The sequence below is a fragment of the Silene latifolia genome, chromosome Y, assembly GCF_048544455.1.
Source record: "Silene latifolia isolate original U9 population chromosome Y, ASM4854445v1, whole genome shotgun sequence".
Taxonomy (NCBI): Eukaryota; Viridiplantae; Streptophyta; class Magnoliopsida; order Caryophyllales; family Caryophyllaceae; genus Silene; species Silene latifolia.
In genome coordinates this window covers 443,466,024-443,538,112 of record NC_133538.1, presented here as the reverse complement: position 1 = coordinate 443,538,112, position 72,089 = coordinate 443,466,024, and the positions used below count along the sequence as shown (strand labels likewise).

The following is a 72,089-nucleotide window of genomic DNA, read 5'->3' as shown; positions in this document are numbered from 1 at the left end:
TGTGTACAGATGGGTTTTCTCCATTCGATCAGTTTGGTAAACCTTATTCATGTTGGCCCGTAATGATCACTCCATACAACTTACCACCTTGGTTGTGCTTGAAAAAGCAATTTATCTTCTTGTCACTTATTGTTCCCGGTCCAAAGAATCCAAAAAGTCACTTAGATGTTTATTTACAACCGTTGGTGGAAGAGTTGAAACATTTGTGGGAAGTTGGTGTGCAAACATATGATGCGTCCAAAAAGCAAAATTTTCAATTAAGAGCTTCAGTTTTATGGACAATAAATGATTTTCCCGCTTATGGAATATTATCGGGTTGGTCTACTGCTGGACAAAAGGCATGTCCTTGTTATATGAAAGAGAGTAAAACATTTTATCTCCCTAATTTCAAGAAAATAAGTTGGTTTGATTGTCATAGACACTTCTTATCGGACAGACATGGACATAGGAGGAACAAGAAAGCTTTCTTAAAAGGTAAAGAGGTGCGTGACGATGCTCCAGATCGACTTCCGGGGGATGAGGTATGGGAGTTGATATGTGGATTGCCAACTACTGTTGATGGTACAGAAGAAGAGTTTAAAGAGTTGAAAAAAATGGTTGGTTTAAAAGAAGCATTTTTTGGAACCTTCCGTATTGGAAAACAATGTTAATTAGGCACAACTTGGATGTAATGCACATAGAAAAAAACTTCTTTGAGCTACTGACTCACACGATTATGGATGTAGAAGGAAAGTCATGTGATACTATTGGTGCAAGAAAAGATATAAAGAAATTTTGTGACCGTCCCAAATTGCACATTCGCAAAGACGGGTCAAAGCTAAAATCCATTTTTACTCTTGACAAAGCTCAAAGGAAGGTATTGTGTGAGTGGTTACGAAAGTTGAAGTTTCCTGATAGATATGCATCGGATTTTAAACGATGTGTTGATATGAAGAAGCTAAAGTTGCAAGGCTTGAAAAGCCATGATTGTCATGTCTTCATGGAACGATTATTACCCGTTGCTTTGAAACATCTTCTCCCGACTATCGTGTGGAATGCAATTGTTGAGATTAGTCAATTTTTTCGAGATTTATGTTCCTCCTCAATATGCGTTGTTGACATGATACGTCTCCAAGAGCAAATACCAGAAATATTGTGTAAACTTGAGATGATCTTACCTCCTACATTTTTTAATTCCATGGAGGATCTAACGGTTCACTTGCCTTACGAAACCAAAGTTGGAGGACCTGTCAAATACAGGTGGATGTATCCATTTGAAAGGTAATAAAAGTTAACTAGTATTATTGGAATTATAACTATTATTGTTTTATACACTTTAATTTTTTACTTTATCAACTTTTAATTAAGTTCTACAATTATATTATAGGTTTCTTCAACACATGAAGAAAAAAATTGGTAACAGAGCTCGGGTAGAAGGTTCTATATGCAATGCCTATTTAACAGAAGAGATTGCAAATTTTTGCTCTCTTTAATTTGAAAAACATATAGAAACCAAGGCAAAATACTTGAACATTGACAAAGAGGATGAAATTGATGCAAGTTTACCCGAGTTTTTTCAAACTCATGATGATGAAGGTTTCTCAACAATTGGGGGAACAAGATATTTGGATGACAAAGAATATAATCGTGCTCACCTTTACGTTCTAACTAATTGTGAAATCTTAGAGTCCTATGAAATGCAGTTTGTGACTGATTTCATGAAAGAGCATCCTAATGTGAGCAAGGATGATGTTTGGAATAAACACGAGGAGCAATTTCCATCATGGTTTAAGAAGCATGTTATTGAGTTGAATATTGAAGATGATTTGATAAGGAGTTTGGCCTCTGGTCCTTCACGAATGGTTAGAATCTGGAATCGATACCTAGTTAATGGATTCAATTTCCATACATTCAACTATGGTAAAAATAAGGCTAGATGCAATTATGGTGTCACTATTTCTTCTCTTGATGACAATGAATATTATGGTATAGTATAGGAAATCTTTGAGATGTGTTATAATGGGCGTGACCGTGCTTATAAGACTATCTTATTCAAGGTTGAATGGAAGGATAATTATGAGGCCGGAACAAGAGTACATGAACATTACAAACTCGTAGAAGTGAATCATACTCGAACATATTCTAAGTATGACCCATTTATACTCGCACATCAAGCTCATCAAGTGTATTTCTCTTCTTATCCATGCACGAGGAATGATAGAAATCAAAAGCAATGGTGGGCAGTTTTTAAGACAAAGGCAAGATCAAAAATAGATACCTCTTTTTTCCAAGAATAAGTAGTATCAACTAGCAAAATTTTGTCTCCAATTGAAGAAATTAGTTACGAGAATGGAAATAAAGAGGGTGAAGAGTTGGAAGAGGAGGAAGAGGAGGAAGAGAATGGAGAAGATATAGAGTTAGAGGAGTGGGAGGAGGAAGTGGATAATGATGATGATGATGATGATGATGATGATGATGATGAAGAGGAGGAGGAGGAGGAGAATGAGGATGAGGATGAAACTGATGAAGAGGATGATGAGGATTAGTGTTAGTTACATTGGTAAATTTTTTATTTTTTATTTTTTATTTTATTGTAATTATGTTTTTGTTTTACTAACAACACTTTTTAATGATTTTTTTTTCAATTGTAGATGGCAGGAGGTCGCGCAGGACGAGGTAGACAGCGAGGCAGTAGTAGTCAGCATCGTAGTACGTCTTCTTTAGAGGATGAGGAGACGGAGATTGAGCAACCGTCGGTCGAGGAATCGACCAATGATGATGACTCATCAGATCAGGGACCCGAGATTCAGTGGCTTGAGGATGGGAAGATGATACTTGATCCGGCGGGTCTTTGGTAAGATGTATGTTACTCATATGTTTGTTTCATATACTCCATTAAAGTTACAACATTCACACTTTGTTTAATATAAATGCATACTTGTACTTAAGATATTGTATTTCAGGTTTAACTGCAGAACGGTTGTTAGTGGTTGTTCGGCTAGTACGAAACAGAAGATGACGGGGCCTGTTCCTACTTGTTGGACTGACGCTACGCCCCAATAAAAACAAGAATGGTTCAACATCTTTTGGGTATGTTTTTGTATACATTTAATTTGTTAATTTATATCTAATTTTTAATTATTAATTTATACTAATAAAAACCTTTTGTAGAAATCCTTTATGTGGCCGTCGAGATTGGAGTATGTAGTCCATGAAAGGTACAATGCTATTTGTACTAAAAGATATAGGGATAGCATCTATAAGACCGCGAGGAGGAAAAAGGAGCCCGAACATATGAAAGGTGTGTATTATTTTATTATTTTGATTACTTGTATTTAGTTATAATTAATTTACGTGACCATTTTATTTTTTCTAACACTATTTTAAATTTTAGGTGAGGCATATCAGGGTCTAATAAAGAAACGTTCAACCCCCGAATTTAAGACCAAGTCTGAACGAGCTTCACTCAACAAAAGAGGAGGAAAGAAAGAAGACATTGTTGAGGCTACTCACTACGGGGGATCTCGTTCTTTTTGGACCGTGTTTTTGGAGTAAGTCTACATAACAACACCGTAGATTATTATTAAAAAAATTTAACCGTGAAAACCACGAATTTATGCCTTGTTCGTTTTTTAGAAGGGGAAGAAAAAAGGTAAGGTAGAGATGACGACTCCGGAGCTCTTTGTAGACACGCATAGCAAGCTTGACGACAAGGATAATAGGCATTGAACTAAGGTGAAAGACAAGAAATTATATGTAAGTTTCATTAAATAAGTCAATTTCCCTTAATAAGATTATTTATTATAGGTAAATTTTTCATGTAACAATAACCTTTAATTCTATTTGCGTTGTTTATTTTTTTGATTTGTAGGATGTCTATTTGCATGAATAAGAGAACAACCCCAATAGGCCCGATAATGATATTTGGTTTGACTTGGTTGAGGGGTACAAAAAGGGCTCGGTGTATGGAACCGGAGAAGCTCATTGAATTTTCTACAAGGCGCCAAAAGCAAGGACTTCTTCCAAGTCCAAACAAACTTATGAGCCGGGAATCGTAAGTGTCTTACAAGCACAACTTGATGAAGAAAAGAGAGGAAACGACGAAAGGGATCAACAAATGCGGGAAATGAAAGAAAAGTTCGACAAGATGGAAGCCTACTTTGCTTCGTGCAACTCTTATCCCCGTCCCCATTGGCAAGATCCTAATGATCCATCCGAAGGAGGCGGTTTTGGCGCGGGTGCTTCCTTTCCTTGTGCTTGATTTAGGCGCCCCTTTCCCAAAACCTAAGAACATGGTAGTGTAAGTTAGTTTTGTGACGAACTTGGTTTGATTAGGATTTGTTGGTACACTTGTAAACTTGGATTTATTCTCATTTTATATACTCCCTCCGTCTCAATCATTTGTTATCTATTGTATTTAGCACAAAGACCAAGGAAATGCAAGTGGATGTCTAATAAAGTAATATAATATTATTATTTCATCCACTTGCACACTACCTTTTACTTATAAAACTTACCAAAAGTAGAAATAGATAACAATTCACTAATACACCCCAAAATGGAAATAGATAACAAATGACCGGGACGGAGGGAGTATGAGATTTGGTTATTGGTGTTCCATTTGTGTTGTGGGTTTGGTTTGCATTGGTGTTATCCCAAACCAAATGCAGGTATGAGCAATGAAATGGATTGGGTAGTAGGAAAACCGATTTTTATACAGTGAAAATGGCGACTGAAATGCATTAATGGCGACTGATTTTAGTCGCCAAAACAGAGTTCCCAAACCATTTGCTACTGGTTTTACATAGCCCATGGCAACTGAGAGTAGTCGCCAAAATGGCGACTGATAACGCAGTAGTCGCCAAATTGGCGACTGAAAGTCAACCTTCGGCGACTGAAATCAGTCGCCAAAATGGCGACCTCTTTGACTTTTAATCGCCAATTTGGTGACCACTGTCAGTCGCCATTTTGCGTGTTTGGCGACTATTTTGTTAGTGGCCAATTTTGGCGACTGAAATCCGTCGCCCGAATTCCATTTGGCGACTAAGGCCTGCGACTGTGTTCTGGCGACCATTTTCAGTCGCCAATATTGTTTTAGCGACTGATTTCAGACGCCAATTTTAGTCGCCCGAAATAGGAATTCTTGTAGTGGTGGTGCGCTTCCACCTAACATGTCATATCAGTAGAAGAAGCGATTCTTTCATGATGTGAAGTGCTATTTCTGGGATAATCCTTATTTATTTAAGGAGTGTGCTGACGGTCTTTACAGACGGTGTATTCCGCAGTGGGAGCCCAAAGCAATCCTAGAGGGATGTCATTCTTCCCCTTATGGCGGTCACCACGGTTCGTCGCGAACCGTGGCCAAGGTACTTCAGTCTGGTTTTTTCTGGCCTACTTTATTAGCAGATGCTAAAGTACTTGTTTCAGCTTGTGATGCTTGCCAGCGCTCAGGAAATATTTTTAAGAGACATGAGATGCCCAAAAATGGCTAGAGGTCGAGGTTTTTGATGTCTGAGACATTGTTTTCCAAGGACCTTTTCCGTCTAGTAAAGGTAACAGGTATATTCTAGTAGTTGTAAACTATGTGTCTAAATAGGTAGAGGCTATTGCCTCACTTAACTGTGATGCCAAGACCGTGATTAAATTGTTTAAAAAGATTATTTTCCCCCGATTTGGTGTCCTTAGGGTCGTCATTAGTGATGGGGGTATGCATTTTAAAGAAAAGAAACTTACAGCTATACTGTCTAAAGTCGGTGTCCAACATCGTAGAGGTCTAGGGTATCATCCCCAAACTAGTGGGCAGGTTGAGGTCTCTAATAGGGAACTAAAAGAGATCTTGGCTAAAGTTGTTTCTAAATCATGGAACGATTGGAGTTTAAAATTAGATGACGTATTATGGGCATATCAGACTGCTTTTAAAACACCGATTGGTGAATCACCATATCGGTTGGTTTATGGGAAGTCTTATCATTTACCTGTTGAACTAGAATGTAAGGCTTGGTGGGCTATACATTAATTGAATTATGATTCTAAGTTATGTGGTAAGAATTGTTTATTGCAGCTAGATGAGCTAGAAGAGTTTAGGCTAAATGCATACGAGAGTGCGCGCATCTACAAGGAGAAAACGAAGAGGTGGCACGACAAAAGAATCATACCGCGAGAATTCCATGTCGGGCAGAAGGTGCTACTGTTTAATTCCCGACTGCGCTTATTTCCTGGTAAGTTGAAGTCCAGGTGGAGTGGCCCCTATACAGTGACTACTGTTACCAAGTTTGGGTTCGTTGAGTTAGAGCAACCCGAGGGCAGAAGATTTAAAGTGAATGGCCATCATGTGAAGCATTACTATGGAGCGGATGATTATGTTGACAACGTCGAAGTGTTCAATTTCGACCATATTGATGAGCAAGATCACTGAATCCAAAAGGTCGTGCGGGATCTCTTAAACCTGCGCTATCCGGAAGGCAACCCGGCTTGTAATTTATTGTAATTTGGTTAAAGCTTTTAGTTAGTTTCGTGTGCTTTAGTTGGTAAATTTACGGGCGATAAACTAGAAAGTTTGAACTGGTTTAGATAGTTATATGGGTCATTTGTTCTCGATCGAGTAATTTCACCCATCGATCGAGTACTTTTTGCTTTCGATCGAGCACCCTGAATAGATGACCTCTCGATCCAGTGCTCTGGTTTCCCGATCGAGCACTTCTGATGTCCCGTTTTACGCGATCGAGCACTCTACTCTCTCGATCGAGTTCAGTTGCCTTGATTCGCGTGTTGTGATGTTATGGGGCTGTTTACGACCTCCTTTGTTGCTGGCTGGTTTGGGGAGGTCCCTACTTCGCGTTATCTTGTAAGTTTTTGGAATCTACATTCTTCTTTTTAGTTTATATTTCCTTTCCCTATTTTTGAGCACAATGAGGGCATTGTACAGTTTGGTTTGGGGAGGTGATATGCATCCATATTTGTGTCTGCATACTGTCTTTATTGCATTTCAGTTTGCACGTTTATTTTCGCATGCATTGTTTATTTTAATTTTCAAAAAATCTAAAAATATTATAAACATTGAAAAATTTCGGAAGTTTTAATAAAATTGCACCTTTATTTTTGCATTTAGGTTGAGTCGGAACGTTGGAACTTTTTATGCTACCTTGAGTCTTTTACCTTTGCCCTGCAAATCTTTAGCATTTTTGTTGGCATGGTTATTTGCATAATCTACGAGTTTTTGTTTAAATGTGGTTGAACGAATAGACTTGACTCTAATATTGGCAAACTACATATACATTCTAAGATTTAGAGCTTGATAAACTGGTGTCATTCATGACCGGTTTCATTTAGGATGTGAGTAGTACTTCTTATAAGGCATGTAACATCAAATTGCACAAGCATGACACACTTTTCTTAGTACCTGTATGCATTCGGGTTTGTGACGGCGACACATGTGGAGAGGTAACTTATGATCTCTTCTTTCATTTCTACCAATGAGCCTCACATAGCCAAATTGACGTGTTTTGACCCTTTATTTAACTACGATCTTAATTTAGCCTACCCTAGTCAAGCTAGTTTAGCAATTATTTTGGGTATGTTGTGATTATCAATTTGGTACTCTGTCTTGAAATAAGAAGTTGAGGAGAATGAAGAAAAAATGGAATGGAAAAGATTGAAAAAAAAGAAAATAGGAGAAAAAATGATGAAAGGAAGTTGAAAGAAGAAAAGAAAAAAAAAACAAAAGAAATGGAAAACTTCGGAATATGACTCTCATGCTTATCATTATTTTTCATGGGGAGTCTTTTGATGGTGTGAATGATGATTTGCCACAATGGCACGATTTTACGTTTTATATATTGAGTAGTGAAGTGGAATGAGTTTATTATTTGGTTACGGTTGTACTAGCTTGGCTTTACCTCCACTTTTCCAAATTATTTTGCCCCTTCTTACCCAATTACCTCACCTCACACTAAATGTAAGTCCTCGGCATGTGTCTTGGTCCTGATTGGTTGGAATGCATATGTACGGTCGGTAGAAATCGGTTTCATGTTAGTTTGCATACATCTTCTTATAGGTCGAAGTTAGGTGACCGGCTTTATTTCTTTCTCTTTCACAAAATTATAATCACCTTGTGCTTGATCTGTGTGATGAGCGACCCGTGTGAGTCCGATATATATGAGTCTTGCTAGGTCGACGGTTCAGTAGTTTCAAAACATTGACTTAACTCGTTTGCACTTAACCCATTGCCACTTTGTTAATTTGCTCCATTAAATTGCTTTCGGTGAACAATTTGTAGCTGGTAAGCTTGTCCCGTTCCACTAGTTGGCTTTAGATGCATTTATAGTTTGCTTGGGGACAAACAAAGGTTTGGTTTGGGGAGATTTGATGCGTGCATTTTATATAAGGTTTTTACCCTATATTTACACGCATTTCTTGGTTATTTATGTAGCAACTGGCTACAAATGCCCCCGTATAGTCTACTTTGGTTTGTTTTGTACTATTTACAGGTAAGAACTAGAGAGGAGCTAAATTAAGCTAGAACCTGCCCCGTTTGCATGCATTTTGGAGGAAGACGAATTGGAGCTTGGAATATGTCACTTAGGGATGCGTGAAGTGGCTTCGAAAGGCGTTTTGAGTTCATCCGTGCTGATATAGTACTTCATTCTCTCGATCGACTAAGCTAGCTGCTAATACTGGTCGATCAAACACACTTTGATGCTGAGGACACTCGATCGAGAAGATATCTATCCTCGATCGAGAAGGGCGTATGACGAGTTTCTCGATCGAGTACTTGATTAACTCGATCGAGAGGTTTGACCTTTATTTCACACGATCGAGTTGTTTGTTTCTACTCGGTCAAGTAGTTTTGACGATTAGAATATTTTTACGCAATCTTTTAGTTTTACCGTTTGGATATTCTAGTTTTATCTTAGAATAAATAGGCCGACGACAGATAGAACGGGGGATGATCTCTCTCTCTCTCTCTCTCTCTCTCTCTCTCTCTCTCTCTCTCTCTCTCTCTCTCTCTCTCTCTCTCTCTCTCTCTCTCTCTCTCGGCTTTTTACTCTCTAGACCTAAAAACTCTATTTCTGGGAATTCCTTTGTATTCGGTATTTTTGATCTTTAATTTCATTCTATTAATTATTGCAATTATTCTTGTTCCTATTATCTCTTTACTTTATTTCCTCATCCCTTGTTCCCTTTTAGTAATTTGTTATCATGTTCAAGTTATTCAACTCGTTTGTTGTTATCGATTTCTCAATTTTTATTATGCATAGCTAATTTCCTTATGCTTGGACATAAGGGCAGCCATGGTAATTAGGGAGATATTAGATGATTAGGCTTGGCTAGAATTAGGTTAGTTTTGTTAATCACTGTATTTAATAGCAATTAGTTGTTGTAGTCGACGCATTTAGCTAGTTGATTTGATACGCCTTGACCTAGATCGGAAGATTGGAAGGGGTGAGATCTGCAGTAAACATTAAGACATTCTAATGAGGACGGAAGCTAATTTAGTAATGTTTTAGGGGGAATAGCGGACCGGAATGACCTTTTTATTACCCTGCAGACCGAGTTTGTGCTGACCTTTGACCCTATATTGGATCCCTAGAAAATAATGGTGAATCGACTGTCCTAGCTGTTTCTCTCTTTCTGGTAATTACATTAGTTTTATTGCTTGTTCCTTTATTGTTTCTCTTCTCTTTATCTCCGTAGTTTAGTATCAACAATCAACCCCTAAAGAATCGGTTACTTAGGCAGACTTAGTTCAGCATACAATATTCCCATCTCCCTGTGGATTCGATACCCGACTGCCTCTACTACATTTCATAGAGACCGGTTGGTTTTATTTTTGACAGGGTTACGACAGCTGTGTCAAGTAACATTTACTTCTATAACATGAATACCTGAAGTGGAAGCAACACTTCCATTCTTCACATCTTCGAAGTACTTTTTGCAGTTCCTCTTCCAATGCCCTCTTTCATTACAATAATGACAGACATCTTCAGAAGGCTTACCCTTTACTGACTCGGGCTTAGATTTGAGTTTGGCAATATTTGCCTTACTCTTACCCTTACCCTTATCTGAACCTTACTTTATAAAGCCCTTTCCTTTCTTTATCATCAGAACATTAGAGGTAGGAGCTTTCTTAATGCTAGGCTCAGCTGTCACAAGCATCCAATGCAATTCTTTTAGAGATTTGTCCAAGTTATGCATATTATAATTCAAAATAAAATCATTATAACTTGTATTCAAGGACTGAAGCACAATATCAGTAGCCAACTGTTGGCTTATTCAAGCATTAAGTCTTTCAAGAATATCAAAATAACCTATCATTTTAATAACGTGTGGACTAACAGGCTCATCTTTTCCCATCTTACAGTCAAAGATAGCCTTAACAATATTATACCTTTTAGTTCTAGCTTGCTCCTGAAACATAGCTTTCAGGTTTTCAACAATCGCATATGCCGACTCCACGTTCTCATATTGCTTCTTAAGCTCAGAGTTCGTGGTGGCAAGAATCAGACAGCAAACATCAGTATTAGCATCAGAATGCTCTTTCTATGCATTCTTAACGGTGGTATGGGCATTACTATCTGGTTTCTTAGGTAATTCCTTCTCAAGGACATATACCTTTTTCTCCTGCTTGAGAACAATTCTTAAATTGCGATACCGTTCCAAGAAGTTTGAACCATTCAACTTTTCCTTGTCAAGGAGGGAACAGAGAGAAAATGAATTGGTGGTATGAGACATAATCTACAACAATATAAATATGCAAGTATAAGTGACATGATAAAATAAAATATATGTAACAAATGAACCTTAAACAATTTTAAGATAACTCAAAATGTACAAGTAACCCTCATACGTATACAATATTCCAATACCCCAAATACCTATAATTTAAGTGGGCTTTGGCTCATCGCCCAAATTATAAGGATTAAGGTAAACATCTCTATGTTAATTGCATCTCATATACAATTCTCAGTTTGTTAAATAATCATAATATGAATTTTAACTCTTTGCCTCAAAGTTCAAAACTGTTTTGAAAACTTTGTTAAGACAACCAACCTACATGTGTGGAGAACTGTTATCCACCTGTTCAACTTACATAACCAGAATGCTCTACTTTGACAGACCCATTACATGATGATATAAGTATATTACAGTCATTAAGTTGGAAAGGCATAAACTTAATATTTAGATCGAGGGAATTAAACATATATGCATAATATTAATTCATACTAATGAACAAATACTTGTTATATGCATCTCATACATAAAAGAATCAACATTAGCATGTCTCATATTAAAACAAAAGCATATTATTAAGATACGCTAATATATATCAAATATATATTAGATAAGAGGTTAGTATAATCAAATTTAGTTACCTAATCAAATTAGGATTTATCATAAAATCAAATTGCGATTTTACATGTTTAAACAATTAGCATCAGTACTATTTAACATACTATCATATATTACGAAGCACTACAATAATCAAAACTTTAATCATGCTGTCAAACGACAATTGTGAAACTCTCGCATTTTCTCAATAGATGATTACACATGCATATTACAATCAATATACCACAAACTTAACAATAAATCAAGGGGAAGCAAATTCCACTCTGACTTGCGGCAAAACAAAGTTACCAAGTGTGCACGTGGAATGAATAACTAGAAAGCATGCAATTTGCATTGATTTTATTATACATAATGTTAATCTCATTAATTTTTATATTCTCGCATATCAAACATGGAATTCATGTAAGCCAACTACAACCATCAAACAGAGTATATCCATGTAACCGTAACCGCATACATCACATTATTAAGTATGCAAGTGCGAAAAGAAATACAATTAATTCGGTACTATGCCGATTTTAATTCGATTTATAACATTGCATACAAGGCTCTGATACCACTAAAGGGATTTGACGGTCCTTAAAACAATTTTATTAGACAAATATCCAGGATCATATGCATGTTAAAAATCAGAATTAAACATAAATAAAGAGGGCAATCAATTTACCTCGCAGCAGAATAAATCTGTGAGCAATAATATCCAGCAATATAAGAAAATAAGACCAGATCTGAATAACCCAACTACTACAAAAAACCAAGAGCACTCCAATTGTAGTGCCTCAACCAGTATCCACACGAATGAACAGGAGATGCGATTTGTATGCTAGTACACAAGGTAGGTTTTATTATTTCTCACAGAGGAAGATGATGGATCAAACTGACACCCATATATATCTATATACAGGGGAGTAATAACTCAGTTTCCTATTCAAACCCTAACTTTAATCGCAGTTGCTGGGCCTAATATAATTAGAGCCCTATTTTCATATTTCAGTCCAACTGTAAAAGGAAACACCATATTCATCTTCTGTGTGACCCAATGGGCCCGTTTAATTCTACACGAGTCCTTAAACTCATTTAAGACTCAGTCCGTAAGCGGCTTCTAGCAAAACATTACGGTTATATATAATTTAGACCGGGTTACCTTAATTGGACTTCTGGACATAAATCCAACATTTTTCTGGCAAGAGGCTGCTCTAAGGACTTGAACCCGTGACCTCTTAGTCACACAACAACAACTTCACCGGTGCCTCAACACAAAAATTGACTACCTGAAAAAAAATATTAAATAGACTATATCATTGACAGGCTAAATCGCACACTTATCAAAGATAAACCAACTGGCCTAAACTAATGTAGTAGAGAAAGTCGGGATCGTATCCACAGGGAGACAAAAGTAGTCTACTTGCAATTCCAAGTCCGTTTGAGTCACAAAACTGGGGGTTTGATTGATTTGTTTACTAACTAGAAAAACAAGTAAAGGGAAATTAACGTAGAAAAGGATTTCAAATAATAGGAGAAAAAGGCTAGGATATCGGGTTACCACGGTGAACAACGATCAGAGGTAAGGTCAACGGTCATCATTAATACGGTCTGAGGGGTAATGAACCGGTCCTCTCAGTCCATTATTCGCCCTAGAATACTAATTTAGTTCTCGCTCTAATCAGAATAAATCTATTGTTTGTAGCAAGTCTAACTTCTTCCAATCTCTCGATCTAGGTCGAAGTTTCCCAGGTCAAATAATCAATTACGTGCACCGTGCAATTAATCAATTAAACGCTATTAGATGCTACAATTAACAACACAGATCTATGTTAATGCCAAACCTAATAACCTAGTTATGATAGTCTTATAACCATGGCTTCCCTAAATCCTAGCAAGGGAAAATTAGCTACGCATATTTGAATTAATAAACTCAGCAATAATAATGACAATTGAATTAATCATGATGACAAGATATAAATAACAATTTAGGATAAAACTTGTAACTAATAAAGAAGAAGAATGAAAATAACAATAAGAATTAAATGAAGAACGTGGATTAATTAATTACCGAAATAAGGGAAGAAAGGATACAAAGTTCTCAGATCCGAAATTTAGAGTAAAAGCAACGTAGTATCTGTTTTTGCAAGATATGAAAGATAATCTAATATTGTTCTCTGAGATCTCCTTAAATAATAAGAAGAAGAAATTATTAAACAAGCAACTAATGGGCCGAGATAACAACTTAACAAATCTCGCCAGAAATTACAAAATAGTCGATCGACCAGAATACCAGTAGATAGATGATGCATGCATTTTATATAGCCTTTTCTAGTCTTATTTGCACGCATTTCTATATATATTTCGTAGTATTAAACTACAAATGTCCCCGAATTGTCTACTTTGATTTCTATTGTCCTATTTGTAGGTATGAACTAGAGAGAAGAATAATCAAGCTTAGAACATGTCCCAATGCATACATTTAGGATATGAGTTGAGTCGGAGCTTGGAAACTACTAATTTTTGATGCGCGTAGAAGTAAGGTGGCTAGGTGAGCAAAGAAAGAGCTTCAAATTACTAGTGCCTAATTTGAAGAGCCATATATCGAGTTCTACAACCGATATTCAAGTGATTCCAACTGGAGGTGAAAGCTTATCCTCTTAGCTTTCCAACGCCACGAAATCGCTTAATTCTGACAAGTAACGAAGAAATGGCGGCCGTTTGAAGTTCAGTGCGCGAAGCAGGAATTACGCGCTGAAAACCACTCGATCGAGTACTATAGGGCTCAATCGAGTACTTTTTGTGTTCGATCGAGTACTTTGATTCTCTCGATCGATTATCTTGATTCTTACTGTACTCGATCGAGTGCTTTTGTGCTCGATCGAGAGCCTTTGAGGAAGAAATACTCGATCGACCAACTTTATGTTACTCAATCGAGTAAAATCAAGTCTGACGCAGCATATTTCAAGTCGAGACCTTTTAATTTTATCTTAGTTTATCTTATAAAATTATGTCTTATAAATAAGAGATTATTAGGTCTTTTAGGGGGGACGATTTATTCAATTTTCCGGTTCTCAGACTCTTGTTCGTCGCCTGCTCACTTTCCCGGATCTTAGTTTGTGTAATCCCTTACTCTTTCCCTTTTAATTTATGTTAATTCCTTTGAAACAATTCAATTCTCTTGCTCCTTAATTTCCTTTAATCCACCTTTTTACCATGTTTACTTTAGTTTCGTTTATCGTTATTGTTTTATTTAATATTATGAATAGCTAAATCCCTTGTGCTGGGATATAGGGGAGCCATGGTAATTAGGGAGATTGAGATTTAGATGATTAGACTAGGTGGAATTGGGTTTGTGTTGTTAATCAATGCAATTAACTGTAGTTAGCTGCTTGAGTCGATGCATTTAGCTAGTTAATTTCGTTACGCCTTGACCTAGATCGGAAGATTGGAAGGGGTAAGACCTGCAGTGAGCATTAGGGCATTCTAATGAGAGCGGAAGCTAAGTTAGTAATGTTTTAGGGCGAATAGCGGACCGGAAGGACCTTTTCACTACCCTGGAGACTAAATTTTTACCGACCTCTGACTCTAGTTTTGGATCCCTAGGAAACCATGGTGAACCGATAATCCTAGCACTTTCCTCTATCATTTGATCACATCTTACTTTTACCGCACTTTTAGTTCAGCATATCAAACAAACAACCCAGTGAGACAAACATGCCTATTTAGACAAATAGATCACAAACAACCTCCCTGTGGAATACGATACCCGACTTACCTCTGCTGCATAAGTTTAGGCCGGTTGGTTTTATTTTTGATAGGGTTGAGACAGCCATGTCAAATTTTGGCGCCGTTACCGAGGAAGCGACGTTATCTGTTTGCTTTATTTCGGTCTGTCTTTAGCCTCAAGGAAATTATTCCTTGAGGCAGTTCTTACCTTTTTATTTTAGTGTTGTTTTGATAGGTCCTACAGGTCCTACCTAGACAGGATTCTAGGAGAAAGATCATCGAAGGGAAGGCTTGGGTACCTTTGATTCTTCTACCAAGATGTCTAATGTCTCCAGAATTATAGCACAATTTGAAGCTCCGAATGCAAGATCTGACAAGCTGGAGAGTAGACAATCTTGGGGTGGTCCACCTCGATTCCATACTATAGCACAATAGATGGTCTTCTGTGGCAGATGTGGTTCTGTGAGGCATAATGCTGTTATTTGTATGGCAGAGATCGATGAAGTCTATGTGTTCAAGCAGCGTAGACAATCTAGTCATTTCTTTGCACATGTGCCACCACATCCGTTTCAGCAACGAGGCTATTGAAAGCCTCCATTTATCTAGCCGCCGCAACAACAAACCCCTCCTCCCGCTAAAAAGAATGAAGAGATTGCTGAATTGAAGTCTTTGGTGAAGGCACTTACACTTTAAGTGCAAGAATATGATAAATCTAGAGAGGCTCATGTCAAGCTATTTGAGTCTCAAATAGCTCAATTAGATGCCGAGTTGGATTTTAGGCACTCAGAGACGGTATATGTTATCTGTACCGAAAGCGATCTTTCCTATGAAGGACCCAAGTTGCCTATTGGCAATGATGATATGTATAACTTGGAATTAGAAGATTTAGCTGAAAATGAACCATCATACGAAGACTTCTGCACTGTTCAGCAACAAAAATTCAATCGAACAGCCTACAACGTTCGATCGAATGACTTATATAAGGAAGTGTTCTATCGAACAGCTTACAACACTCGATCGAACAATTTGTATGAGGAAGACCTCGATTGAACACCCTATACTTATCGATCGAGCACTGCTGAGGAAGAAGTCCTCGATCAAACGGTAAGCATTGTTCGATCGAGTAGTTTTGGCGAGGAAACACCTCGATCGATTACAGTTCCTTCTCGATCGAATTTATTAGCTATGGACAGCGTTGATTCATCTCTTACGTCTATTTCGGGTGACGATGAGAAGGTAATTGAAGACCAATCCTATCAAACTGGAGGTAATGTTATTCCTTCTGTTGAACTCAATGGGATCCCTTTTATTCCTTCCGTTAAATCATATACTGCTGTTGATTTGATGCCTCCGCCCCAGTTTGGGAGCAAGTTGGAGGAATATCGTCTTGTTTCTTCTTATACAGGTCTTGACAATTTAGAAGACCCGGGAGGAGGATTTGAAGATTACATCCTACATAAGAGGAGGGCGTGGGATAAGGCCAAGAGAAGACGCGATGTAGTTGATGCTGTAAAGAGTCAGTGTTCTTCCGATGTTGTGCTATGGAGGCCTAAAGTCAAGCTGATGGACGCCGAGGGGAACACATTTAGTCAGAAGCCTTGTTGTAGGCTATTGATTTGTGTGGGTGGATCAAGAGAAGAAGGTCGAGCTAGGACCTATCTGAAACTAGCGTTGTCCGGGAGGCAACCTGGATTTTCATGTTTTGTTTGGATTTCTTAGACATTCTTTTACTTTGTTTTGTGTGCTTAATAATTAGTTTTCTCGACTATAGATTGCGAAGCATTTTAGATTTGGTTTTGGTAGTATTTTTGGGGCGCTATTTGCATAATTGCAGGTACACCTGCATTCTTTTCGCGAATTAAGTTGATCCGGTGCAGCTAGCTACGACCTCCCATGCTGCTGGCTGGTTTGGGGAGGTCTCTCCTTATTTCGTGCTATCCTGTGAGTTTCTTAGCTCTTTATCTCCTTCATTTCCTTTAGTTTGCATTTTCCCTTTCCGTTTTTGCTGCTTTTGCTAGCTGTTGTGTATAATGAGGGCATTGTACGGTTTTGTTTGGGGAGGGTATATGCATCCATATCTGTGTCTGCATATTGTTTTTATTGAATTTCAGTTAGCACGTTTAATTTTTGCATGCATTGTTTATTTTAATTACAAAAATTCAAATATCTCATAAAAATAAAAAATTCCAAAATTGAAAAAAAAATCATGTTTCTTTTAGCATTTAGGTTGAGTCGGAACGGTGTATGTCAATGATGAAATTGCACTGCATTTATTTCTTTTACTTAAGCCTTGCATTAAACTATACATCTTTTTAGCATTGTCTTATTGCATAATCTACGAGTTTATGTTGAAATTTAGCTGAACGAATAGACTTGACCTGAAATTTTGGCAACCTACTCATGTTTTCTATGTTTTAGAGCCTTAAAACTGGTGTCATTTATGACCAGTTCATGTAGGATTGTGAGTAGTTACTCCTTGCATAACATGTAAATTTGCACAAGTATGAAATTCAATTGCTTTTTGCGTGCATACATTCGGGTTAGTGGGGTGTCACATGAAGAGAGGTGCTTATATTCCCTTTTCTTCCATTTTTACCCATTAACTCCACATTTAGCCAAATTTGACTTTTAACCCTTAACTACATCCCAAACTTAGCCTGCCTTGTCAAGCTAGTGGTGATTGTTTTTGCGGTATATTGTTTATTGAGCCGAATTTGGTTTGTATCTGAAAGATCGGGACTTGGTAATATGTAGAAGAAGGAGAATTGATGAAGAAAAAGTTGAAAAAGAAAAAAAAAAGAAAAAGAAAAATTAGAAAAAAAAACCGAGAAAAAAAAGAAAAGAAATAGACGAAAAAATTTGATGATACGGTTTTTGCTCCTATGCGATCATTTTAGCTTTTGAGGATTTGATATTATTCGGTTTGGTGAGTTTGTATGCCAGTTAAGGGCATTGTGCTTAATTTTGATGGATTAAGAAGCGGATATGATTCATTTGGTTTTGTTTAGTTACCTAGCTTGGCTGTTAACCTCACATTCCCATAAATGTTTTGCCCCTTCTTACCCATTACCTCACTTTTCCATATCTTTGTAAGCCCTCGGCTGTGACGGGACCTTGTTTAGTTGGAGTATATGTGCACGGTAGCTAGAATTGTCTATAATATTATATTGCATGCATGTTTATGTAAGTCGGTGTTTAGGTTAGCGACTATATTTCTTTCTCTCTTACATATAATTACTTACCCTTTGCTTCATGAGAGAAGACTGACCCATGAGAGTCCATTATCAAAAGGTCTTGCAAGGTCGATGGTTCAGCTTTATTATAGACATCTTATAACTCATTTGCATTTGACAGTTTTTGCTATAAGCATTAGTTTGCTTGCATTAAATTGGGTTAAGTGGGCATTTGTAGCTAGCTCTGAGTTTTTATTCCGTTCTATTAGTTAGTTGCATATAATTTTCTTGGGGACAAGCAAAGGTTTGGTTTGGGGAGATTTGATGCGTGCATTTTATATAGCCATTTCTAGTCTTATTTGCACGCATTTCTATGCATATTTCGTAGTATTAAGCTACAAATGTCCCCCTAATTGTCTACTTTGGTTTATCTTGTCCTATTTGCAGGTTTGAACAGGAGAGGAGCATAATAAAGCTTAGAACATGTCCCTATGCATGCGTTTAGGAGATGAGTTGAGTCGGAGCTTGGAAACTACTAATTTGTGATGCGCGTAGAAGTAAGGTGGCTAGCCCAGCAAAGAAAGAGCTTTAAATTACTAGTGCCTACTTTGAAGAGCCATATCTCGAGTTCTACTTTAGATATTCATGTGATTCAAATTGGAGGTGAAATTTATTGTCTTACCTTTCCAACGCCACGAAAATCGCATGTTTCCGACAAGTAACGAAGAAATGGCGACCGTTTGAAGTTCAGTGCGCGAAGCAGGAATTATGCGCTGAAAACCACTCGATCGAGTACTTTTTATGTTCGAACGAGTACTTTGATTCTCTCGATCGATTACCTTGATTCTTACTGTACTCGATCGAGTGCTTTTGTGCTCGATCGGGAGCCTTCGAGGAAGAAATACTCGATCGACCAGCTTTATGTTACTTGATCGAGTAAAATCAAGTCTGACGCAGCATATTTCAAGTCGAGACCTTTTAATTTTATCTTAGTTTATATTATAATAATTATCTATTATAAATAAGATATTACTAGGTCTTTTAGGGGGGACGATTTATTCAATTTTCCGGTTCTCAGACTCTTGTTCGTCGCTTGCTCACTTTTCCGGATCTTAGTTTGTGTATTCCCTTACTCTTTCCCTTTTAATTTATGTAATTCCTTTGCAACGATTCAATTCTCTTGCTTCTTATTTTCCTTTAATCCACCTTTTTACCATGTTTACTTTAGTTTCGTTTATCGTTATTGTTTTATTTAATGTTATGAATAGCTAAATCCCTTGTGCTGGGATATAGGGGAGCGATGGTAATTAGGGAGATTGAGATTTAGATGATTAAACTTCGCTGAATTGGGTTTGTGTTGTTAATCACTGCAATTAACTATAATTAGCTGCTTGAGTCGATGCATTTAGCTTGTTAATTTCGTTACGCCTGACCTAGATCAGAAGATTGGAAGGGGTAAGACCTGCAGTGAGCATTAGGGCATTCTAATGAAGCGCAAGCCAAGTTAGTAATGTTTTAGGGCGAATAGCGGACCGGAAGGACCTTTTCACTACCCTGTAAACCGAATTTATACCGACCTTTGACTCTAGTTTTGGATTCCTAGGAAACCATGGTGAATCGACAATCCTAGCACTTTCCTCTCTCATTTGATCACATCTTACTTTTACCGCACTTTTAGTTTAGCATATCAAACAAACAACCCACTGACACAGACAGACCTAATTAGATAAATAGATCACAAACAGCCTCCCTGTGGAATACGATACCCGACTTACCTCTGCTGCATAAGTTTAGGCCAGTTGGTTTTATTTTTGATAGGGCTGCGACAGCCGTGTCAATCGACTGGTTCCAAAATCAGCATAAGTCGATCGACTTTTTCACCCAGCACAGCTTCAATATATTATCTTCAACGTGCTTCCTTGCATCCTCACGCACCTCGAGGCAGTAGTTTTCGAGCTTTGACTCTCCCAGTATCCAAAATTCAATATCGGGGACAAGATTTGGCTTATTTACACTCGTCTGGGTCTAAACCTGCATAGAATACAAAGTAGCCCAAAGTAAACCATTCTTGGGAGGATAGTAGCTATTTGCTACGTATTATACATAGAAATGTGTGCTAAAAAGTAAATAAAAGTGCATAAATAAGGCACGTATCAAACCTCCCCAACCAAACCCTTTATTGTCCCCAAGCAAGCAAAGACTACACATAACAAAGGAACTAATGGAACGATGAAAAGACTCAGAGCTAACTATGCTTTTGACATGACCAAACCGTTTAATACAATCAAGTTAACATCAAAGTACTAAATCAAATGCAAACGAGTTAAATCAATGATTAGAATTACCGAACCGTCGACCTTGCAAAACTTGTATATATCAGACTCTCACGAGTCGCTCATCACTCGTTTGAAGAACATGGTGAGTATATAATGTAAGATAGAAAGAAAATTAGGCATTCATCTAACTGAAACCTATAAGAGCATGCATACAATCTAACATGATAAGTACCTCTAATAACCGTACATACGCATTCCAACCAAACTGGACCAAGACACATGCCGAGGACATACAAAATATGTGAGGTGAGGTAATTGGGCGAAAAAGGGGTAAAATAAATTTTGGAAATGTGGAGGTAAAGTCAAGCTAGTACGACCGTCACCAAAATAAACAGCTCATTCCGCTTATAAACCCAAATTTTTAATAAACTAAAACAATGCTAACACGGCAACAACTCACTCACAACAGCAAAACTTCCTTTTGATTATTTTTCTTCACAATCAGCTCTTTTTTTTTCACTTCGAATTTTTATTTTTTTTTTCTTGCTGATTTTTTCAACTTCTTTTTTTTTTCTTTTTTTTTCTCCCTTCTCATTTCAACCCTCTTCTTATGACAAACATATAAAACAAAAACGACAATTAAACACATAACCATATTAACAACCAAACTAGCTTGACAAAGGTAGGCTTAATTTTGGGATTGTAGTTAATAAATGGGTCAAAATAGGCCATTTGGCTAGTGAAGGTTAAGTGTAAAAGATGAGAAAAAGGATTTGCCTCTCTACATGTATCACCACCACAAACCGAATATATATAAGTACTAAAAGATAAATGTCATGCTTATGCAATTTGATGTAACATGTCTTATAAGGAGTACTACTCTCATCCTAGAATGAAACCGATCATGAATGTCATCGGTTTTATAAGGCTCTAATTCCTTATAAATTTTGAGTAGGTTGCCAATATTAAGTCAAGTTTATTCCTTCATTAGAAATTAATCAAAAACTCGTAGATTATGCAACGATTGTACAAGAAAGGCATTAGTTATGCAAGGTTTGGGCTAAAAATAAAAGCATAGATGCAGTTTCATCATTGTTATCTGCTTTAGCAAGATTTTACGCAAGGGAGAAATTCCTGCCAGGGAGATGTTTGTAGGGTAATCTAGCTCTGAATATTGTCTGGATAGATAGTACTATTAAAGAGACAAATTGTAATACTACGGTTTTCTAAGTGGGTTACTCGGCCGAATATGGCTTACTCGGCCGAGTAAGTATGTCGTGTGTTTCTGGACAGTTTACTGCCAAGGAATACTTGGCCGAGTATGGGAATACTCGACTGAGTAGAAGATACTCGGCCGAGTATACTCTATACTCGACCGAGTATTCGGTCTGACGGGCTTAATTCCGCGGTTTGGTTAAGGTGATTAGGATTATTATAAATTACGCTTTTACGGTTTCTAAATCATTTTTACTAAAACTCAGCGACACTCATATCTCTCTAATCACCCTAATCACTCTCAAGGCTAATTGATCGATCGCAAGTCTACACTTCCGTCTCTTGTCTCAATTTTATTAGTAAGTCTTTAGTTCTTTGTAATCAGCTAATAGGTTGTCTTTTAGGGTTTGGCCCTAATTATTGTTTTGGGTTAATTTGGGGGAAGGGTTTATAGTGATGGTATGTGATTATTGTGTGTAGGTGACGGTGTCTTGGAGTATTGCTATTGACTGCTTGTGTGTGCTTGGATTGCGGAAAGGTAGGGTTTTCCTACTCGTTTTATTGTTTAATTGTTATAAGATTATGTGGTAATTGTTGTGCGATTGATTATCTGCTGATCTTTGTTGGTGTGTTGGAGTTGGTGTGGTTGTTGATGATGTTCGCGAGGTGCGTCCTCGGCTGAGTGGAATCAGTTGCGGGAGTGGCTTCACGCCGTAGTTTTGCCCTCTGTGGAACCCGCCACAGGAGGGGATGTGCACATTAATGAACAGGGTTATCGCTCGTTCATAAGCGGGGACTTAGGTGGGGATTGGCTGCGACCCCCACTGGCGGTGAGGATTATCCGTTGCGATGGGTAATTTGGCAGGGCTACACACTTTAGTGTGTAGTCAGTTACGTGATATGATTGGGAGTTGGAGGTGGATGATGATCAACAGTTTGTCTTTTGTACTTGTCTTATTTTGATTATATAGTAACTGACCCCGTTGTTGTTTTATAAAATCTGTGGTGTTCCATTCGGGGATGGTGAGCAGATTGTGACATGTGATGATGTTTACTAGCTATGGGGCCATCATGGGGAGTCATCACTCGAGTCTAGCTTCCGCTGTCAAGAGTTTTATCATTCAGTTTTAGTTGTTGAACATTAGTAGCTTTTACTTTGGTTTTTGGATCTTGGAACATGTAAACATTAATCAGTTATAGTTTAATATTTGTGTTTTGGATTAGTAACTTTGATACACTAACCTCGGGCAACCGAGATAGTGACGGTCTCTCATGCTAGGGTGGTCCTGGTAAGGCACGTTGATATGTGGGGGTGTCACAAAGTGGTATCAGAGCGACGATTCTAGAACCTAAAACCATTGCACCTAATGAACATAGGGAGTCTAAATAAAATGAACCCGGGGAGAGTTGTTTGGTGCTACCACAAAGACTTGAGAGACGTCCCGAAGTCGCATTGAGGCCCTTATAATTTCTAGTTGGTCAACATGGGAATGTCTTGGGAGTTCTTATGTGTTTGGAGTAACGTCTGTGGTACTTGTAGTTGTCGTGTTGTGAAGTTCGGATGAAAAGAGAAGATGAATTGTATAATTAAACATGATAGATTTTGAGCATGATATGTGATTTATTACTTGGCTTTCGAAAAGGTAGCGAAGTATAGTATATAGAATTGCATGTTTAAGTATGTTATCGTAAGTTTATGTTGTCTTTAATGTACACGTGAATATGATAAAAGTTCATCTATGTACTGGTTTTTTGAAGTATTGAGTTGTTATTATTTGCCTTTTTCATGTTCAAGTTATTTTGTTAAGAAAAATTTGATTTGTATGAAGACCGATTATGGTAGGGCTGTCTTAAAACTATCATAAGTCGAGTCATAGAAATGATAATGCTGTAATTCCAACTGGGGTGATAGCTTGTCCTCTTATTATTCTAACGATATGTCACAAGCCTAAAATGACCAAGTAACGAGTGAGATATGACTGTTTTACGAAAACTGGATGTTGCTGAGAACTGTGTTGGTACTCGACCGAGTAAGGTAATACTCGACCGAGTAAGGGATACTCGGCCGAGTATTCCCAATACTCGACTGAGTAATACTTATGTGACAATTGGTCAGCTTCTGGAGTCGAAAACTCGGCCGAGTAATATAGTTACTCGACCGAGTATCCTGTACCCGACCGAGTATGCCATCTACTCGACCGAGTACCTCTTTGGGCGGTCATTTTGAGTCGGTGGCTATGTTTTTACATTTTTTTTTCACTCGTAGGGTATGTGCACACGTATGCTTTAGTTCTTAAAGCATTCTTTATGTATGTGACGGTCTTGATACATAAGTTACCAGATACTATAATGTGGAGAATGCCGACTTATGAAGGATATGTGTTAGGTAGAGAGGACATGAGTATACGGGATTGTGATGGATAGTGGAAAGAATAAGTGATGTTGAGGAGTTATTAAGATAAGGAGCACATTCTGTGAGCTATGGTGAGTAAATTAGTCTTTGACTTAAGTGGTGTAGTGATGATCGTATATGGTCAAGTGAAGATAGAGCAGTAATGTAAATTCGAGGAATGTTAGAAACAAAAGGTGAAATGAGGGAAGTGAAAATTATGATAATTTGGGATTTATAGTGATTTCTGGAGAGAGACGATTATGACGATGTTAGGTAAGGAGATGAAAATGGTGTTTAGAGAGCTTAGATCGAGGGATGCCGCAATAAGGATATATAGGTAGTAGTTGTTATGGAGATTTCTATTACTAGAAGGTGAGCCTAGTGTATAATCATTTGGGAGGTCACGGGATGAAGTGAAGCTTGGTTATCTAGGATTATTAGAAGAAGATGTTATGAATTTAGGAGAAATCATTGAGTGGATGGATCTATCGGTGGAGAGTATGCGTGAAAAGTGTGATGAGAAGGATTGTTGATAAGAAATGAATGAGAAATAATGATATAGGCTAATAGAATTTGATTTTTGGAAGTAATGGAAAGAGAAGGATGATGGTAAGTTGATTGAACGTTAACAAGAATTAGGGGACATAAAAGTCAGGCTTCATAGAATTGTGTGATGCTACCATGAGGGCGTGAGTTAAAGGAGTATATATATAAATTGCAGGACAACTTGTCAGACCTGAGTTTGAGGGTTTAAAGGAGTAGGAAGTTGGTAGAGTGTTTATACGGTAGGAGACTATGGTGGTGAGGTAGGTAATTATTTAATCAAGGATAAAGGTTGGATAGTTGTTCAGGTAAATTTTGTTGATGGATTTAATGTTCGTTATTTGGGGTGATAACCCGGAGAGGAAATGAATTGTTATATTTAGAGGTGATGGTAAGAGAGTAATTACATGAAAGATGGGGCGTCGTAGTGTTGTCACTAGTGGTTAAGAATGATGTTAAATAGGGAAGTTAGCTGTTCTAAAGAGATTAATTTTGTGGAGGCCTGATTAGTATGTATGGATGTGAGGGAGTATAAGATATGGATGTAAGAAGTGTTCGCTGGTAGTTGGGTACTGATGATATGGTTACGTTCGCCGGGTGGTCATAATTGTGTGTATGGAAGGATATGTTATGAAGGGCATCTGAGTTAAGTTCGAATGAGAGATATTCTTTATCAAGTGGTAACTTACGTGATCAGGATTGGCAAGTTAGATTTGTTTATGGGTCCATGATATGTGTAAATGTTTGTGTGAGGTTCTGGCCTCACGAGTAATGGTATGGTGTGATAGTTATAAGTCGCTATATGTTATTCCGTGTAATATGTTGCGTTTTAATCTTGTAAAGCGGTTTTAAGAAAGTCTTCTGGTCAAAGAAGTTGTACTGAGTCAGTGTTATGGGATTGTAAAAGTTGCGATGTCGATCGAAATGGTTGTTGTACCTCGAGTGGCGATCCGAGCACGGTTATATAGATTGTTGTTTATTTATTGATGAGACGAACTTTCGAAAGTATATATATCAGTTATATAGATTGTTGTTTGTTTACTGCCGTTTGCTGTCAGTGTCGGTCTGGGTGTATAGAGTGTTATTTTGTTTATTAATGTTTCTTACTAATTTCGGATTGGGAGTGAGGGTAGAGTAGGATATGGAAGAAAATTGCGTATGTTTCCGTCGTTGTCATGATATGGTGATATTATGTTAATAGGACACAGTTGTGAGAGGTTGTTAGAATACTTTCGATATGAGGCATGGTTGACATAGTTATGGCAAGAGTTTTCTGGAATGTGTGTGTGCTGAGTTGGAAGTGGCGAGTGGTTCTTGATCTTATTGGGACTGTGAGTATAGAGTGTTGGGAATTAGTATTACGCTAAGTTATGGATGAGTTTTACGGCAATAAATAGGAAAACTTGAGGATCTAGTGTTAATGTGTGTAAGAATTGTGGATCGTGAGTTATGATTGTGAAGATAAGTGCATGTATAAAGAAGTATATCATTTTGGCGGTAATGTTGAAGAGATGGAGTAGTGGTTATACTGAGGATTTTATGATATAAGTTAGATGGAGTGCAGAATAGTTGGAGGCACGAGAACTATTAGAGAAAGAGAGCCCTGGATATAGGAATGGTTATAGGTGTTGAGGTTATAGTGGGTTATTGTAGACATGCGGTGGGAATGAGGATTATGGGAGGTATAGAAAATGACCTAGTATTAGTGAGTTACGAGGACGTAACATTTATCTTAAGAGGAGTAGGATGCGACAAGAGAGTTTGATGGTCATACAGGTTGCGATTGGAAGTTTAAGTGTTGGTGTAGAATAAGGATGGATTTGGGTGATGGTCGATTTTATTACAGGAATGGCAGTGCTTGTAGTAGTATGATGTTTATGTATGTGAGTAAACTTCGAGGACGAAGTTTGTTTTGGTGGTTGATCTTGTCTGGTGGTTTGTCTTGGTATTGAGTTTCCTAGTGAGCGTTATGGAAGTAAGACAGAGATGGCAACACTTATGTTGTGGGTATCCGATAGTGCCATGGAGTTAGTGTTAGGTGTCCATGTTTTATAGGATGGGTTGGAACTTCGGGGACAAAGTTCTTTTTAAGGAGGGAAGACTCTAATACTACGGTTTTCTAAGTGGGTTACTCGGCCGAATATGGCTTACTCGGCCGAGTAAGTATGTCGTGTGTTTCTGGACAGTTTACTGCCCAGGAATACTTGGCCGAGTATGGGAATACTCGACTGAGTAGAAAATACTCGGCTGAGTATACTCTATACTCGACCGAGTATTCGGTCTGACGGGCTTAATTCCGCGGTTTTGTTAAGGTGATTAGGATTATTATAAATTACGCTTTTGCGGTTTCTAAATAATTTTTACCAAAACTCAGCGGCGCTCATATCTCTCTAATCACCCTAATCACTCTCAAGGCTAATTGATCGATCGCAAGTCTACACTTCCGTCTCTTGTCGAATTTTATTAGTAAGTCTCTTGTTCTTTGTAATCAGCTAATAGGTTATCTTTTAGGGTTTGGCCCTAATTATTGTTTTTGGTTAATTTGGGGGAAGGGTTTATAGTGATGGTATGTGATTATTGTGTGTAGGTGACGGTGTCTTGAAGTATTGCTATTGACTGCTTGTGTGTGCTTGGATTGCGGAAAGGTAGGGTTTCCCTACTCATTTTATTGTTTAATTGTTATAAGATTATGTGGTAATTGTTGTGCGATTGATTATCTGCCGATCGTTGTTGGTGTGTTGGAGTTGGTGTGGTTGTTGTGATGGTTGTTGATGATGTTCGCGAGGTGCGTCCTCGGCTGAGTGGAGTCAGTTGCGGGAGTGGCTTCACGCCGTAGTTTTGCCCTCTGTGGAACCCGCCACAGGAGGGGATGTGCACATTAATGAACAGGGTTATCGCTCATTCATGAGCGGGGGCTTAGGTGGGGATTGGCTGCGGTCCCCCACTGGCGGTGAGGATTATCCGTTGCGATGGGTAATCTGGCAGGGCTACACACTTTAGTGTGTAGTCAGTTACGTGATATGATTGGGAGTTGGAGGTGGATGATGATCAGCAGTTTGTCTTTTGTACTTGTCTTATTTTGGTTATACAGTAACTAACCCCGTTGTTGTTTTATTAAATCTGTGGTGATCTATTCGGGGATGGTGAGCAGATTGTGATAGGTGATGATGTTTACTAGCTATGGGGCCATCATGGGGAGTCATTACTCGAGTCTAGCTTCCGCTGTCAAGAGTTTTATCATTCAGTTTTAGTTGTTGAACATTAGTAGCTTTTACTTTGGTTTTTGGATCTTGGAACATGTAAACATTAATCAGTTATACTTTAATAATTGTGTTTTAGATTGGTAACTTTGATACACTAACCTCGGGCAACCGAGATGGTGACGGTCTCTCATGTTAGGGTGGTCCTGGTAAGGCACGTTGGTATGTGAGGGTGTCACAAAGTGGTATCAGAGCGACGATTCTAGAACCTAAAACCATTGCACCTAATGAACATAGGGAGTCTAAATAAAATGAACCCGGGGAGAGTTGTTTGGTGCTACCACAAAGACTTGAGAGACGTCCCGAAGTCGTATTGAGGCCCTTATAATTTCTAGCCGGTCAACATGGGAATGTCTTGGGAGTTCTTATGTGTTTGGCGTAACGTCTGTGGTACTTGTAGTTGTCGTGTTGTGAAGTTCGGATGAAAAGAGAAGATGAATTGTATAGTTGAACATGATAGATATTGAGCACGATATGTGATTTATTACTTGGCTTTCGAAAAGATAGCGAAGTATAGTATATAGAATTGCATGTTTAAATATGTTATCGTAAGTTTATGTTGTGGTTAATGTACATGTGGACATGATAAAAGTTCATCTATGTACTGGTTTTAGAAGTATTGAGTTGTTATTATTTGCCTTATTCATGTTCAAGTTATTTTATTAAGAAAAATTTGACTTGTATGAAGACCGATTATGGTAGGGCTGTCTTAAAACTATCATAAGTCGAGTCCTAGAAATGATATTGCTGTAATTCCCACTGGGGGTCATAGCTTGTCCTCTTACGATTCTAACGATATGTCACAAGCCTAAAATGACCAAGTGACAAGTTAGATATGACTGTTTTACGAAAACTGGACGTTGCTGAGAACTGTGTTGGTACTCGACCGAGTAAGGTAATACTAGATCGAGTAAGAGATACTCGGCCGAGTATTCCCAATACTCAACTGAGTAATACTTATGTGACAATTGGGTCAGCTTCTGGAGTCGAAAACTCGACCGAGTAATATAGTTACTCGACCGAGTATCCTGTACCCGACCGAGTATGCCATCTACTCGACCGAGTACCTCTTTGGGCGATCATTTTGAGTCGGTGGCTATGGTTTTACATTTGTTTTGAGTCGTAGGGTATGTGCACACGTATGTTTTGGGTCTTAAAGCATTCTTTATGTATGTGACGGTCTTGATACGTAAGTTACCAGATACTATGATGTGGAGAATGCCGACTTATGAAGGATATGTGTTAGGTAGAGAGGACATGAGTATACGGGATTGTGATGGATAGTGGAAAGAATAAGTGAAGTTGACGAGTTATTGAGATAAGAAGCATATTCTGTGAGCTATGGTGAGTAAATTAGTCGTTGGCTTAAGTGGTGTAGTGATGATCGTATATGGTTAAGTGAAGATAGAGCAGTAATGTAAATTCGAGGAATGTTAGAAACAAAATTTGAAATGAGGGAGGTGAAAATTATGATAATTTGGGATATATAGTGATTTATGGAGAGAGACGATTATGACGATGTTGGGTAAGGAGATGAAAATGGTGTCTAGAGAGCTTAGATCAAGGGATACCGCAATAAGGATATATAGGTAGTAGTAGTTGTTATGGAGATTTCTATTACTAGAAGGTGAGCCTAGTGTATAATCATTTGGGAGGTCACGGGATGAAGTGAAGCTTGGTTATCTAGGATTATTAGAAGAAGATGTAATGAATTAAGGAGAAATCATTGAGTGGATGGATCTATCGGTGGAGAGTATGAGTGAAAAGTGTGATGAGAAGGATTGTTGATAAGAAATGAATGAGAAATAATGACATAGGCTAATAGAATTTGATTTTTGGAAGTAATGGAAAGAGAAGGATGATGGTAAGTTGATTGAACGTTAACAAGAATTAGAGGACATAAAAGTCAGGCTTCATGGAATTGTGTGATGCTACCATGAGGGCGTGAGTTAAAGGAGTATATATATAAATTGCAGGACAACTTGTTAGACCTGAGTTTGAGGGTTTAAAGGAGTAGGATGTTGGTAGGGTGTTTGTACGGTAGGAGACTATGGTGGTGAGGTAGATAATTATATAATCAAGGATAAAGGTTGGATAGTTGTTGAGGTAAATTTTGTTGATGGATTTAATGTTCGTTATTTGGGGTGATAACCCGGAGAGGAAATGAATTGTTATATTTAGAGGTGATGGTAAGAGAGTAATTACATGAAAGATGGGGTGTCGTAGTGTTGTCACTAGTGGTTAAGAATGATGTTAAATAGGGAAGTTAGCTGTTCTAAAGAGATTGATTTTGTGGAGGCCTGATTAGTAAGTATGGATGTGAGGGAGTATAAGATATGGATGTAAGAGGTGTTCGCTAGTATTTGGGTACTGATGATATGGTTACATTCGCCGGGTGATCATAATTGTGTGTATGGGAGGATATGTTATGAAGGGCATCTGAGTTAAGTTCGAATGAGAGATATTGTTTATAAAGTGGTACCTTACGTGATCAGGATTGGCAAGTTAGATTTTTTTATAGGTCCATGATATATTTAAATGTTTGTGTGAGGTTCTGACCTCACGAGTAATGGTATGGTGTGATAGTTATAAGTCGCTATATGTTATTCCGTGTAATATGTTGCGTTTTAATCTAGTAAAGCGGTTTTAAGAAAGTCTTCTGGTCAAGGAAGTTGTACTGAGTCAGTGTTATGGGATTGTAAAAGTTGCGATGTCTATCGATATGGTTGTTGTACCTCGAGTGGCGATCCGGGCACGGTTATATAGATTGTTGTTTATTTATTGATGAGACGAACTTTCGAAAGTATATATATCAGTTATATAGATTGTTGTTTGTTTACTGCTGTTTGCTGTCAGTGTCGGTCTGGGTATATAGAGTGTTGTTTTGTTTATTAATGTTTCTTACTAGTTTCGGCTTGGGAGTGAGGGTAGAGTAGGATATGGAAGAAAGTTGCGTATGTTTCCGTTGTTGTCATGATATGGTGATATTCTGTTAATAGGACACAGTTGTGAGAGGTTGTTAGAATACTTTCAATATGAGGCATGGTTGACATAGTTATGGCAAGAGTTTTCTGAAATGTGTGTGTGCTGAGTTGGAAGCGGCGAGTGGTTCCTGATCTTATTGGGACTGTGAGTATAGAGTGTTGGGAATTAGTATTACGTTAAGTTATGGATGATTTTTACGGCAATAAACAGGAAAACTTGAGGATCTAGTGTGAATGTGTGTAAGAATTGTGGATAGTGAGTTATGATTGTGGAGATAAGTGCATGTATAAAGAAGTATATCATTTTGGCGGTAATGTTGAAGAGATGGAGTAGTGGTTATACTGAGGATTTAATGATATAGGTTAGATGTAGTGCAGAATAGTTGGAGGCACGAGAACTATTAGAGAAAGAGAGCCCTGGATATAGGAATGGTTATAGGTGTTGAGGTTATAGTGGGTTATTGTAGACATGCGGTGGTAATGAGGATTATGGGAGGTATAGCAAATGACCTAGTATTAGTGAGTTACGAGGACGTAACATTTATCTTAAGAGGAGTAGGATGCGACAAGAGAGTTTGATGGTCATACAGGTTGCGATTGGAAGTTTAAGTGTTGGTGTAGAATAAGGATGGATTTGGGTGATGGTCGATTTTATTACAGGAATGGCAGTGCTTGTAGTAGTATGATGTTTATGTATAGGAGTAAACTTCGAGGACGAAGTTTGTTTTAAGGGTGGTAGAATGTAACATTCCGTTTTGGTGGTTGATCTTGTCTGGTGGTTTGTCTTGGTATTGAGTTTCCTAGTGAGCGTTATGGAAGTAAGACAGAGTTGGCAACACTTATGTTGTGGGTATCCGATAGTGCCATGGAGTTAGTATTAGGTGTCCATGTTTTATAGGCTGGGTTGGAACTTCGGGGACGAAGTTATTTTTAAGGAGGGAAGACTGTAATACTACGGTTTTCTAAGTGGGTTACTCGGCCGAATATGGCTTTTTCGGCCGAGTAAGTGTGTCGTGTGTTTCTGGACAGTTTACTGCCCAGGAATACTCGGCCGAGTATGGGAATACTCGACTGATTAGAAGATACTCGGCCGAGTATACGCTATACTCGACCGAGTATTCGGTGTGACGGGTTTAGTTCCGCGGTTTGGTTAAGGTGATTAGGATTATTATAACTTACGCTTTTACCGTTTCTAAATCATTTTTACCAAAACTGAGTGATGCTCATATCTCTCTAATCACCCTAATCACTCTCAAGGCTAATTGATCGATCGCAAGTCTACACTTCCGTCTCTTGTCTCGATTTTATTGCTAAGTCTCTAGTTCTTGGTAATCAGCTAATAGGTTGTCTTTTAGGGTTTGGCCCTAATTATTATTTTGGGTTAATTTGGGGGAAGGGTTTATAGTGATGGTATGTGATTATTGTGTGTAGGTGACGGTGTCTTGGAGTATTGCTATTGAATGCTTCTGTGTGCTTGGATTGCGGAAAGGTAGGGTTTCCCTACTTGTTTTATTGTTTAATTGTTATAAGATTATGTGGTAATTGTTGTGTGATTGATTATCTGCTAATCGTTGTTGGTGTATTGGAGTTGGTGTGGTTGCTGATGATGTTCGCGAGGTGCGTCCTCAGCTGAGTGGAGTCAGTTGCGGGAGTGGCTTCACGCCGTAGTTTTGCCCTCTGTGGAACCCGCCACAGGAGGGGATGTGCACATTAATGAACAGGTTATCGCTCGTTGATGAGCGGGGGCTTAGGTGGGGATTAGCTGCGGTCCCCCACTGGCAGTGAGGATTATCCGTTGCGATGGGTAATCTGGCAAGGCTATGTTAGGTTCATATACCTCTTATTAGACTCCTCTAATAGTGAACTTATTAACTTGTTAATTATTTATTCTTTAGATCTAGTGCATGCATAACAAAATGATAGATTTATAAGAAAACAATGTCCCTTACATTGTTAATTTCGGTTTTATGGGCACAAGTAAGGTCTCCTACCTTCACTTGTTCTTGAGCTATGATGAGTAATAGGATGATCCTCCAAAGACCTCAAGTATAGAAGCCACTCCTCTTGATTGCACCCAAGATTATCCCTTATCTCTACTAAATAATATGTGCTAGATATTTGTTTAGTAGTTTACCTTAAAATTGATTACTAATACTCATATATTACATTAATAATATTAGTAATTTCTTTGAACAATTTGAATCAAAACTACTTAAGCTTTTGGTTAAGAAGAATATGAATAAGAGAGAGGTTTTCCTTTTTGCATGTGAGATTTTATAAGAGAAGATGAGAAGAACATAAATGTCCTCATCAAATGCATCACACGTCCAACATGCATCTTGTAGAGCATTTTATGGTCTTGTCTTATCTCACATGCAATACTCTAATTATATGTAGGTAGTAGGCTTTTAGAAAAGTATTGTCATAAGTTGTTGGAGTATCTTTCCAACAACTAAATGAAAAAACCAAAAATCCACCATCTTCACATGTTGGACGGTACTCATGTACCTATATGGGTCCATTTTTGTCTTATAATATTTGTCCCACAAATGCTTATACGTCTTATGATTAATTATCTTACATAATTAAATATTAATTTGATCATACAACAATTATGTGACAAATGAATAAACATATATCCACTCAACTTATTGAGTAATATTTTATCATTATATCAACATATAATGGGTCCCATAATAGCTATTAGTTAAATTTACAACTTCTTGTAAATGTAAATAACTAATTACGTCTACCTCGAAATATTTATAAAACCTCAAAATAATTTAGTGAGTTAACATATTAATCCACTAATTAGAATCTTATTTAATCACATTACAATAAGATACATATTTCCTTTCATAAATATAAATTGTTCATATTTAAGGAATTAATCAACTTGTATCGACATACAATTAATTAACTTTACAGATAAGGGCATCATCTTTTAGGTGTGACCTTAAGGGATCAACTGACCACCACCGTCCCATGACAGTAACGTCAAACTCTAGCAAGCCAATCGTTACCGATTAATGTTGATCAGTTGACTATATAAATGAATCATCCCTTACGTATTCTTTATATGAGATTTAATTATGATATTAAATCATGTGATCGCACTATTGTTGAGGACACATTTTCTAACAGGCTACACACTTTAGTGTGTAGTCAGTTACGTGATATGATTGGGAGTTGGAGGTGGATGATGATCAGCAGTTTGTCTTTTGTAATTGTCTTATTTTGATTATACAGTAACTGACCCCGTTGTTGTTTTATAAAATCTGTGGTGATCCATTCGGGGATGGTGAGCAGATTGTGACAGGTGATGATGTTTACAAGCTATGGGGCCATCAAGGGGAGTCATCACTCGAGTCTAGCTACCGCTGTCAAGAGTTTTATCATTCAGTTTTAGTCGTTGAACATTAGTAGCTTTTACTTTGGTTTTTGGATCTTGGATCTTGGAACATGTAAACATTAATCAGTTATACTTTAATAATTGTGTTTTGGATTGGTAACTTTGATATACTAACCTCGGGTAACCGATATTGTGACGGTCTCCCATGCTAGGGTGGTCCTGGTAAGACACCGTGGTATGTGGGGGTGTCACACAGATAAAGTGCAAATAAGACAATGATTTATACATGGAAAAACCCTTTAGAATTGGGAAAAAATCATGGGCACCAAGCCAAGAGAGAGTATTATTATTTGTTATATGACTTTGAGTACAATAGTAGAGAAGTAGAGTGCTAGAGTATGTAATATTGTGTGTGTTGATTGCTTTGTTTCTTCTATTTATAGGCTTCATGGGTTTCCACAGGTCACTCCTTGAACGTAAGTAGCCGTTGCTTGGTTATAGGCAATGTGTCCTATTTTCCCGCTTGATTTGTTTATCTCTTCCAAGATGTTCAAGGTTGGTTAAACGTGCGCCCTATATACTAGGATTTGGGGACCACTACTACACATACCTTGCATTGGTGACGCTTTTTCAGGCGTTTTTCGACGCTTTAAAGCGTCAATTTGTTTTTTATCGACGCTTTATAAAAGCGTCAAATTTTGGGCCGTCACTATTTTTGACGCTTGTTTTAGTCAATAATTATGACATTTTTTAGCGTCTTCATGGCCTATTGACGCTTTTAATTGTCATCAAAATTGACGCTTTTAAGCGTCTTTGATGGCTATTGACGCTTTTAATTGTCAATAAATGTGACGCTTTTAAACGTCATCATGGACTATTGACGCTTTTAATTGTCAACAAAATTGACGCTTTTAAGCGTCTTTGATGGCTATTGACGCTTTTAATTGTCAATAAATGTGACGCTTTTAAGCGTCTTCCGCGTCTATTGATGGTTTTATGTGTCAGTCGATGAGACGGAATTAAGCGTCAACTATTCATATATTGACACTTCTTGTCACCGTCTAATTTCGACTTTTTGATTTCTGATAAAATCTTACGTAGAGATTAATTAAATACACCTATAAATAATATAGTACTACTAGCTATCATTACTAAATCATAAAAAATAAAACATAATGCAATGTACTTCGTATATAATTAATAACGTACCCACGTACTTTTATAAATAATTATACGTTTGATACATATAACGTCTCCATCACAAATACTATAGCTAGCTAGCATTGACAATTTAACTAATATAAACTAGTACGTAATTTTTAGTACGACAAAATCAAAAATACCAAAAGGGATCCGGAAGACAGTAAAAGTCCAAAAAATCGTAAAAAAATGCTACGTAACTAGCTAGTCAAGGACACTGATCCAGTAGTTTGAATGTGGTAGGGGCTTCAATCATGTAGGCGCAATGTCACAGAGACTTCAATCAACATATGAAGGCGCATCTTCAATCAACATTTGAAGGCGCATCATCACCATCTGATGAATCTGAAACCTATAACGGCAACGAAAATATAATTAGAGAAAATTAGCGAGAGGATGAGACTACTAAACAATATTAGATTCAGGTCAATAAAGCACAAAAACATTCACAATCTCGGAAAATTATAGCGCAAGAAAAACTTGATTAGAGGACAATATTAGATTCAGTGTGTGTTCACTAAAGAAGATTCAATGAAAGAGGCAGATGTCATTACTCGTAAAAAAAAAAAATCACTACGCCGTTTGTCCCTTAACATTCCAAGAAACTCCTCCTTCGACAAAATCACGCCACTAGATATCCTTCAAAATGTCACAGTAAGAAAAAGACTCACAAAATACTGACCAAGTTTCAGGCAATGTTTAGAACACACCAAGTTTCAGGCAATGTTTAGAACACACAAAGGGACATCTAGAAATAGCAAGGGCACATGAAACAGTGTTAATTTTAAAACAATAGTTCCACCCTTCAATTATCAAGCAACACCACAAATGCTATCTCAAGTCTCAGTTATCAAACAACACCACAGATGCAAACTAAAATCGTTAAACCCTACCTAAGGCAAGAACTGTCTATAATCCCCAAAATTAACACACTAATCAAATAAATCGTCACTATCATAACATCACAATTAATCATAAAATCGTGACATTAAACACCTAAAAAAAATGAAAATATGAGCATAAATGAAATTAAAACCAAGCAGAAATCGCATGTTCTGAACAAAAACAAACATTTGGAGAGAAAAATTGAAAAGAAGAGAAATGAAAGCAGAATACAAGGTAAGATTGGCAGTATACTGGACAAAGATGGGAATACCTGTGTTGGCAGGCAGGCTGTTGCGGGAGCTTTTCTGGGATTCTATCAAAGCTTGTTGGGGACGGATACACCAGTTATTGAGCCACCTGAAGAACTTTTTATGACAAGTTGTCTCACCAGTCAAGAGCTAAGTATTCAGCTTTTATTTATTTTGCTAGAAGAAAACCGAAACGTTAAAAATGTCTGACTGACTTCATGATAAATATTTGCACAGGAATTTGAGTATTTAAGGTATGTATACATACATGTGGCATTATATTCATATTTTACAAAGTTTCAAAGACACTAATCAATCATATACAATTAGTAGAAATACAAATTCCAATATTACTTTGCTTCTTATATCCTTTAATTTTTTACAGGATGTACTTTGATTTATATCCTTATAATGCCTTATTATATATAGAGCGGAAGAAAACAGATGAAAGCACCGTAATGAAAGGAGAATAACCTTGCAGACCAGATCACAACAATGTCCTTCCTGAAGTTGTCGCAACAGAACGGAATCCTTTGTAACTACAAAACATAAACAAAAAAGATAAGAATCTGAAGGGAAACATATAACCCGCTTTCTTGACACAGATTTTCATTCGGATACTTCCTATCACACCTTAGCCAGATTTGTACCAAGTAATGTTGTAAGGATACTTCCTATCACACCTTAGAAAAACATTAAGAAACTTCATCATTAAAATCATGCTATAATAGCATGATCCAAGTAGACTATAAGCGATAAATAATTAAACCAATATCATTTCATCCCTTGAAAGATCCAAAATTGCAGCACCAAGCAACCAAAATTTTTATTCTAGCACAAAATAAAATATACTGATTTTAGCCGCACACTCCATATATATACTCTATTAAACAACGAAAACTTTGAAAAGGAAAAACAGAATCAGTAAAAAAACCCGTATAAGGCAATGTGAGGGTCATATAACAATATACCAGATTCCATAGCCAGATTCGTACCAAAAAAAAAAAATTAGTCCATAGCCTGATTCCTCACTCGTTTGAATTTTATTAATCATGGGGCAAGCTGAAGGAAATGTAGATCTTTATACATATTAACATACTCATATATGTCTAAAATAATTTGTCATAAAATTAAAACGGATTTTATGCATGCAAACAATAATATAAAAGAAGAGAAATAATGTCCTTACATTGTTGATTTCGGATTTAAGGGCACAAAAGAGATCACCTTTCTCTTTTGATCTTGAGCTTTTCCTTATGGATGAACAAGATCTAAGTATAAGATCTCTCCCTAAGCTTTATACCCAAGGCTTCTCTTAATTTGATTAATATTACAAATACTAGTATAATATTAATCAAGGTAGAAAATTGAACCAAAACTTTTATAAAACACTTATATGTTTCGGTTTTTAAGAGAGAAGAAGAGAGGATTTTTCTTCTCACTAGAACTTGTATTTGGATGAGTAAATTGGAATGAATAATAATACACTACTTTTAGTATATTATTAGGTAAAATTATAGAGAAAACAATGATCATTTTTCTTCCCCAAAACCGTGTAAGAGGAGCCTTTAGGGTGAGCCAATGCATTCAAGTGTTGTTCTTTACAATACATAATAGGCTTGCATGGCTAGGAATTAAGGTAATCATTGTGTTTACCATTATCTTAATCAAACACAATATTAGCCTATTTCTTCCCCTAATTTCGGCACAATGGATAATATAGAGTCCATATTATTTTTGTCAATTTGTCAATATGTCACATGTCATATGTGACATAAATTTGTTATGTAATTTTTAACATATTAAAAATCAACGTATTAATAAAATACGTCACATACAAATATCGACTTAGTAATATCATAATTACTTGTACCAAAAATTTTACCAATTTATAAATCACAACTGATTGTATTTATAACAATTCATTCAATTTAATTGTTACTTTAAACAATTATTTCATCCGAGTAATGATACAATTCAATTACTCAGACCGTATCTTATTTAATCACATTTCAATATGATACGTAAATTTTACTTCCAAAATCGTCCGTCAATTTTCAAATAATTTAATTAACTCGTAACGTTATACGACTAATTAAATAATCAATTAAGAGTGTTGCCCTATAGGTATGACCTAGGGGGTCAACTGATCACCACCGTCACACGACAGTAATGTCAAACTCTAGTCAGCCAATCATTACCGATATATGTTGACCGAGTTGTGATAACAAAATTACTTCCCAATTGTATTCTTTAAAATGAGATTTAATAATGATATTTAAATCATGTGATCGCACTATTGTTGAGGACACATTTCCCAACAATCTCCCACTTGTCCTCGACAAGTGTGCGTCACCAATTCTCTTGTCCTATTACTATCTCCCACTCAATGCAAGGTGTCTTTCAGGTCGTACTTGCAAGTGATCATATCGAGAGTGGTTTCCTCGATCTGGAGAATAACTGATTGACCGGACTTATCTATCATAGATACTTGCCGAGCGTGGCCACGCATTTCCAGTTCATTACTCCTCGAGTGGCCCTGAGATATTGTTATAACCCTGACAAGGGGTGGACAATTCCTATCTCACTCATTCCCTTCGACTAGCCACAGCCATCATAACCCAAAATATGCCCATTTGACCCCATTTACGAAGGTCGTAGTAACACAAATCAAAGTTAATCTGAAACTGTGCCATCTTAGGCGAATAGTCTTTAGTCAAAAGAATCGACTCATTAGAATACTATAGTAGCTCTCGCCACGACCAGGCTATATAAATTTGCCAGAACTCTATAAGCGGTCATAAGGCCCGACAAAATGTTCCTAACAGTCTGCCTATGTGATCGACTAGTCATCTCACATGACTCTATGGCACTTGAACTTGCCATCAATCGCCTCACACTCTAGCCACTTCGAGACGTCACCTCATACAAGTGACTATGGGCAAATACTATGTTAATCCGTGTTCACTTTAACGGGGTTCAATTGTCTCTACAACCCGTATGGATGTAACAAAGTATAATATTAAAGATAAAAGACAAATGTGATTATGAACATGAACAAAAACAACACTTTTATTTCATTTCAAAATCTAACAGAAATTTGGTACACGTTTAAGTCCCATGGACGTAACATGCCCATCATGCTTAGCCTGCGATAAAGGCTTGGTGAGCGGATCGGCTATGTTGTCATCCGTCCCAACCTTACAAATCGCAATTTCCTTTCTTTCAATGAAATCTCTTATTACATGATACTTTCTAAGTACATGTCTAGATCTATTACTAGACTTTGGCTCCTTAGCTTGGAAGATCGTCCCACTATTATCACAATAGAGAGTGATGGGATCATTGGCGGTAGGTACTACTTTTAGACCTTCCGTGAATTGCTTGATCCACATAGCTTCCTTGGCAGCTTCGATCTTTGCTATGTACTCAGCCTCCGTTGTCGAATCCGCATGATTCTGACTTCCTTGAAGCTTCTCCAGCTTACGGCACCACCATTGAGCATGAAAACAAAACCAGCTTGTGATTTCATGTCATCTCTATCTGTTTGAAAACTTGAGTCCGTGTATCCAGTAACACGCAACTCAGTGTCTCCTCCAAACACAAGGATAGAATCCTTATTTCTTCTCAAGTACTTAAGGATGTTCTTGACAGCAATCCAGTGACTCTCACCTGGATTTCCTTGATATCTACTCGTCATGCTCAAGGCATACGAGACATCAGGACGTGTGCATATCATGGCATACATGATTGATCCAACAGCGGAAGCATAAGGGATCAACTTCATGCGTTCAACATCATGGGGCTCGGAGGGAGATTGAGTCTTGCTCAATATCGTCCCGGTTACCATAGGTACCAAACCCCTTTTGGATTTGTCCATGCTGAACCGTCGAAGAATCTTATCGACATAAGACTCTTGACTTAGTGCCAATATCCTCTTGGGTCTATCTCTATAGATCCGGATACCTAATATGCGTTGTGCCTCTCCTAAATCCTTCATTTGGAAGTGGTTACCTAACCACTTCTTAACGAAAGACAACATTGGAATATCATTTCCAATGAGTAGTATGTCATCGACATACAAGATTAGGAACACAACATTGCTCCCCATCGAATTTCATGTATAAACATGGTTCCTCAATATTTCGAGTGAAACCATTTTCTTTTATAACATGATTGAATCGATGATTCCAACTTCTAGATGCTTGCTTAAGACCATAAATGGATCTCTTAAGCTTGCACACTTTGTTAGGATTTTTAGAATCAACAAAACCTTCGGGTTGTATCATGTACACCTCCTCTTCTAAATGCCCATTTAGAAAAGCGGTTTTGACATCCATTTGCCAAATTTCATAATCATGAAATGCGGCGATCGCTAACAAAATCCGTATGGATCTTAGCATGGCTACGGGGGCGAAGGTCTCATCATAATGGAGACCTTGGACTTGGGTAAATCCTTTTGCCACTAGCCTAGCTTTGTAGACATCGTCATGTCCTTCTATGCCATTCTTGACTTTGAATATCCATTTGCATTGAAGGGGTCTTGCCCCTTTAGGCAAATCTACCAAGTTCCAAACTTGGTTTTCAAGCATAGAATCCATTTCGGACTTCATGGCTTCAAGCCATAAGGTGGAATTAGGACTAGAGATTGCGGCCTTGTAGGTTGCGGGCTCGTCACTTTCCATAAGCAACACATCGAGTGTTCCATCTTCCTCGATAAGTCCCACATATCGATCGGGATGGCGAATAACTCGGCCCGTCCTTCTTAGTGGAGGAGGTACAACCGCGTTAGACGACGAAGGAACATCTTCCTGCGTCTCTACCTCGGTTTGTGGCTCTTGAACTTCATCAAGTTCAAAATTTCTCCCACTCTGTCTCTTAGAAATAAATTCTCGTTCTAAGAAGAAGACCTCGCAAGACACAAACACTTTGTTCTCTTGAGGTTTATAGAAATAGTAACCTCGAGAGGTCAAAGGATAGCCTACAAAGATGCACTTTTCAGATCTTGGGGCAAGCTTATTGTCGGGTTTAGCCTTGACGTAAGCATCACATCCCCAAATTTTCATATAGGATAGATTAGGAACTCTTCCTTTCCATGTCTCAAATGGAGTCTTTTCGGTGGCTTTAGTGGGACTATTATTCAAAGATAGAATTGCAGTTTGGATTGCAAATCCCCAAAACGAGTTAGGTAACTCGGTTTGACTCATCATGGATCGAACCATATCAAGTAGGGTTCGATTTCTCCTTTCAAAACAACACCATTCAGTTGTGGTGTTCGGGTGGAGAAAGTTGTGATATAATACCACAACCTTTCAAGTGTGAATCAAATTCAAGACTAAGGTATTCACCACCACGATCGGATCGTAGTGCCTTAATTCTTTTGTTCAATTGGTTCTCTACTTCGTTTTGAAATTCTTTGAATTTCTCAAACGCTTCACTCTTATGTTTCATTAAATAGATATACCCATATCTACTTAAATCATCGGTGAAGGTTATGAAGTAGTCATAATTACCACGGGCGGTGATAGTCATTGGTCCACATACATCGGTGTGTATGAGTCCCAATAGCTCACTAGCTCGTGTCCCTTTACCGCTAAAAGGATTACGAGTCATTTTGCCAAGTAGGCAATATTCGCATGTACCAAATGATTGATAATCAAAAGGTGTAATCACATTAGTCGAAACTAATCTTTTGATGCGATTCTCGTTTATGTGACCTAATCGACAATGCCAAATGAACGCTTCACTTGGGTCACTTGATTTGAGTTTCTTTGATTGAATGTTATAAATATCATTTGTTGGATTTGAGGTCTCTAAAATGTAAATGCCATTAATGGAAGAAGCTTGGCCAATAACCAAATCATTCCTAGAAATAGTACAACGATTGTTCTTAATGACAAAATAAAAACCGTCCATGTCTAGCATGGCGATTGAAATAATGTTTTTAGAGAGCGTAGGCACATAAAAACAATTATGCAAATACAACTCAAATCCATTTGGCAAAGCTAGAACATAAGTTCCTTTGGATTCGGCCGCTACCCGAGCTCCATTTCCAAGGCGTAGATCCACATCTCCCTTGCTAAGCCTCTCCACATCTCTTAAACCCTGTAAATGATTACAAAGGTGAGAACCACAACCGGTATCTAGTACCCATGTCGTAGTGGAAGTATAATTTATATCAATAACATAAATTTCTTTAGGAATTGTACCTTTTGGAGTAATGAGTCCTTCCCTTATATTTCGCAAATACATAGGGCAATTCCTAAGCCAATGTCCCATGACATAGCAATAATGGCACTCATCATTAACTTGCTTGAAGTTTTTGATTTTCTTTCCTTTCTTCTTGAACCTCTTGCCCTTTGAAGCAAGAACTTGATTGCTAGAGCTCCCACTAGCTTTGGCATCCTTATCTTCCAGAGATAAAGACCCTATAGATCGTATGAGGTAGTCTTCCTGAGACGGACTCACACGAGGTCTAGTAGTAGTGGGTGGTTTAGAAGTGGTGATGAAATTAAGGTTTCCATCCGAACCTATCCCGAAATGAAGTTCTCTAGTTGTATCGAAATTATTGTTGGAGCATACGTCGTCAAGAACATGGTGATATGACTCAATAGTTATCGGTGCGGTAGCATTTGATGGATTCATTGTAATGCACTACAAATATGGAGGAAAGGAAATATTAACATTTGTCTTTTTAAATCATACTTGCAAATTTAACAAGATATGAACATTTATATAGTGACCTCTACCCAACTATAATAAATGATTCCAAGACCCAAATTCATATCAACTTAGGCACGGGGTAGCCGATGCAACCTTCATTAATATAACTCGGTGGATTAACTTTTTAATCGATTCTACTTTTAGAACTCTTGGTCGATAAAATTACTCTAATATTTATCTATAGCCCAAAACACATCAACAAGGGCACGGGGTAGCCGATTCAACCCTTATTAATAACTTTTGTTGAGTTCAATCCAAATTTCGAATGAATGTGTCCATTATCCAAACCCACATCAACTTGGGCACGGGGTAGCCGATACATCCCTTATCAACATGAATTCGGTGGATTAACATTCATCACCCACTTCCCCTACGTAACAAGGTTTGTACCCCGGGGTAGCCGAGTGCACTCCCTCGCGAAATAGGTTTTCATGGTTTCTACTATTTAGTAAGGCTATGTCTCAATTGTTTGTTTTAGCGAGAGGTCATGTCAATTTATTATCTATCACGTTTTAAGTGAACTAAAGCGGTGAACTACGATAATTATAATTGACACGGTCGATAAACTCGATAAAATAAGGATGCATGTTTTAGTTATGGCGATTTAGCGATGCATGTGACATAAAATAAAATGCAAGCATAAAGATAAAAATCCTAGTATGGCCTTTCCTAAAATAGAAAAACTATTTAACTATTACATATTCGGAAACCAACTCCATTGGTCCCTTGAACTTCGGTTGTGGCACGCATCTCGAGGTAACACCGTCTTTATGTATCGCCATTCTTGAAGAAATCCGTATAGTGGAACTCCGGAATGAATAAAATTACATAATAAATTACATAATTTCCTATTATACATTTGTAACTAAAATAAAATAAATCTATTAAATTACAAAACGGTGATACGAGATCACAATAAAAATACAACCGAATCGATATTCCCATACATTTCGGGAAATACCAATTAAAATCTAAGGCCATACTAAGTAAAATTACATAATTCAAAATTACATAAATTAAAATTATGACAATCATAAAGAAAAATTCAGCATTATAATATGTATGAACATGCTCAATTTTTATGCTAAATCGCCTTTTAAATAGCCAATATCGTATATTACTCGGTTTTTACGGATTTGCGTGATTTCAACATTTTATAATCACAAAAATACATAAACTCATATTTATGCATAAGTTAATTACCCTAACCTCTTAGGACTCAAAATTTAGTCTTCACTAATAATTTGACCATAATTAACCTATATTTACAAAATTGTTCATAAATGGACCAAAAATTACAAAATAAGCTATTAAACTTCAAATAAATCCAAAAATTCCAAATAAATTCAAAATTTGAAATTTAAACTCATGAACATTATGGAAAAATTCCATGACACTCATAATGTTCAAAATCTTTAGGTTAAAAATTTGAAAATTTCTAGGAAAAACAATGTTGCGGTTTATCGATTTATAATAAAATAATCATGAAAACATGGAAAAATTATTTTCATTAACTTTTCAATTTTAGATCTGAAAAATATAATAAAATGCAACATTAGACGTTTTTCCTAAGTCATAGATTGTGTTTTATTAATTTTCACTAATAATGTCACTATTTATGCTATTTCTCTTCAAAAATTCATAAATCATGCAAAAAGACTTCTTTATAGCCAATTATTTTACACACATCTTGTAAAATTGCATGTGACAACATATTAATTTTCTATGACCAGATTCGAAATTTAACTCATATTAACCTATTTTTCACTTAAATCCGAATTTAATAATGAAAAATTCATTTTTCGAGCATAATAAGTCCAAAAATTATGAAAATTTACAGGTTATCTCAAAATAATATATGTGACAACATATCCAAAAACCAAGTGAAAATTCGAAGTATAGCAATTTTTAGACCAAAAATGACATTTTTACTCATAAAATCACATTTAAATGCCATTATTGTAAATTATGGACAATAAAAATCCGAAAAATTAACCAAAATATCCTAAAACACTTTAGGACCAGAAATATTAACATGCATGTAATAATTTCGTGATATATCATAATAACACAAATTTTACAAGTTTTATTTGTTATTCATATAACTCGGAAAAACTTTTAACCAATTTGCATGCAAACAACCGTGGCTCTTGATACCGATTGAAGGAAATGTAGATCTTTATACATATTAACATACTCATATATGTCTAAAATAATTTGTCATAAAATTAAAACGGATTTTATGCATGCAAACAATAATATAAAAGAAGAGAAATAATGTCCTTACATTGTTGATTTCGGATTTAAGGGCACAAAAGAGATCACCTTTCTCTTTTGATCTTGAGCTTTTCCTTATGGATGAACAAGATCTAAGTATAAGATCTCTCCCTAAGCTTTATACCCAAGGCTTCTCTTAATTTGATTAATATTACAAATACTAGTATAATATTAATCAAGGTAGAAAATTGAACCAAAACTTTTATAAAACACTTATATGTTTCGGTTTTTAAGAGAGAAGAAGAGAGGATTTTTCTTCTCACTAGAACTTGTATTTGGATGAGTAAATTGGAATGAATAATAATACACTACTTTTAGTATATTATTAGGTAAAATTATAGAGAAAACAATGATCATTTTTCTTCCCCAAAACCGTGTAAGAGGAGCCTTTAGGGTGAGCCAATGCATGCAAGTGTTGTTCTTTACAATACATAATAGGCTTGCATGGCTAGGAATTAAGGTAATCATTGTGTTTACCATTATCTTAATCAAACACAATATTAGCCTATTTCTTCCCCTAATTTCGGCACAATGGATAATATAGAGTCCATATTATTTTTGTCAATTTGTCAATATGTCACATGTCATATGTGACATAAATTTGTTATGTAATTTTTAACATATTAAAAATCAACGTATTAATAAAATACGTCACATACAAATATCGACTTAGTAATATCATAATTACTTGTACCAAAAATTTTACCAATTTATAAATCACAACTGATTGTATTTATAACAATTCATTCAATTTAATTGTTACTTTAAACAATTATTTCATCCGAGTAAAGATACAATTCAATTACTCAGACCGTATCTTATTTAATCACATTTCAATATGATACGTAAATTTTACTTCCAAAATCGTCCGTCAATTTTCAAATAATTTAATTAACTCGTAACGTTATACGACTAATTAAGTAATCAATTAAGAGTGTTGCCCTATAGGTATGACCTAGGGGGTCAACTGATCACCACCGTCACACGACAGTAATGTCAAACTCTAGTCAGCCAATCATTACCGATATATGTTGACCGGTTGTGAGAACAAAATTACTTCCCAATTGTATTCTTTAAAATGAGATTTAATAATGATATTTAAATCATGTGATCGCACTATTGTTGAGGACACATTTCCCAACAATCTCCCACTTGTCCTCGACAAGTGTGCGTCACCAATTCTCTTGTCCTATTACTATCTCCCACTCAATGCAAGGTGTCTTTCAGGTCGTACTTGCAAGTGATCATATCGAGAGTGGTTTCCTCGATCTGGAGAATAACTGATTGACCGGACTTATCTATCATAGATACTTTCCGAGCGTGGCCACGCATTTCCAGTTCATTACTCCTCGAGTGGCCCTGAGATATTGTTATAACCCTGACAAGGGGTGGACAATTCCTATCGCACTCATTCCCTTCGACACAAGCTTGGAGCCGGAAGTAAAAATATTGCTGGTTTTTTTTTTCTTTCGTTGTTAACTAACTGAATGGCTAAGAAAGTTAATTTTTTGTAACCCAGCTGCGGCCTGCTTGCCTGTTAACTGACATTATTATTGACCGTTCCATATTGCAAATATTATGAGGTTGCCGTCAAAGTTAACGGAATACATGTACGAGTCTCTTAATCTGTTGTGTCAAGGCAATCATACGTCTTGAAGTTGTGCTAAAAGAGTGTTAACGAAGTATGAGATTGGAGTAATGATCAGATATTCAGATTAATGTTGGTTTCTGCCGTCATCTAGAAATTATTAACAATGACTGCAAATTAATTTACCAGCTAACGTAAATAATGCATATATCACTATACTGATAAGGAATGAAATGCTGCGTCTATAATAGTCGACTTGATTGATGGACATGTTAATCAAATTCAGACCCGACTTGGATCGTTAGTGTACATCTCCAAATCTACCAATGCACAAGAATAAAGCGGTTCGAAATGACTTGACCCAAAATGGATGTAAAGGACTAATTTGAAACCAAATTCCGTATAATTATGACTCGAACTCTCGAAAATCACCCAATTGACTTAATAGATATGGAGCGGAAAATGACATAACCTGATAGTAATTAGACCAAGACTCAAACCCGACATTTATAATCAATTTGCTAGTTTATTTGATAGTCTCATGTATGCACTTGTATGAAAGCTTCTTGTTTTTAGAGTATATCGACAGATTAAATCAACGGAGTTAAATAAAACAAACATTTGGAGGTAGAAATAAAAACTGATTATACCAAATAACCAAATTGAGGTAGGGACTGTATAAAAGAGCTACAAGATGATGATTTAATAACAAAAACAACTAAATGTTAATTATTTTCTCAGAGTGATGATTACTCTGATTCATATTTTTTGTGGAGTTAGAAAGATAACGGAATATTTGATTTGAGTTCCTTAACTGGAAATTTTAATACTTGATATTCTTAACGGAAAAAAAGATGATAGTTGAGGTCTTCTCTTGGCCATTACTCTTAAAGTACCCTCTAGTCATCTCTAATCCCCCAAAATTAACACACTAATCAAATAAATCATCGTCACTATCATAACACCACAATTAATCATAAAACGCAAAATTAAACACCTAAAAAAAATGAAAATATGAGCAGAAATGAAATTAAAACCGCGAGCAGAAATAAAACCGAGCAGAAATCACATGAACTGAACAAAAACAAACATTTGGAGAGAAAAATTGAAAAGAGAAAAAATTGATTCATACCAAGTGTCTGAATAGTCCCGAGCAGCGAACAATCTGAATCTTATCAAGCACCGAACTATCTGAATATGTCCCAAAAGCCATAAGTTAATAATCTTTGTTAATGATCAGAATTAGGAAGAATGCCCATAACCCGATTATAAAGCAATTAAAATTACCATCAATAACATACAACTAATTGAAAATGAATGAGAAAACCGTACCTATGATATTCAATACGCAGATTGTATCATCTTTGTGAGTCAAAGAATTAGAACTGATTGGCAGCGTGAATCGTCTTGCCGGTGATTGGCGGAAAATTGCTGATGAAACTGAGAATTTTGAAGGTTATTAGGGTTTGTTCTCTATTGAAGATGAAATGATGAGTATTTGGCGGTGCGCGTGACGATAGTACTAGGATTTTTCTTACTAACCTAACATCCAGTAGAATACAAGTAAATAAAATGACTAATCATGAATTTATAGCTATTAAACAAGAATGACTGACATTGATCACAAACAAATAAAAATCAACGAAGAGAGAATTATTTGATTTATTGTTATCTGATATCCCAAAATTGATGAATCGGAAACTTTGCAACGAAACCCACAATTTCGGTTAGCAGCAATAGTACCACAGTAGCAATTGTACCAATTAGCCCTGTGATTCAAACTGGAAAAAACTCAGTTATGGTTTAATTTTTTCTCTGTCATAGAAATTGCAGCAAATAGTTGAGCAAATTGTTTGTATGGATAAAATAGGTTGATAATAAACTTGTGTACTTGTACTTCTTTCTGTTACCAAATAGCATGAAAAAGATAGCAAGCGAAAAGTTTACCAAAAATTTTCTACGATTTTACTGATTTACCAAATAGCATGAAAAAGATATGGACACCCAATCTAAACTACGCCTTATGAACCTTGCTAGAATATGAGAGCCAGCCAAAATAAAAATAAAATATCATAAATAGCTAACTAAGGTTAAAAGTGGCCAGTAGAGAACTAGAAATTGTTAAAACAATAACATCTGAAAATATGAACAGAACAATCCATGACTGAGCAACTATAATCACTAATTCGGAACTGTCTACAATACTTGCTATTAATATTCACCCGATTATCTTATAGAAATAATTTCCTCATTGAGATTCCCTCCCTCCATATCCCACATTGTAGAATACATCACAACATTTATGGTCTCTCTGATATCTTACTGAAAATTTTATCATTTGAAAAAAGATCATGAATCATCAAGCCATATATACACAGCAACAACATCCACATCAACATCAACAAAGGCATAGTCTGCCATATTCTATACTTAGTGTGCAAGGTAGAATAATTATTGTGTTAGACTGTCTTAGAGTGTGAGACGGTCCCTTTTTATCAGGGACGAAGCTAAAAAAATCAGACTAAAAGATTGTAAGCCGAGTCGAACTCATGACGTCTGAGAGTTTAAGCAATAAGCAGCAACTACAAATTTTACGTGTAAAGCCAACTAAGCCAAGATGGAATTGTAGTTGTTTAAATCATAAACATATTATTAAACGTAAAACACTGCCTTAATAAGCCAACTAAGCGCATTAATACTTATCTCACCATTTTTATCATCTACCGGATTTGAGCTCTTTGAAAAGCTTTCATTTATTCTACTCTTGCAGATGCACAAGTAGTACAAATAAATGGCCTACCGTCCCTAGAGCAGTTCAAACTAACTTGCGTATTCACAACTTCGCTTATCTAGTAATTCTCCTATTTTGGCTTAAGCAAATAACTGGTAGCAAAAGTGAAATGAAAATATAAACCTAGCTAACTGATAATCAATGGTACTAAATTACCTAAGTACCAGTTACAAAAGCATCATTTAGCAACAAAACTAGCAATTAGAAACCAGTAGAGCCTACACTACTACGAATTTGTGGTTTCAACACAAGTAAAATACCTTATGAAATAGAAACACATTATAACTATGTTGCAGACCTATGAACCAGGCCGACTCATAACACGGATAAATCACAAAGAGGGTAATGCCCAAATCTGATTGATTAATTATATTCCCAAATCCGATTGATTAATTATAAATCGAATAGCAAAATAAAACAATTGATTGATTAGGGAAGACTCCACAATTTTACAAATCATCGATTAATACACAAATTGTAGAAGAATACATACAATAAAAACAAGAACAATCTAGAAAATAGAGAAGTATGTAGAACCGTACCTTCGATCTGTGATAGGCAGATTCTAACTGTGAATTGAAGAATCAGAATTAATTGGAAGATTTAGTCGATTTAGTCGATTAGTCATCCTTGATGATGATGGAAGAACAAATTTCCAGGTAAGGGGTTAGGGCTTTTTTTTTTAGGAAAATGACAAAAGAAATGTATTGTATGTGTGTTATTAGCGGGGGTTGTAGGTGAAATTTAGAAAGTGCGCCTCCTAAAATGTTTTTAGCGGTTTTCCAAAATATTAAATTGGAGGGTTAATTATGAGGTCGACGCTCTATTAAAGCGTCAATGGAAAAGCGTCATCAATGTAAGGGATTTGTAGTAGTGGACTTGGTATTCCTTGGAAGTAGGAACCACTCTTTAAGGCTGTTGCTTTAATCAGTATATGGAGTTCATAGCATCCTATGCTTGTTAGTATTTCGGACTATAATCAGGTCAGGGTATCTCAGTTCATCCTGACCTAACATCTCTCCCATGGCTGGTGCTTGCCTAAAGGAGATTTATGTTGGTTGACGATGCCTCTGTCATGCCATGTTATGCTTGATCCGTCCATGGTCAGGCAGGATTTATCCTGGCTCAACAATTGCCCCTGATTTCCTTAGTTCTGCTAGATCTGGCCAGGGATAAGGAAATAACTAATCTTGAAAAATGTTTTAGCCGCCCAGGCTCGGATTTGTATAAGTTACCGAACAGATGAAAAGTCCTTAATGTTTTAAAAACTTTCAACGGTAAATGTGGTTAGGTTCATCAAACCCTAGGTGAGTCATGCTTGAACTCTACCACTTGCCCTGTCACTTTTTCCTCTATAAATTGTTTAGTTTGTAGTCTTCATTCTTTATTTCAATTCTTCATCCTTCTTTTCTATTCTCGTTAATACTCCTCCAGAAAGAACAAAAAATCTCCTTTTGTATTACGAAACTTTCAAGAATTTTAAGAAATAACTGGTAGTAGAAGAAGAGTTGCTGCCCCAAATCCTGCTGAAGTTGAAGAAACAGCTGCTGCTGCTGATATGCCTGATGTTATTCCTGAGGACGAAGTAATTGAAGTCCCTGCACCTGTTGAGATCTTGGCGATTATGCAAAAAGATGTTGCCTTTGCCCCTGTTAAACCTCTTGCTTCATTTTTTTCCTGAGAGTAATCTCCTAAAACCTTCTTTTGTACATTTTTTGAAGGGTAAGGGTCTAATTCCTGAAAACCGAGGTTTGGATTCCTGAAAGCGGTCCAATCTGGGCTAACTGGAGTATTCCTGGCCGCTTTTGCATCTTTGAATGGGCCTTTAAAGGCGGTTGCAAACTTCCTTTCAGTCTTTTGATGACCAACGTTAGTAGGGCTGTTTATGTCCCTCCTTTTCAACTCATGCCAATGGAGTGGAAGGTTGTCCACTTTGTTGAGAATCTTTGCGCTAAGCATAATTTAGTTTTCACCTTGGAGGATTTAAAAAATGTGTACCATGTGAAGAGTAACATGAATGGGCACTTTCGTGTCAGGGCTAAGATGGCGCCTCTGATCATCATCATTTACTATATTAAAGCAAAAGCCAATACATCCATAAAAGCTGATGTGTCGAGCTGTCATAATTCCACCGTATAAAGTACATGTATATATGGTATACATACATACGGAGTAAAACCGAATTACTATAAACATAACCGCTATCCTCACTTGGCCACTATCTCATTAACCTAATAATTAATTATTACCCACTTGGCCACTATCTCATTTACACATCCTAACCGCCCCCAATTTACTACGGAGTAAAATATACAATTAATAACGGAGCACATAAAATTTTCTCTTTGGTTTAGTCCTTTCTTCAAACTCTCCCAAATTTAATTTTTTTTTTCTTGCACCGTAATGATCGTCATCTTTATTGGCTGCTTGACTGGAGAACAAATTGTCGATGTTGTTTGATCGGTGTACCGATTGCTTGGAGAGGATCGACCACCCAGGAATACCATTCGTCGGAGATAACTGGGTAGATTGATCCTTATATTCATGGTGGAATAGATTGATCTATCTATTCCATCCTTTGGTTAATTTCATCATCCAATAATAGGTAAAGTTACACTTCTCATCTCATCTTTTGCTCTAGGTTTTTTATCCTTTTATAAATTCCTTTAATCTCTGTCCTCCGCCTTGATCATTGCTTACTTTTGTATGCTTTATAGGATATTCAAATCCATTTTAAACAAATGGTTGAGACGGTGAGAGTAATTAACAATAGAAGTTTGGCATAAAAATCTCACTGAGAAATGAATAATATGTTCTGTTAGGACTTATGAGCTTATTAGCGTTGGTCATTATGATTCACAATTCACTAGGGCGATATTAACAGGTCGGTAAAATCAGTCAACTTTTTAATATCAGTACATTGAGCCATTGAGGAGATGCAAATTAGTTTGGTTTTGTTTGATCACGTTTGTGATAGCACACAATTTTGAGCCATTCTAAGCTCAAGATCGAAGATGAATCATTGGTTAATTGAATATGGAAACTAGGAAGCACAAATGAGGTATAACAAGTTTATTAGCCCTTGATTATCATGCAACAAAGTCATATCATTATTATTATTATTGATGTGACTCTTAATTGCGCACATTTTGTCCCCTAATTGAACCCATTTTGCATACTAATATAGCATTTCATGACCATTTTATCCGTCAATTCCTTTCTATTTTGCTTTCCTATTGCATTGTATATGTCTTATAGGAAAGAAGATAATGAGGCAGAATTCCCGTCTCTCGTGCATATTCGGAAGCATGTTGACGATCTTAGATGGACTAGTATGAAGAGGAGGCAAGAATGATGAGCACGGATGTAGAATAAAGAGTATATAGAAGGATTATAGGCTTAAAAGCAAGGAGATGGAACCCTTTCCCAAGATCCGTGCGTCCTAAGCTCTGGACGAGCATCTCAGCATAAGATCCGAGCGTCCCAAAACCAAGCCACGCATCTCAGCCGAGAATCCGAGCGTCTCTCAGCCGAGAATCCGAGCGTCTCCTAGACAATCCGAGCGGATCCTCTTACAGGACCAAACGTTCTTCAGCACAGGATGCACGGATTTCCTTGGGAGTTGCTATATGATCCGCGCATGTCCCTCATGACTTGCAAAGCTCTATTCAACAATTAAGAATGTTATTTACTAATCTACCCTTGCTTAACCTAATGATGTACCACTATATATACTTCATTTGTAATAATCAAGAGACTAAGCCCTCTTAGTGGAGGCAAACCTTCCTTAGATTAGATTAGGAGTCCATTCCACTAATTACACATTAATCTTTTCTTAATTATTGTTCAAGTTTATTTTTGGGTAAATGAAGATTATTGGGTTATTATTGGAGAATTGACAACTCTTCATCAATCAATCAAGTTTTCTTCTATTACTCCGTGCTTTATATTTGGATCATTCCTAAGTTGGTACAATTTCTCTACTCTTTACTTAATCCTTGTTTATTGTTTTACTCCTTCATCATGTTTAGACTTGTTAATATGATTGACACCCTTGTTAGCATGTTTTCCATGATCATGAGGTAGTAGTCTTCTAGTTAGGATTAGTGGGGGATTAGGGAAACATAACATGGGGGTAGATTCATATTTAATATAATATGTTATCATATTATTGCTTGCTTGTTGTAGTGTTAACCTATGCATAGGTTATGTTTGATGAAATGCTAGACTATGAAACCTTGCATTTTTACCCATCTCTTATATTTTCAATGAAAATTGTAAGATATAAACCAACTCGAGTCTTGAAAGACCATGCATAGAAGTGAATAAGAGAAAAGTAAGTCGACTTGTAGGTGTTGTACAGTCTAGACGACTCAGCTCCGGGACCCAAATCTTCCTATTAACCGTAAGACATAAACTAAGTCGGTTTCTCTACAACATTAATTACTTGCAACTATGGAAACATGTTTGTATGATCACCACCATGAATCCCCTATGTAACCATGACATCGTAGTGCTTTTAATCATTTGTTTACATCTCTTAATTTATTGCTTGCTTTACTTTATTGCTTTCATTAGTTTAGAACACGACTACAAACCCAAATCAATTGTGACACTAGCATAAATTGAGATAGATAGACTTAGAACCCAAAGCACACCGTCCCGTGGATCGACCTCGACTTAACCACTAACTAGTTATTTGTTGAGAAATATAAATGTGTTTGATTGGGCGTGTGACGACAACGTACCATCTAAATGGCGACGTTGCCGGGGATGGTGTTTTGTGATTCAGTTCTTGTTTATTTGTCTATTTTAATTTTGCTTTAACCTTAAGGAACTTGTTCCTCAAGGTCGTTTTTACCGTTTTATTGTAGTTTTCATGTTTGTAGTTGTATCTTTATCTTGGCTAAGATGATGACCCAAGACTTGATATAAGGAGTATGTGCTGGATCTTTTGAGTATTACAATGGGTATGGGGAGTTTGAGGAGCAAGTCAACACAAACCTACCTTACTACTCATACAATGAAAATCCTAACTACTACCCCAACTTTCCCCACCAAAATCTCCACATCCAATATCCACAACAACCACTCACTCAATACCCACTTTACAATGAATTCCAAATGCCACAATACAACCACTCTCACACCCACCTACAAAAAAAAAAAGATGAGCCCAACTTTGACATTCAAAATATGGTTCTCCAAATGATGGGAGATCAACAAAATTTCTTCAAACAAGTGCTAGAGGAGAGCCAAAATAGGGACAATGTTCTTCAAAGCATTGTTACCCATGGTGAGTAGTTGGCAATTCAAATTGCCCAAATGAAGGAAGCCCAAGTTACTACTCCTCACCAATCCTTATCAATTGATCATGAATGCGAGTTTGAAGGAGTTACCTTTGATGAGAAATGGGAAGAACCAATCTCCTTGAACTCTTGTGAGTATGAAAGTGTGGTATTTGATGAGGAAGATATGAGGTTGAGTAAGCCAAATACTCTTAGCCATTGTGAGTATGAGGGTGTGTCCTTTGATGTGAACATTGAGATGGTGGAGGAAGAACTATAGAGGAGAAATGAAACCCCTATTTATGATTCATATAGAGAAAGCACTGATAACGCACCTATGGAAGAAGATGATGAGGGAAAGATAGGCCCAAATGACAAATGGAGTTATGAAATCAACTTGCTTGAGGAGCCCATCTTTGAGAAGTTTGAAGTTTGCCTAGAGGAAGATGAAGAATGCCTTCATGAGAGCCTTTTCAAACCCACTATGGAGCCCATGATACTTGGAGATGACATTATGGACCTTCTCACGAAAGTCAAATCATCGTACAAGAATTGCTTAGTGGAGAAACTCAAAGAGAAGGCTAAGAAGGAGTCTACTTGTGGAAATTTGGCACCCACTATCCCAACTCCTAAAACACCCCATCATCAATGCCATGGAAGTTCACCTTCTATTCTTGGAAAATCACCTAGTCCGAGTATTTTCGTCATCAACTTTGGAAGAAATAGGAGCAACCAGAAAATCCCCAATGACAAGAATCTCAAGTTTGCTAGTTTTAAGAGCCGGGAAGGCCGTCATAACAAAGCAAAGAAGAAGGGGAAGGAATTTAAAGGGAGGTCCCTCATGGATTGGCCCTATTCTATTTTACAATGGTTCAAGACTTATTCATGCTTACTTGAGGACCATTCACAAGCTTTTGACCAACTTTTTGTTAGAATATGTGTCCTCAACAATAGTGCGATCACATATTTAACTCTCATATTAAGAATACGTAAGGAATGATTCAATTATATAGTCAACTGATCAACATTAATCGGTAACGATTGACTTGCTAGAGTTTGATGTTACTATCGTAGGACGGTGGTGGTCAGTTGATCCATTAAGGTCACACCTAAAGGATGATGCCCTAATCAGTAAAGTTGATTAATTGTATGACGATACAGGTTGATCAATTCCTTAAAATTGAACACTTCATTTGTGAGAGAGAAAATTTATATCTTATTGTAATGAGATTAAATAAAATTTATTTTAGTAATTGAAATACTTTATAACTAAAATTGGTTATTGTTTGTGAAACAATTGATATAAGAATGAATGGTTAATTATAATTACAAGATGTTGTAAATTATAATTATATGACCCATTTTATTTATGTGATCAAGTATCACTAGTCAATTTGTTATATTTAATTTAATTAATGTATAAAATGATATTTATTTGATAAATATGCATTAAATTAATTAATATCATGTAGCATACTACATGTGACATATTGTGTGACAAGTGACAAATTGACAAAATAAAATGGTAGTCCATTTTATACTTGGTGACCGAAATGGAGGAAGTAGTAATTGATTGTGGTTGTTTTATTTTATGTGATTAAAACAACATAATCATACCTAGTCTAACTAGACTAAGAACTACTATTTCTTGTGAAGATAAAAAGGAAAAAGAAAAGATGCCATCCCTTGGACATACTCCCTCCACCGGTTTTCTATGTACAAAAGAGGAGAATTTGTTCTCTCCTTTTTTAGTAGTATTCATTCTTCTCACATGCAAAATTTTTCCCTCTTACATTTTATAGTTCATCTTTCTCTAAAACTTGAGAAATGATGATCCAAATTGTTCAATGACATTACTAATATTATTAGTGTAATATATAAGTATTAGTAATCAATTTTAAGGTAGACTACTTTACAAATATCGAGCAAATATTATTTAGTAGAGATAAGGGCTAATCTTGGGTGCAATCAAGAGGAGAATCTCTACATTGAGATTTTTGGAGGATCATCCAATATTTTAAGCTCAAGAACAAATAAGGAAGGTGACCTTATTTGTGCCCAAAATTTCAAACCATCCTACAATGTAAGGGACATTGTTTTTCTTATAAATCTCTTATTTTGTTATGCATGCACTAGATCTAAAGAAAAAATAATTAAGAAGTTAATTAGTTCACTATTAGAGGAGTTTAATAATAGGTATATGAACCTTATAAGTGGTATCAGAGCATAGGATATTGCATGCATAATCGGTTATTGTTTTTCCGAGTTAAAATGTTAACATATAAAACTAAAAATTTGTGATTTATAAGAGTAGGTCACGAAATAATTATGCATGTTATATATTCTGGTCCTAAAATGTTTTTAGGTTATTTTTATGATTTATGGAAATTTATTGCTCATTTTAATGATTTTTAGTGATTTTATTACATTTTTATGAGTAAAATGAACTTTTATTCACTAAAATAAGTTAACCTTCACTAATAGACTTGGTATTTTAGCATGACCTCACAAGAATATTTTATGTATTACATGTAAAATATCACATTAATGTGATTAATATTTCATGATTTATGAATTTTTAGTGTAAAAATTGCATAAATGGAGGTTAAATGACTAAAAATGGTTAAACTTACTCTCTGACCTTGAAAATTTTATATGACCTCACATGCATATTTTACAAGTTTTGTGTAAAATCTCGTATTAATTGGATTAATATTGCATGATTTATGATTTTTATGAGATAAAAATGGATTAAAAGAGGTAAAATGGTTAAAAATAGTTAAATTTCGAATTAGGCCATAAAACTTTAATATGATGTCACATACATGATTTACAGAATGTATGTAAATTTTGAGATGAAATGATCTCATTTAGCATGATTTATGAATTTTTAGAGTAAAAATGGCATAAATAGTGACTATTTTAGCATAAATAGCTAAAACGAATTGCATGGCATGAGAAAATTATTTTAGGTTGAATAAATATCCCACTAATCAGATATAAAGTTGTAAAATTGATTGTATTAATTTTTGGATATTTTAGATATTTTATGAAATAAAACCGATAAAATGCAACTATATTTTCTCAAAATTAATTCAAAAATTTTAACCATAATTTTTGACATTATGAGTGTCATGGAAATATTCTAGAATGTTCAAAAATTTAAAATTCAAATTTTGAAATTATTGTAATTTAATTTTGATTTATTTCTTAAATGTTATGTTTTTATGGTAAAAAATGAGCATAAAAACTAAATCAAGTTGAATTATTGTCAAAAATTTAGTGATGACTAATTTTTGAGTTCTAAGAGTGTTAGGATAATTAACTTGAGTTTAGATGTGATTTAAGTGTTAATTTGTGATTTTAAGAAGTTATTATCACACATTTCCATAAAACCAGGTTATATATACGATATAAGATAAATAAGGCGATTTGGCACATAATTTGGCATGATAGATACATATTATAATGCTGCATATTTCAATTGTTGAATGTCTTTTATTTATATAATTTTGAATTATGTAATTTTATCTTAGTATTGTCTTAGTTTTAATCGATATTACCCGTAATGAAAGGGAATATTGATTCGGTTATAATTTAATATGATCTCGTATCACTTTTATTTTTTACTAGTTTTTCCATTTTACAAATGTATAATAGGAATAGCTTTGTATTTTTATTATTATTTGTAATCATGGAGCTTCTTCAAGACGGTGCCATTCGGAAAGACGTTCCGACAAAGACGGTGTTCTTGGAAGGCGTGTCATTTGAAGATTCAAGGGACCAAAGGAGTTGGTTTCCGAATATGTAATAGATTATTTGATTTTCAATTTTTAGGAAGGCTATACTAGGAATTTATCATTATTGCTTTGTATTTCTTTTAATATGTTGCATGCATTGCCAAATCGCCATAACAACACATGCATATCATATCGAGTCATCGACCGTGTCAATTATAATTATCATAGTTCACTGCTTTAGTTCACTTAAAACGTGATAGATAATAAATTGACAAGACCTCTCACTAAATAACAATTGAGAATTAGCCTTACCAAATAGTAGAAACCATGAGTCCCAATTTCATGAGGAAGTAGGCTCGACTCAGCGGGGTACTCAACTTGTTACGTTGGGTAAGTGGGTAATAAGAAGTTACTACATTGAAATTTGGATTGAGCTCAACGGAAGTATTCGTGACCGTAGTCGCATGTGTTCTGGGCTAAAGATAAATATTAAAGTAATTTTTATCGACCGAGAGTTCTAGAAGTAGAATCGATTAAGAGGTTAATCCACAGAGTTATATTGATAAGTGATGAATCGGCTCACCGTGCCCGAATTAATATGAATTTGGATCTCGGAATCATTTATAATAGTTGGGTAGAGGTCACTATATAAGCTAAAACTTGTTTAAAGTGTTTACAAGTTTGATTAAAATGATAGATGTTAATTATTTCCTTTATTTCCGTTTTTGTAGTTAATTATACGCAATGAATTCATCTAATACTCCTACACCAATCACCATTAATTCATGGCTCCAATCATTCGATGAAAAGTGCTCCAAGTATGACAATGATACGATTAGAGACTTATGCTGTGGCATTGGTCATAATGGAAATCTTTGCTTCTTTACCACCTCCACAACACCCACTCCAATATTATTGCCCACCACTTTAGTAAGAAAATCTTGTGAAGAAAATCTCATTAAACCCAAAGCACCCTTGTTTGAAGAAACAAGGAGAAATATTAAAGTCAGTGGGAGTTCTAGCAAGAGTGAGACTACCACAACCAAAACCAAGAAGGGTGCCTAATCTTATAAAGAATGTCATTATTGTAATGTCATGGGCCATTGGAAGCAAAATTGCCCCAAGTATTTGGGAGATATCAAAGTTGGATTTATTACTCCAAGTGGGACTTGGAAATGTGGAAAAGCTAAACAAGAGTGATGTAAATCTTCGACAAGAAAATGCAACTAGGGTAGCCGCTACTTCGAGAGAGAATTATGTACTTGTTTTTGCTAATAGCTTTGAGTTGTAATCTACATAATAGTTATTTTGTACCCACCTTGTCAAAAACATTATTTCCATTTCTATGTTAGACATGAAAGGATTTATTTTGTTGAAAATAGACATGGCTGTGAGCCATGTCACTTATCTTTATGATATACAAGTTTTAGACACTTCCAACTCAAGCAATGATATCTTCATAATACGATCCAAAAGACTCATAACTAGTAATACAAATGATTTGTACATTTGGCTTTTTCAATTAGGTCACATAAATGATAAACGCATTAAACGCTAGTGTCGACTAGAATTATTGGACTATTTGATTTTCAATCATATGGAAAATGCGAATCTTGTCTCCTTCGCAAAATGATTTGTACCTCCTTTAGTGGTAAAGGGACACGAGCAAGTGATTTGTTGGGACTAATGCATGCCGATGTATGTGTTCTAATGAGTATCACCGCAAGGGGAATTTATGACTACTTCGTCACTTTTACCAATGATTTAAGTAGATATGGGTATATTTACTTAATCAAATATAAAGTGAAGCATTTGAGAAATTTAAAGAATTTCTAAATGATGTAGAGAACCAATTGAACAAAGTACTAAAGTATTACGATTAGATCATAGTGGCAAAGATCTAAGTAATGAATTTGATTTATTAAAATATGGATTATGGCCTAGTGTCACTACCCATAAGATCAAACTAATATCAGTCGATTTGAGTTATTGAACTCAATTTTGGGAATTTGCAATCCATGACGGACACGTAATTATAAACGGATGGTCAACCAGGAAATACCTAAAATAGAGAGTCTATTTAACAAAAGACGTGGATCAGACTCGCATATCACATGAATCAAACTCCCATGATAGGGATGGCCTTTTGTGAGAAAATGCATTAGTCTAGAAAAATCCTAATACTCCACCATATATATGTTTGTAACACACAAAGCTATCTCTCAAGAAGATAGATGTATTTCTGAGAGATAGAGTGGGAGTAGATTTGATCGTCACAAACATGTCTTATAGTTAATGTGTTACTTTGTGAAAGTAATGGAACTATAATCTATAAAGATAGAGTGGGAGTATAGTTCAGTGGGAGTTTAGCACACATGTCTTGTTGTTAAAATGTTGCTTTGCGAAAGTAATGGTATTATGACCTTATTCCAAATCGACCTTGTTACAGACGAGCCATAGCATTACAATCCAAAAATTGTTACTCAAGAGTATATTTACTTTAAAGGCGAGGGTCTACTTTTACTTTAAAGGCGGTCTCCTTAAAAGTGAATAGAGCTTTAGAGTACTTAAATGCATAGATTGACATGAAGATGTTAATCAAGATAAATTATGTTAGGAATCGCCACATTTCATTTTAATGGCAAATGATATTAAAAATTCGCTTTTCTAAAATGGGAATTTAGAGAAGGATGTGTTTGGAACACAAAACCTTAGATGAAGATATAAGAATCCTAACATATTATGCGTAGCTTTCTTAAGTTATCCTAGAATGGTCTTAAGCAAGCATCAAAGGATTATACTTTTCGTTCAAGTGATAATTGAGAATGGTTTCATTCACATGATTGAAGAATCATGATTATACATGAAGTTAAGTGGGAGCTAGAATTATTTTTCCCATGTCTTATATGTTGATAACATATTACTTATTGAGAATAATGTACCAATGCTCTCCTCTGTGAAAGAGTGATTGGGAGACTTGGAAAAGGTGCAAGTATTCTAGATTTTTAAATCTATGTGAGAGAATATTGGCATAGAGTTGAGAGTCTTATGAGGATAAGATCTTTCGTATCTGTTTAACATCAACAAAGTTGAATGCGTTATTCATGTTGATGAAAGTGGAATTACTATGATGGAGTCATGGTCATTCACTGAACCTATTAAGTTGTTGATTACATGAAATCGTTTGCTAATGTTTCCGCCATTAGAATGATCATGTATGCCAACACACGCACATGCCATGATGTGATATATGCCTAGAGCATGATAAGTCAATAACAAGATAATTCTCATGATATGGCTTGTGAAAGCCTTAAAGAACATTCTAAAGATTCTTGAGAAGAATTAAGGATTCGTTCATATGTTTGGATGATAAACTAAGTTATGTGTTGAAGGGTTGCACAAACTTTAGTTTCCAAACCAAAAGGGATTTGTTGAAATCCTAGGATGTCTTATTGACTAAGAAGTAAGAGACTAGAAAAGTGTTTTAGCTTTGCGCATTGCAAATTCTACAAAAGGAATCTAAGTAAATTGTGATAAAATGGTCAACGTAGGGATTAAGGGTGAATCCTTCTACAAATTACTTTATCACAAGTTATGCGATAGAAGTGGGAGCATATTTCAAGTTAAAGAGCCCAAGTCTGGTAAGAAGTCTAGACATATACTTAGATAAATTCATGTTATTAGAAATAACGTTGAATAGAAGGAAATAGCAATTGACAAAGTTGGAATATATGGATATAGGGTATATCCACTTGCCAAGCTTTTATTGCATTTCAACTAGTGTAAAAGGTACACTAAAGATTATAAGATAAGAAGTAGTAATAGTGTATTGACTATTCATATGTGATAATCGCATTTATCGTTTGATTTTTATTAAAACTCATCCATTACTTTGTTAAATCCAAATTGAACCCCTAGTTACTTAAATGAGGTGACGTCTCGAAGTGATTAGAGTGTGATGCGATTGATGGCAAGTTCAAGTGCAATAGAGTCATATGGGATGACTAGTCGATCACATAGGCAGACTGTATGGGACACTCTGTCGGGCAGTGACCGCTTATAGAGTTCTGGTAATTCGTAAAGCCTGGTCGTGGCAAGAGCTACTAGAGTATTCTTTTGAGTCAATTCTTTTGACTAAAGACTATTCACCCAAGTTGGCACAATTTCTGATTGGCTTTGATTTATGCTCTACGACTGTCATAAATGAGGTCAAATGGGTATATTTGGGTTATGATGAACTGTGGCAAAACAAAGGGAATAGTGCGATAGGAATTGTCCACCCCTTGTCAGGGTTGTTTGAAATCTCAAGGCCACTTGAGGAGTAGTGAACTGGAAATGCGTGGCCACGCTCAGAAGGTATCTACGGTTGATAATTCCGGTCAGACAGTTACTCTCCAGATCGAGGAAACCACTCAAGATATGATCAAATGCAAGTACGACCTGCGAGACACCTTGCATTGAGTGGGAGATTGTAATAGGACAAGAGAATTGGTGACGCACACTTGTCTCGGACAAGTGGGAGATTGTTGGAATATGTGTCCTCAACAATAGTGCGATCACATGTTTAAATCTCATATTAAGAATACGTAAGGGATGATTCAATAATATAGTCAACTGACCAACATTAATTAGTAACGATTGGCTTGCTAGAGTTTGACGTTACTGTCGTAGGACGGTTGTGGTCAGTTGATCCCTTAAGGTCACACCTAAAGGATAATGCCCTAATCAGTAAAGTTGATTAATTGTATGACGATACAGGTTGATCAATTCCTTAAAATTGAACACTTCATTTGTGAGAGAGAAAATTTATATCTTATTGTAATGGGATTAAATAAGATTTATTTTAGTAATTGAAATACTTTATTACTAAAATTGGTTATTGTTTATGAAACAATTGAGATAAGAATGAATGGTTAATTATAATTACAAGATGTTGTGAATTATAATTATATGACCCATTTTATTTATGTGATCAAGTATCACTACTCAATTTATTATATTTAATTTAATTAATGTATAAAATGATATTTATTTGATAAATATGTATTAAATTAATTAATAACATGTAGCATACTACATGTGACATATTGTGTGACAAGTGACAAATTGACAAAATAAAATGGTAGTCCATTTTATACTGGGTGACCGAAATGGAGGGAGTAGTAATGGATTGTGGTTGTTTTATTTTATGTGATAAAAACAACATAATCATACCTAGTCTAACTAGACTAAGACCTACTATTTCTTGTGAAGATAACAAGCAAAAAGAAAATATGCCATCCCTTGGACATACTCCCTCCACCGGTTTTCTATGTACAAAAGAGGTGTGACCTTTAGGGACCAGTTGATCACCGCCATCTGTATGATAATAACGTCAAACTTTCTAGCAAGCCAACCATTATTAGGTAAACGTTAATCAACTGATTAAATATACGAAGTATACCCTTGTGAACTTGTAAGAGATTTACAAATGTTATCACACTAATTTGTGGAGGACACCAGCTCCAACAAACTCCCACTTGTCCTCACAAGTGTATGTGCGATAACCGATTCTCATATCCTTTAAAATTTCTCCCACTCAATGTAAAACAATTTGCAAATCCGAATTCACAAAGGTCGTATTTTACAAGCGATCAGTATCAAGAGTGGTTTTCCCGACTAGAGAGTAACTTAACTGATAAACGAATCAACATTCGAGCATGGTCATGCATTTCAGTTACAACTCTTCGAGTGGCCCTGAGAAATAACTATACCTGATAAGGGATAGATATTTTCCTCAACTCAAATCTTGCAGCTGTAAGCACAGTATGAAATGACCCAGAAAAAATCTACTTAGCCCCAGTTACGGTAGACTGTGAGAAAGAAACCAAAGTCACCCAAAGACTGCTTTAATCTCAAAAGACAGTTGATAGTTAAAAGAATCGACTCTAGGTACACAATAGATGTCCTATCCACGACCTGGCACCGAATGTTATAAAACATTTAGGACTTCATTACGTTGTCACAAATAAAAAAATTGTCCTACGAGGTATCGTCATAATCTCGTATCTGTGATCGATTAGTCAACCGTTTAACTTATGGCTCGTTGAACCCACCATCAATCGACTGCACAATATAATAGCCGGAGTTATCAGCTCAAATTGGCGATTACGGACCTAAACAAATATAATGTAATTCAGTTCACTTTGTGGCGTTCAATGTTGTCAGTAAAATCCACATGAAAAACAAAATATTATATATAATACGATGAAGTTGTAAATAATATATGAAAAAGATAATGTATCAAATCCATAATCAAGTACTACAACTTAGGAACATGTTTAATTCCCATGGAATTAACATGCCCTACATGCTTATCATAATTCAACGGTTTGGTGAGAGGATCCGCGATGTTATCATCCGTCGCAATCTTGTCAATCACTATCTCTTCTTGCTCCACGTAATCACGGATCAGGTGAGCCTTCCGAAGTACATGTCTAGATTTGTTGCTAGACTTTGGCTCCTTAGCTTGGAAGATGGGACCTCTATTGTCACAATAGATGGTGATCGGGTCATTCGAACTAGGAACTACCGAAAGCCCTTCTAAGAATTGACGCATCCATATTGCTTCCTTTGCTGTCTCCGAAGCGGCATAGTATTCGGATTCAGTAGTAGAATCTGCTACAACACTCTGTTTGGAACTCTTCCAGCTGACCGCAGCACCATTAAGAGTGAAGACGAACCCGGACTGAGATTTTGAATCATCTCGATCCGTTTGGAAGCTAGCATCTGCGTAACCGGTTGCGCATAGCTTAGTATCGCCTCCATAAGTCAGTACCCAATCCTTAGTCCTCCGTAGGTACTTGAGGATGTTTTTGACTGCTATCCAGTGTGTCTCACCTGGAGTCTTTTGGTACCGACTCGTCATACTCAATGCATATGCCACGTCTGGACGTGTGCATATCATGGCATACATGATCGATCCTATTGCAGAAGCATAAGGAACACGACTCATGCGCTCAATACCTTCAGGCGTCGTGGGTGACTGAGACTTGCTCAACTGCATCCCAGTCGTCATAGGAAGGTTCCCTTTCTTGGAGTTGGTCATGCTGAACCTCTCAAGAACCTTATCTAGATAAGATTCCTGACTAAGTGATAACGTCCGTCGTGATCTATCTCGGTAGATACGGAATCCCAAAATACGCTGTACCTCACCCAGATCTTTCATCTGGAAATGGTTCTTCAACCATTCTTTAACCGAAGATAGGAGAGGAATGTCATTCCCAATCAGGAGTATGTCATCGACATACAATATCAAGAATACAATCTTGCTCCCACTCGACTTGATATATAAGCATGGTTCTTCGACCGATCGAGTGAAACCATACTCTTTTATCACTTGGTCGAAACGATGATTCCAACTCCGAGAAGCTTGCTTAAGTCCATAAATGGAACGCTTAAGCTTGCATACTTTCTTAGGATGTTTAGGATCTATGAAACCTTCGGGTTGCACCATGTACAACTCTTCCTCCAAATAACCGTTTAAGAAGGCGGTTTTCACATCCATTTGCCAAATCTCATAATCATGAAATGCGGCAATCGCTAAGATTATCCGAATAGAACGTAGCATGACTACAGGTGCAAAATCTCATCATAATGCAATCCTTGCACTTGAGTGAAACCTTTTGCCACAAGTCGTGCCTTATAGATATCTGGTTGCGCATCTACAGAACGCTTTATCTTGTAAAGCCATTTGCACTGTAGAGGTTTTACCTTATTAGGTAAATCAACTAGATCCCATACGTTATTCTCATACATGGAGTCCATCTCGGATTGCATGGCTTCGAGCCATAGCTTTGAGTCGGAACAGGTCATAGCACCTTTATAGGTTGCGGGTTCATTACTTTCTAGAAGTAAAACATCATTCTTCTCGACCATACCAATGTATCTGTCCGGAGGATGAGAGTCTCTACCCGACCTCCTAGGTCCTCAGGAATATTAACTGTATCATCAGTTGGAGGTACAGCTTCCTCCATCTGTTCCTCGGTTGTTGGTTTTGGAATCTCCGACAGCTCGAAGGTTCTATTACTCGACTTGTTCTCGAGAAATTCTTTCTCTAAGAACGTCGCACTAGTCGCAACAAATACTCGATGTTCGGTAGGCGAATAGAAGTAATGACCAAATGTGCCTTTTGGATAACCTATAAAGTATGTCTTGACCGATCGTGGGCCGAGCTTATCCTCGTGTCTCCACTTGACATAAGCCTCGCAGCCCCAAACCCGAATAAAGGACAAGTTAGGTACCGTTCCCTTCCACATTTCATATGGAGTCTTGTCGACAGCTTTAGACGGACTTCGGTTAAGTATAAGAGCAGCTGACAAAAGAGCATAACCCCATAATGAATCAGGCACTACGGTGTGACTCATCATGGATCGAACCATATCAAGTAAGGTTCGATTTCTCCGTTCGGACACACCATTTAATTGAGGTGTTCCAGGTGGAGTTAACTGTAGAGCGATTCCACAATCTTTCAGGTGTTGATCAAACTCATTTGAAAGATATTCGCCACCCCGATCTGAACGGAGTGCTTTAATCTTTCTACCCAGTTGGTTCTGTACCCTATTCTGGTATTCCTTGAATTTCTCAAAGGACTCACTTTTATGCTTCATTAAGTAGACATATCCGTATCTACTCAAATCGTCCGTGAAAGTGATAAAATATCTATAGCCATCTCTAGCGGTAATTGACATAGGTCCATATACGTCTGTATGTATGAGTCCTAATAGGTCACTAGCGCGCATTCCAACACCTTTGAAGGAAATTCGAGTCATCTTGCCAATGAGACATGATTCACACGTGCCATATGCAGAAAATCCGAATGAGGGAATAGTCCCATTATCGACGAGTTTCTTTACGCGTTTCTCATTTATGTGTCCCATTCGACAATGCCATAGAGAAGTTTGATCTTTGTCACCAACCTTTAATTTCTTATTATTCATGTGTAATACTTCCGTGGTTTGATCTAAGATATAAATTCCATTCATGGAAACTGCTTTGCCATAAATCATTTCATTAAAAGAGAAAATACAACTATTATCCTTTATTGAAAATGTAAAACCGTCTTTAGCAAGTACGGAAACAGAAATAATATTCTTAGATAAACTGGGTACATAGTGTGATTATTAAAAGATAACTCAAAACCACTAGGGAGTTGGATTACATATGTTCCCTTCGAGGCAGCAGCAACTCGTGCTCCATTCCCGACTCGCAGGTCCACATCACCTTTTTCAAGAGGTATGATTTTCTTTAGGCCCTGCAAATGATTACACAGATGAGAACCACAACCAGTATCTAGAGCCCAAGTTCCGAAACTTGCATGGTTTATCTCAATCATATGAATATAAGATGACATACCAACAGGAACGACGCGGCCTGCTTTTATGTCCTCACGGTACACGGGACAGTTCCTCCTCCAATGTCCAGTCTTGTGACAATGGTGGCAGTCAATGTCACCGCCCTTGCTCTTTGTCTTGCCCTATGAGCCACTAGTCTCACCAGGCCCACTCTTACCGTTTCCTGGCTTCTTGAACTTTGGCTTACCTACAGCTAGGTCGCCATGAGCCTTGCCCTTACCTTTACCTTTGTTGTGAATCGTGAGAACATCCTGCTTCATGCTCCCACTTAATTTCATATCCTTCTCGGTCTGTACGAGAAGGGAGTGTAGCTCATGAGGACTCCTTTTCAAGTCATTCATGTAGTAGTTCGCCCTGAAAAGGGCAAAACCATCGTGAAGAGAATGAAGCATTCGGTCAATGACAATGCTCTCACTGATTTTACAATTCAGTGACTCCAGTTTCTCGACATTCTCAATCATGTGAAGAATGTGTGGGCTAACCGGTTGGCCCTTCTGGAGTTTCGCATCAAAGAAGCGACAGATATGCTCATATGTAATGATTCTCGGTGCCTTTGAGAATTCGTTAGTGAGCGTGGTGAAAATCTTGTTTGCACCTTGGGCAATGAAGCGTCTCTGCAAATTGGTTTCCATTGCAAAGATGAGTACGTTCTTTATCGCACCCGCTTCCATAACGAAATCACTATAAGCGAGTGACTCGTTGACTCCTGCATTTGGGCCTGGGTTGACCGGTATTGGCTCAATTAAATACCGAGCTTACCGTCGCGATGGCGCATTCCGTAGTGCCGCCTCCGATCCATAAAATTGGACCCATCATTCTTGATCGAGTTGGTGATTCATTTGGTCCATGAACATTTTAAGCCAGGACGAACGATCTAGTGTGGCACTAGGCATTGGGATTGCGTTATTTCCAGCCATTTGTTGTAACAAGATTATTGATAATAAGCGTGTTCTACATCTGCGAAAGAAGAATAAAATAATAAGCATGCATCGTTTTTATTTTAAGTCTAATGAACTAATGTCATAACGCGAAGACTCAAAAACATTTATACAATTGACCTCCCTCAAGAATTATATAAATGACCCCAAGACTCAATTCTCTGTAAATTGATAACCTAACCTTTTAGCTAATTCTACCGTTAGAATTCTTGGTCGATAAATTTCTGTAAATACTATCTTTAGTCCATCATAATCACGAGAAACTCTTCGGACTACAATGTTGAGGTAAACTAAGTCAACACAACTACTTACCCAATGTAGAAGGGGTCATATTTGGCCTACCGGCGAAGAAGGGATTCATAGATGTTTGCCCTTATAAAGACTAATCTCAATTTCCATTTTAGAGGAAGATCCCATCAACTATTTTTAATTCATTTTAAGTGAACTATCATCTAGCATGCGAGAATGATTTAAACTAAAGTGATGGCTTATAGACTGTGACATCTGCATGTCCATGAAAACTAACATACAACTATATGAGTCAATTTTCATGCATTTTAGTAGTAGGTGGTTTGGTTTTAGGCGGAATATGATGCAATTACTAGAATGTGAATGAAAAGCAATAAAATGAAAAACGTAAAAAAAACAGTAAAAGTCCTAGTGTGGCCTATCCTATCAAAATGAACAATAAATACAAGTTTGGAATCCATCCTTGGACCTGAGAAGCTTGTCTTGATGTTCCATCTTGATCCATGTAGCGGGAGTGAGCTTGAATCTTCATCTTTAGTCTTCTTTGAAATTACAATAATTAAAATTACATAATTGACCTATTAATTACATTCTAATTTCAAAACCCAAAACTAAAATAAAGGAGATTCGAGATCTCATAATTACATAAAAATCATGTTTCCTTCATTACGAAAACATGATTGACTAAGGCCACACTAAGTATTACAAATTACAACCGATTGCGAAAATTAAATACGTAAATAAAATTCATTCATTCGATTCATTCAACAAAAATAAAAGTATCAACTAAAATAAATTAAACATACATAATACAATACATTAATTAGGTTGATTAATTTATCCAAACCACCTATTTAAATTGAATTAAGTGATAATTCCGCAATTTAATCACATTAATTCATACTCAATCCATATTAAACTTGTAATATGAATTCTATCCGTCAAAATTTTAAACTGCTTTAAAATAACTCGGTATCATTAAATTGTGAACCGATTCACAATAACAAATTGGCCAAAATAAAAAAAAACAAAATCCAATGCTTTAAATATGTCTCGGCCAAAAAAACAAAATTTTTTTTTTTAAATAGTCACGGCTGAAATAAAAAAAAACAACCCCTTTCCTTTTTTAATTTGGTAAATAGGAAAAAAAGACAAGGAAAAACTTTACATAAAAATTTTTCTCCATCTTTTTCGACAAAAGGCAATAAAAAAAAACTTTCCTAATTTTTTTTTTCTTTTCTTTTTCTCGGTTTACCAAAACCAAAAAAAATTAACAAATTTTTTTTTTTTCGGTAAACCCTAAAAACGCCCTTCCTTTTTTTTTTCTTTTGCGGCACTTATGCCCTAATTCAAAGATATGATGAAAAAGTTTAAGTTGCTATTAGGACATGATTTAGCAAATACATTAACAAACATGATTAATCGTATATGCTAAAACTATATAGCAAAAACGAATTCTTATATCAATGACATGATGATACTATATGTAATTTAACTTAATCTGCATTAAATCAAAATCTACCAAATTCTTCATATGATAATTTTAACCGATTAAAACAATGATATGATCTATAGAAATTGGTTATATATCATCAAACAAAAGAAAAAAACGGCATAATAAGAAATTTCGAATCACAAAAAGAAACCCTAATTTTTTCGAAAATCAGGTTATGTTTACATACAATTTTTATGAAAATCATCAAGATTAAAATCGTAGCCTAGTGCTCTGATACCACTTGTGGGAAATAATCTGTATACTTCTCCTTAAATTAGAAGGATTATAACGATTTAATAAAGATGATCTAAGGTCATAAAATAAAATACATAAACATAAGTAAAAAGATTTAGAATTAACCTCCGGTCCTAGCAAATATGGCCTAAGAACAATACCAAAGTAGGTATTCACCTATTGGTTGCACCCAAGACGATCTGAGATATGCCCTTTGATTATGCTAGAAATCAATCTAAAATTTTCTGTAAAATTTTATTGTCTTTGTGTTCTTGTGATGAGAAAGAGAAGGCAAGGTCAGAAAAAGTATTAGGTTAGAAATAATCCTCTACATTTCTTTTTATATAGACCGAAATCCGAAATCAATTAGGAAAGAAATAACCTCCTAATTTTCGGCCAAACAGACCGAAAATAAGGAGTGTATTTTCCTTATTTTGGTCTTTCCAAAAATATATAAAGTGTGTTAAATTGTCATCTAGTGAGGATCGAACCCATGACCTCTTCGCTTGTGTTCCCTCACTATTACCACTATGACACATTCAACTTGTTGATATTAAATACAACTGATTATATTTAACTACGAATTAACAGATTAATTCGTCCAAACTAACCTTATATATATTTAATTAAATATAACTTATTATATTTAATTTACGAATTTACAGTTAATTGGTCTCAACTTAATATTATTTAATTTTCATTAAATAATTATCTCATCAACACATTGACTAACTTTTTAGTCATTTTGGGCATCAATGTAATTATATTTCTATAACCACATTTCTCAAATACGTCCTATAGGTGTGA

At 36.3% G+C, this 72,089-nt stretch overlaps 1 protein-coding gene and 1 long non-coding RNA gene across 4 annotated transcripts; both read right to left on the bottom strand.

The window, feature by feature from the left end:
• Positions 1–10,047: 10,047 nt before the first annotated feature.
• Positions 10,048–11,146, bottom strand: LOC141632708 (uncharacterized). The gene is made up of 4 exons (XM_074445226.1): positions 11,069–11,146; positions 10,591–10,713; positions 10,315–10,518; positions 10,048–10,239 (listed from the first exon to the last, which is right to left on the bottom strand). Exons 1-4 carry the CDS (start codon positions 11,144–11,146, stop codon positions 10,048–10,050), a joined length of 597 nt encoding a protein of 198 aa, XP_074301327.1.
• Positions 11,147–35,442: 24,296 nt separating this feature from the next.
• LOC141626902 (uncharacterized) lies at positions 35,443–50,658 on the bottom strand. Of its 3 annotated transcripts, none has more exons than XR_012536469.1 (6): positions 50,489–50,658; positions 48,488–48,595; positions 48,288–48,346; positions 37,042–37,106; positions 36,591–36,684; positions 35,443–35,786 (listed from the first exon to the last, which is right to left on the bottom strand). It is a non-coding gene; the product is annotated as an uncharacterized LOC141626902 (long non-coding RNA). The 3 variants fall into 3 exon arrangements; XR_012536470.1 differs by having other exon boundaries at positions 36,591–36,676; XR_012536468.1 differs by having other exon boundaries at positions 36,591–37,106.
• Between the last annotated feature and the right edge of the window lie 21,431 nt (positions 50,659–72,089).

Bases quoted from the DNA above. Each gene is read 5' to 3' on its own strand.
- LOC141632708 (XM_074445226.1), bottom strand. From the start codon at position 11,146: ATGCCTTTCCAACTTAATGACTGTAATATACTTATATCATCATGTAAT. The intron at 10,714-11,068 runs GTAAGTTGAACA...ATATTGTTGTAG, and splicing joins AAGTAGAGCATTCTGGTTAT to ATTATGTCTCATACCACCAA. The intron at 10,519-10,590 runs GTATATGTCCTT...AAGAATGCATAG, and splicing joins TTCTCAAGCAGGAGAAAAAG to AAAGAGCATTCTGATGCTAA.